At 37.8% G+C, this 69,792-nt stretch overlaps 6 protein-coding genes and 1 long non-coding RNA gene across 13 annotated transcripts; 5 read left to right on the top strand and 2 right to left on the bottom strand.

Moving 5' to 3' along the window:
- The first annotated feature begins 20,126 nt into the window (after positions 1-20,126).
- On the top strand, positions 20,127-23,717 carry LOC149926838 (uncharacterized). 3 transcript variants are annotated; one of them, XM_090158736.1, is made up of 5 exons: positions 20,127-20,193; positions 20,494-20,687; positions 20,761-23,218; positions 23,283-23,384; positions 23,440-23,717. In XM_090158736.1, the coding sequence occupies exons 1-5, from the start codon at positions 20,151-20,153 to the stop codon at positions 23,610-23,612; spliced, it is 2,970 nt and encodes a 989-aa protein (XP_090014862.1). In that variant the 5' UTR covers positions 20,127-20,150; the 3' UTR covers positions 23,613-23,717. The 3 variants fall into 3 exon arrangements, with proteins under 3 accessions (XP_090014862.1, XP_090014861.1, XP_090014863.1); XM_090158737.1 differs by lacking the exon at positions 20,127-20,193 and adding an exon at positions 20,213-20,286; XM_090158735.1 differs by lacking the exon at positions 20,127-20,193 and having other exon boundaries at positions 20,208-20,687.
- Positions 23,718-39,904: 16,187 nt separating this feature from the next.
- On the top strand, positions 39,905-42,252 carry LOC149926837 (cyclin-dependent kinase 10-like). 2 transcript variants are annotated; one of them, XM_090158090.1, is made up of 10 exons: positions 39,905-39,988; positions 40,056-40,191; positions 40,246-40,318; positions 40,380-40,554; positions 40,619-40,821; positions 40,895-40,964; positions 41,026-41,209; positions 41,766-41,958; positions 42,023-42,116; positions 42,182-42,252. In XM_090158090.1, the coding sequence occupies exons 2-10, from the start codon at positions 40,084-40,086 to the stop codon at positions 42,207-42,209; spliced, it is 1,128 nt and encodes a 375-aa protein (XP_090014216.1). In that variant the 5' UTR covers positions 39,905-39,988; positions 40,056-40,083; the 3' UTR covers positions 42,210-42,252. The 2 variants fall into 2 exon arrangements, with proteins under 2 accessions (XP_090014216.1, XP_090014215.1); XM_090158089.1 differs by having other exon boundaries at positions 39,927-39,988; positions 40,070-40,191.
- Positions 42,253-42,824: 572 nt separating this feature from the next.
- Positions 42,825-44,675, top strand: LOC149926836 (uncharacterized). 2 transcript variants are annotated; one of them, XM_090158092.1, is made up of 3 exons: positions 42,825-43,633; positions 43,719-43,903; positions 43,994-44,675. In XM_090158092.1, exons 1-3 carry the CDS (start codon positions 42,998-43,000, stop codon positions 44,103-44,105), a joined length of 933 nt encoding a protein of 310 aa, XP_090014218.1. In that variant the 5' UTR covers positions 42,825-42,997; the 3' UTR covers positions 44,106-44,675. The 2 variants fall into 2 exon arrangements, with proteins under 2 accessions (XP_090014218.1, XP_090014217.1); XM_090158091.1 differs by having other exon boundaries at positions 42,827-43,660.
- On the bottom strand, positions 44,107-45,115 carry LOC149926835 (uncharacterized). The gene is made up of 2 exons (XM_090158095.1): positions 44,336-45,115; positions 44,107-44,262 (listed from the first exon to the last, which is right to left on the bottom strand). Exons 1-2 carry the CDS (start codon positions 44,793-44,795, stop codon positions 44,129-44,131), a joined length of 594 nt encoding a protein of 197 aa, XP_090014221.1. The 5' UTR covers positions 44,796-45,115; the 3' UTR covers positions 44,107-44,128.
- Positions 45,106-48,758, top strand: vib (phosphatidylinositol transfer protein vib). 2 transcript variants are annotated; one of them, XM_090158094.1, is made up of 9 exons: positions 45,106-45,263; positions 45,673-45,703; positions 45,923-46,086; positions 46,151-46,250; positions 46,318-46,395; positions 46,452-46,532; positions 46,665-46,742; positions 46,805-47,023; positions 47,605-48,758. In XM_090158094.1, the coding sequence occupies exons 1-9, from the start codon at positions 45,247-45,249 to the stop codon at positions 47,647-47,649; spliced, it is 813 nt and encodes a 270-aa protein (XP_090014220.1). In that variant the 5' UTR covers positions 45,106-45,246; the 3' UTR covers positions 47,650-48,758. The 2 variants fall into 2 exon arrangements, with proteins under 2 accessions (XP_090014220.1, XP_090014219.1); XM_090158093.1 differs by having other exon boundaries at positions 46,452-46,538.
- A 987-nt stretch (positions 48,759-49,745) lies between these two features.
- Sin3A (SIN3 transcription regulator family member A) lies at positions 49,746-59,531 on the top strand. The gene is made up of 21 exons (XM_090158088.1): positions 49,746-49,886; positions 50,344-50,814; positions 51,509-51,805; positions 51,971-52,000; positions 52,632-52,980; positions 53,228-53,485; positions 53,564-53,782; positions 53,849-54,097; positions 54,164-54,282; positions 54,368-54,877; positions 54,940-55,020; positions 55,394-55,577; positions 55,654-55,897; positions 55,966-56,324; positions 56,397-56,580; positions 56,646-56,815; positions 57,188-57,370; positions 57,440-57,615; positions 57,683-58,109; positions 58,473-58,714; positions 58,909-59,531. The coding sequence occupies exons 2-21, from the start codon at positions 50,378-50,380 to the stop codon at positions 58,928-58,930; spliced, it is 4,740 nt and encodes a 1,579-aa protein (XP_090014214.1). The 5' UTR covers positions 49,746-49,886; positions 50,344-50,377; the 3' UTR covers positions 58,931-59,531.
- Positions 59,532-61,079: 1,548 nt separating this feature from the next.
- On the bottom strand, positions 61,080-61,592 carry LOC149926832 (uncharacterized). Of its 2 annotated transcripts, none has more exons than XR_016473741.1 (3): positions 61,518-61,592; positions 61,294-61,395; positions 61,080-61,234 (listed from the first exon to the last, which is right to left on the bottom strand). It is a non-coding gene; the product is annotated as an uncharacterized LOC149926832 (long non-coding RNA). The 2 variants fall into 2 exon arrangements; XR_016473742.1 differs by having other exon boundaries at positions 61,478-61,525.
- Positions 61,593-69,792: the final 8,200 nt, after the last annotated feature.

Raw genomic sequence — 69,792 nt, 5'->3', positions numbered from 1 at the left:
TTATTGTAGATATTCTGGTAGCTCCTATCATTCAGATATCCTGGCTGGGTTATGCCAGTGATTTAATAACAGACTTCTACTACAAAATGAAAGAATTAGCCCCAACAAAATTTACCCCAAAAGTTCATTATTTGGTTCATTATACTCGACTAACTTTGAAGTATGGTCCTTTGAGAAGGCTCTCTCGCATTAGATTCGAAGCCAACCATCAAAAGTTTAAAATTATGGCAAGTAGATGTAGAAATTTTACTAATATCGCCAAGACACTGGCTGTACGTCATCAATACGCTCAATGTTATGATTTTAGTGGAGAAAAGGCCCTTGTAGACGATACTGAAGTAAAGGGAGTAAAGCCATTAAAATTTTCTAGTTTACCATATGGACTAAAGGTTGAAATTAGGGGATGTACTCGTACGAATGTAAGATTAGGAGAGCTGATGGTTTATAAAGCAAATTAAATTAAAATTAAAATCAGTATCTTACAAATTAAACACTTTCATAACCATAGATTTAGTACATGGTGAAGACATTCCACTTTTCCTAAAAATTGCACGCATTTTAAAGATTAGAGAACAGTGGGTTATATGTGGAAAACTTTTCGTGTCCAATAAATATTCTTCGCACCTAAATGCCTATGAAGTGAAAGACTCAAAACAGTGGAAAGTAATAAAGCCCGGCGAAGAAATTGACTTTTTGGCGATGAATGGCTACACTGTTAATTCCAAATTATACATCGGCTTAAGATACAAGCTTTGTCGTTGGAATTCATAACAATTTTGAACACATAGGCACCTCGAAGTTATTGCGTAACGTACAATGAAAAAACAAAGGAAATTATATTGGAAGAACCGCACACCATTGAAAATTTATCTGTAAAAATAATAACTGCTTTCAAAAAACCGTTCACTGGCATTCAGTTTCTATCGCCAAAATGGAACAAATTTGTAGATCTGGATAGCGATGAAGAAGAGTGCCCACCAGATGGCTCGGAACTCAATATAATTGGTCCAGTTGCAAATACTAGTCTTCAACTTATCCCAACCCCGTCAACGTCAAAGTAAGCTTTTTTAAAACGTTTGATAAAGTAAAGTTAATTTACAATCTATAATGTTAGAGAAAATCCTGGGTGCAGTTCTATGTCCTCGAATTTAAAGTGAATTTATCTAAAATTAGTGTTATATATTTAACAAATAATTATTATTTATTATTGGTAGAGAAAATCCTGAATTCACAATAAATGTACCCATTGAAAATAAAGAGGATGAAACTTCAGAGTGTGAAGAGAAACTACCTCTAACTTCAGTTGCCCAAGTTACCAAATCGTATCCAGGAATTGATCTACGAAAAAAATCCCAAGGTTTGGAAATATAGAAACCAAATTATTGCACTCTTGTATGAAGACACTGTAAGTTGGACATCAATATGTTGTAACTTGTTTTTTTGATCTATCTTTAAAATTAAAGGAAAGATAAAATGTTTTCGCCATTTCAAATATCATGAAAAATAAATAATAAACGCAATTGGAATTTTGCTTCTACCTTTAACAGAAAAAGAGAAATAATTATTTTTAAATATTTTCAATTAATTTCTTCATGCCCCTACGCGTTAGAATACCCGGGATAACACTCCTGGTCTTTCCCGTCAGTTGGCAGCTGTCAATATTTGCTAGCTTAAAGGGCAACGCAAGTGGTCATGCAGGGAGGGGAACTATGTTTTCTTCAACAAGCCGTAAGTAGGTTTATTACATATATTTTGTAGAAGTTTAGGATCCGATTTGTCGGTAAGCACGGAGACTTCACTTTCCTCGGCCATTTTCGCGACTAAAGAATGCCTGGATTTGGCGTAAAAACCGCGAGAGGCGCATTTATACAAAATAAATTCGGCAAATATGGTTCTGCTTTTTTTACAGAGGGAAAGGCTATGGCAGATAGCGCATGCGCACTCGTTCTTTTTATCTATAAGATAATTTACCCCCCTGCATGGTCACTTGCGTTGCCCTTTAATTAATTACGTAATTAAATATATTAGCTGTTTTAAAATTTTTATGGTTGCATCCATGAACCTATTCTAGGCTCAGCTTTCTGATTGGCTCTGGCTTCTAGCGGTATGAAATCTACTATGTAGTAGGATCTCCCATTGGTTTTTTTTCTATAACCAATGAAAAGCTAGGCATTCATCTCATGATAGAAATAGTAGTAATTTTATTCGTTTCGACCCCAGTCACCAACCACGTCCCCATGCACGCGCTCACGCTGCTCGCGACGATAGAGGCTCGAGCAGCGTGAGCGCGTGCATGGGGCCGTGGTTGGTGACTGGGGAACGCGAAAAGTATGCACGTGATCGGTATACCGCGCTCTATTGGTTAGTTTTAGAACGAATCAGGAGTCTGAGCCTTAGAAGTTTGAAATATAAGAAACATGGCTCTTATCAGTTGCAATAATTGAAAAATGTATAACTTTAATTTGAACTAATTAATTTTAGATATCATTAATTTTCAGTAGTTTCTAAGCCTAAGGAATGTTATAAACAACAAATTGTTACAATCTGAACCTTTCCTTTGAAGCGGAATTAAGGGGTCAGTGCCATAAATGTCCAAAGCCATAGGCTACATTCCCTTTAAGCAAAAATTCATAAATGCCCAAAGCCACAAGCTACGTATTCCCTTCAGGCAAAAAATACATAAATGTCCAATGCCATAGGCTACGTATTCCCTTTACGCAAAAATACATAAATGTCCAAAGCCATAGGCTACGTATTCCCTTTACGCAAAAATACATAAATGTCCAATGCCATAGGCTACGTATTCCCTTTACGCAAAAATACATAAATGTCCAAAGCCATAGGCTACGTATTCCCTTTACGCAAAAATACATAAATGTCCAATGCCATAGGCTACGTATTCCCTTTACGCAAAAATACATAAATGTCCAATGCCATAGGCTACGTATTCCCTTTACGCAAAAATACATAAATGTCCAATGCCATAGGCTACGTATTCCCTTTACGCAAAAATACATAAATGTCCAAAGCCATAGGCTACGTATTTCCTTTTTATACGCAAAAATACATAAATGTCCAAAGGTGCATGTCTGATCATGCAGGCTACACCAATGAGTATTCCTTGTATTTAGTATTTAGTATTTATACCATGAGTATTTACATAATAAAAAAGAATTATCTGATACTGATCGTAATCACGCTCGTAATATGTTTCGACGAAGAGAAGGGATTACTACTTTTACCCCAAGAGATATGGCCCAGTAGCTGTTAGTAGTCCCGACGTTGTTACGCCAATATCCACTGAATCTCAGCCCCTCTTACTACGACCATATGTAACATAATTACTCAGAAGTGTGCCAGAGATAAATTTATCTCAATGAGACCTTGTTGTAAGGATATGACGTAATTGACGTCACTTCCCAGTAGATAACGGTTTTATCGTCATCAAAACTAGTTCTGGCGAGAAGGGAAGGAAGTTAAAACCGCTTGTACGCAACGTTAGTCCGTATTTTCTTTGGTGGCTGTGAAACAAGGTATCATTTAAATTTTTAATACAGAGATGTTAAACAGATCTAGGGACACTTATGAGTAATTATGTTACATATGCTACGACCAGTATACAATTGCTTACCCCTAAACCGAGTAGTAGCTACCCATTAGAGAGCTGAATGAAAAGGGTATTTTTCGAACCACCCGCCGAGACGATTCTCTCGACTTGGCTCACTGCCGCTAAGGAGGACAACAGTTCGGATATGTTGCGACACCTTTTCTACGCGACTCTAGAACCTCACGAAAAGGACGCTACAGTAATCTATACCGACGGCTCGTTGGCTGAGGACTCGGGTGTGGCGGGTGCGGCTTTCGCAATCCCGGCTATTAATGTCGGCGCGACGTGCTTTGGGGATTCCGGTCATTCCATAAATAGGATCGAACTCTTTGCTATTCAAATGGCTTTGTCTTACTCGTCGGTCAACCTCCAAGACGCTTTGGTTATTCGCTCGTATTTGAAAATCGCTCTGACGCAGCTCCACTCTCGTTCTACGGACCCGGTGGTCACCATCATTCACGAACTTTGTAATGGATAGCAGAGGCCCACAACTCTCCTGTAGTGACCGGCTCCTGTTGGGGTTCCGGGCAGTGAAATGTCGAACCGTCTAGTGGGGGCTACTAAGCTTATACGCCCTCCAAATGTGGACTTCCTCCTTCCTTCCATCCTCGCGGAGCTTAAGGGCGCCTGTCGAAGGGCAATCTCATCGGCATGGACTCAAGAGTGGTCGGCCACTAGGACACAATGGCCTCTTCTGGACGCGAAGGCTTTTCCTGGCACTCAAGCCATTATGCGGATAAAATTAACGCGGTGGGATGATTCGCTACTCGCACGCCTCGGATATGGCAGACTAGGGCGGTTCTCCATCGTATTAATCTGAGTCCCACGGCCTCCTGCCCTCGGTGTGGAGCCGCAGTGGATGACGCCTTATTCGCTTGCCCATCTAGACGGACGGCTCGGGCTTTTCTTCTTCTGTCGGCCATTCTAGTAGGCGTCCTCAGTGCGGTACACGCCGGATTCTCAGACGTCGTTGCGGCCACCTGAGACATTTTACGTAAAGCCATTTACTTTGATATGTATTTTGTGCTTTTCCCGTTCGTAGTTTGGGCTTTTTGTATTACTTGATTATACTGTTACCAGGAAACTATATAGGTATACACTTGGAATGTCGGTTTTCGACATTGTAGAGTTGTAAAAAAGACATTTAATATTTCAACTACTTTATATAAGTTATTTAAACAGCTATTAAAATCATTACGTTCATAAGAATCTACATTACCGTAAATTACAGTTTTATAAACATTTTAAATTTGTTGGCCTTGAAATAAAATAAGCTTAGAAAGCTTATGTCTAACTGCTTTCCGTTTCAATTCCAGGTTTTTGTCTCTGGCAATTTTGATCTGGTGAAGTTTGGCATATAACATAATTAGTTTTCTAATTAAACTATTGCGATGATGGCCCATCCTCAACTCAACGTCAAACATATGGTCTTGAAGTTCACGGAAAATGAAAAACTCTTATATTCCGAGATTAGTAGAAAATAATTCCTTTAATATTACATATGAACTGAGAATTTTATTTATTTCCGAAATCAGTTAGTACAGAGAAAAAATACGCAATTTTTGTACAATTTTTAATTATCCCCAGTTATTCGAAAAACACAAACACAAAAGTACCGTCACTGCGCACGACGCGATGCGGATTGGCGGAAAGCGCAGTGGTTCTAGTCTCATTTCTATTTCTATGGTACGCGCTTTCGAAGTTGGCCGTGGTCGAAATGCAGGCCCATTTGCGGCTAATGCCGCTATAGATGGTGAGATGGGATGGAGTACAATGACAACCAGAGCAGTTTGCAGCAATTTGAAATTTCTGGGACGCCTCCAATTTATGGATGCTAGAAAGATGGCTAGGAAAGTATATATATAAGTTCGAGGCAATGGCTTAATATAAATGGACTGGTCTCGAGCAATAGAAAGAGTGGACCGGCAATTATGTCTGAGCTCATAGAGAGACAAGGCGACCTCTTATAAGGAATTTGTCGATTTCATAACATGTGTGGAGAAAGAGGTACAGGAAGCAGCACTGATATCATGGAGGTTCCAAGTACGTCAGGAAACAAGCCTCGGCTATTATAAAGCTAAGGAAAAACCGATGAAAGAGTCTTGGAGCAGCGGTTTACTCGTTCAAGCTCGAAAGGGTGCCCTACTAACTAGGGCAAAGCAGTACCCCCGCCAGGAATTTTTAACACACTTTATCTACGATCAGTGGTCACTGATATCACGTGATTTCGCAAAAGGGACAAAGTGTAAAAAAGAAAAATCCCTAATCCCCAGGACGCTCTCTATTCAAAGTAGTGACTGGTACGATGCTTTACGCTTCGACTTCAGCTCCGCGGGGATTTCCCTTCGTTTAAGCGTTGCAACGGCTCAAGCCAGTGTGAGAAATAAGGCACTATCACAGGCCAATCGCCAGTTTAAAAATTAGCTGGGCCAGTTTAAAAATTATATTCTTGGGGTGTTAGTGGCCCTGGTGACCATTTAATTAATTCAAAGTTTTTTCCCTTCAAGATTTTAGTTCATTAAAAAAAATACTATTTTAATCCCTAAAATTGTTTGGTCTTTGCTTCTACGCCGTGTGCTTGACCTTGTGTCAATTGCGTGTATGGGTTTGGCTGGGTGTCGTGAATCTGTCTACTCTACACGCAGTGTAGAAGAAGCGAATTTAGCAGTTAGCATAAAGAAATATTAACAGTCTCTCTCTCAGTAGGCTTGTTCGGGTCGGGTCTATAGCACATATTGCTAAGAATAAATAATTTGACCATAAATTATGAAAGCCTGATTTTGAAGGTTAAAAAGGGTGACCAGTTTTTTAATTAAACTACCTAGGCTCTACTGGCCACAGGTCCAGTTTAAATAAGATTCTTATTTCTCACCCTGCTCAAGCTTGTTTTCCACTGGCGCGCGTCATAATGTTATTTTCTTTACGCGCGTAAAAACGTTTGAACGTTTCAAAGCTGAGAAACGCGTCGTTGCGCGCGCCAGTGGAAAAAAAGCATTAAAGCTTGTTTTCCACTCAGCTTTGAAACGATATTTTACGTTTAATTTAGATAGTTTGTACACTTAAATTCAATTACCCTATTAAAAACTATTAAAAGTTAAAACACCCTATTCTAATATAACAGACGACGTGCACTGGTCACGATCCAGTTTAATTATTCTAGGCCAGAGGGGTCAGTGGTCACATGTCCACATTAAAAAAAATCCTTATTTCCCACCCTGCCCTAGATTACTGAGAGCTTTCCCATTCACGATTTTGTTACAAAGCGTGTACCCACTTCCCGCCGGAACTCAGAAAAATCGGGTTCCATCGGTTGCGGCACGGCCAACTTCGATCACGCGCTATATAGCGCGGCAGCGCGGTGATCGAAGTTGGCTGTGCCGCAACCAATGGAGCCCGATTTTTCTGAGTTCCGGCTGGAAGTGGGTAAACCCTATCGGCAACGAGCGAGAGAGTGATTTCGAATCTAGGGTACGAGTTTAAATTATCTTTGGTTTGAGATACTGAAAATAATAATTCGATTATGGATTACGTCACCTTAAGAACCCGCATCTGATTGGCCCACGTCAATCGAGTCACGGCCCCCTGCACGCGCTCACGTGGAGCGCGTGCAGGGGGCCGTGATCGAGTTTAATGTAGTTTTTAAACATGAGGCGCGTCAAAATTCTGAGAAGGAATTCTTCTCTTGAGAAGAGTTCTTTGTGAGAATTTTTCTCTCCGTGAGAACTCGCTAAAATGCGTCAAATGTAAAAAGATTCTTCTAAAGATGGCGGCTTATGAGAATGCCACGAACGTTGTAAACTAAGCCTTTGACAATAAAAATTATTTTTACACAATTTCACGACAATATATGAAGGAAGAAAACATTTTATTTATAATTTAAAAGGAAATATTTCATTATAAAATAACATTCGGTTTTCTCTGAAATTCATTTTCGTCCTAAAAATATCATAATGTTTATTTTATTCAGCATCAATTAAACTGATTAGAATATTAGCTGCCATTTTTATTTAAAATATCCCCCTTTTTGACCAAGTGAGAATACTCGTAGGCATTCTCACTCTTCTCAGGAGAACCCGTGAGAAGAGATGACGTCACTTCCTGTGAGAAGGACCGTCAAAATTTTGAGAAGTGAGAATTCTCACTATCAAGGGAAGAATTCTTAGAATTTTGACGCGTCCCTGGTAGACTGTTTCTTTACTCGTAAAGATTTTTCTCTTATATGCAAACTTTTTGGATAAATATTGCGTTGTTTGTTGTTATGGCTCCTCGATGTTTCATTTCCACATGTAGAAAACGATTTGCGGTAAACGGTAATGTGTCGTTGTACCTTGGATTAATAATATGTTACATATTATTAATCCAAGTTGACATTGCCTGCTATTTTAAAAGTTGGGCCTATGTCAGGCCTAGGCTTAAATATTTTCAAAGCGAACCTAAACGAAATCTTATTTATCTTCCTCACAATGGCATTTAAATATTCCTCCGTAGTCAATGAATGGCCGCTGATTGGCTGAAGCTTAAGCAAAGACTATATAATCATTAGTCGTTGCTACAAAATGTATTGGCGTCAGGCTCTCCCGTAGACGGGAGCATTCTAGGTAGGAGTATAAGATTTCTATGGTGTACTTTCTGCGAGCAAATAAAAAACCTTTAAACTAACGACATCAATGAAAATAACTTTTCAGATATTTCGTGTAGCGCTACCGCTCTACTTGGGTGGCTCTTTCTCTCTTTTAGTCTTTTCTCGTTTCATTCTTTTCCTGAGCCCTGTCCGTTTGTCACATATATGCGTCTTTTAGTTGGTTTCGTTGGGGATCCTCCCCGTTTTTTTTTCGTTATCATTTAACATCTTTGTTTTATTACTTTGTTTTTACTATGAAATAAGTTAACAACACCTTACGCTAGTGAATTAAAAATACAATATAAGTAAAAACACGATAATATTGCGTAAGTAAACGGATTATTAGGCCGACTAGTTTCGGAACAACTTTGTGCCATTGTCAAGACCATTTACTGCAATATTATCGTGTTTTTACTTATATTGTATTTTTAATTTGTTTTTACTACTCTGTTTATATTTAGCCGTAAACTTTTAAACTCTTTTAATATGTTCTTTGTTTATTTTGTTGTCTAAGGCCTTTGGCTGACACCAAAAGTGGTCGTCGCTGCTGGCAACTCCGCTAACTCTCTCATCTCTGCGATATTCCCATTAAACTTGTGGATGCTCCGAATTTGCTACCTCGCCAACGCCGTAAGATCATTAATATCAACCCCGCTTATATTGATGCTGAAATTAAGGGAGAAATCTCTATCAAGGCTGAGTCCTTGATCGAGTGTCGTCGTTTGGACACCACCAGTAAGATTATCCTCCTTGGATTTACTTCCTATGTTCCCGAGCGTGTCCAGATATATGGTGAGCTTTTTTATGTTTTGCCGTTTGAAGACCGTCCTCTTTGTTGCCGTCGATGTTTGCGCTATGGTCATTCGGACAAGCGCTGCCGCCAACCAGTCGATTCACAACGTTGTCCCCACTGTAGCGATATCCATCCCGACACCGATCGCTGTAAGAAAAGTTGCATGTTGCCTCCCTAGTTTCTCTCGCTCTTGCCCGGTTTACAGCAAAGAGCTCTACGTCAAACGTACCCAAGTCTCAAAGGGTATCTCTTTCTCCGAAGCGCGTATATCTGTAGCGGCCTCCTATACATAGTTTGCATCCCTACGTCATCAATGACGCAGTTCCAAGTATAGATATAAGAACCAAGAATAAATATTTAATTTGAGCAAGAATGAACTATTCTATGCCGCCATTTTGCCGGTGTAGATTTCTTAGTATAACGGGAGGGTGAACAGTTTCAATCGTCTGTTTGCGGATTTTAATTATTTTCAAATGATTAAGAAATTAGTTTCACGTTAAAAATGGTTATCTGCCTGGTTAAAAATTGTTCGAGTAGTTCAATTACCAAGGGAGAGCGAAAATTGTTTATTTTATTCGATAGTGAAGGTAATTGTAAAAAGGATGAACGCAAAGGTCTAACTTTGATAAGCTTTGTCAACTTCTTTTAGTAGATATTTCTGTCGTAATTTGATATTTTATTTAAATAACCCGGCCTTAGAATCTTATCTGACTTTGTTTAGGGCCCATTTAAAATTTTAAAGCATAAATCTAATTAGTTTTGTAGCTTTGACGAGATTACCAACAAAATGGCTACCTATTTAGTAGCTACGCGCGAAATGGTTTGAATTTTTGATCGCCCTCCCAGTTTCCTTGGAGACCATAGGCCCCTCCCTTCGGTGCAAACTATGTATACTGCAGCTGCACGTGCTGCCCCTCCGACTCCTTCTTTCTGTGCCGGTCCCCATGAGTTTCCGCCTTCCCCCGTCAGACCACCTTCTAAGCCCGCGCTTGGCCTCCATAATCCGGCTCCAGCTCCCCGCCCACGCTCTGCCCAACATCATGGTGACAGTCGCTCGAAGTCACGCTTTCAATCCCAGCCCGACAACTCCGCCGTGACGGATGTTCTAGTAGCTTTCCTCGCGGACCTTGCCAACATATTAAAAGATCCACGTCGCAATCGCCAACCTGCTGCTCACATTCTCCAATCCGCTAATTTGTGCTTTGCAACACTGCCAGAGATCGATGGCGATATCTTTGCTCCGCTTCGGGAAGTTCAACCTTTCACCGACCCCCATCATTTCGATGAGTCGAATAGGATGGATGACTCTAACTACGCTGATGACTCCCGCTGATTGCAGTATCATTCAGTGGAACGTTTGTGGGGTACGTGCCCATTTGGGGTCCCTCACGCAGCTTATACTACGCCATGCTCCATTTATTGTGGGGCTCCAAGACCTACCTTTCCGATTCCTCCTCGTTTAATCTCCGCTTTGGTCGCTACTTAGTTTATCGGCGTGATCGCCAAGGGCGCCCGGGCGGTGGTGTTGCTCTCCTAGTCACTGCCTCCATACCCCAGTTCCGTATCCCTTTGCCTGACTTCTTTACTTTGGAGGCTGTGGCAGTTTCCTGTTTTCTCAACAATCGTTGGACCGTAGTGGCCAGTGTCTATGATCCCGACGGATCTGCTCCCCGCACAGACTTTGATTTACTAGCGAACAGCTTGGGTACCTCTCATCTTCTACTGGGAGACTTTAATGCCCATCACCCCTTGTGGGGTAGCTCCGTAACCGATGCTCGGGGTGTTTTGGTCACTGAGTGGTTCGAACAGTCGGACCAGTACCGATCTAGCGCATGTCCCGGTAATCCATCCTCCTATCGTCCCATTACCCTCTTGTCAGATCTTGGCAAGCTCTTCGAGCGGCTGATCCATCGTCGCCTTGACTGGTGGCTCGAATCGACCGGGAAGCGCTCGCCTTACCAGAGTGGCTTTCGTCGGGCTCGCCGCAGTATTGACAATGCTGTGTTTCTGAGTGGTGTTGCTCACCATGCGCTGTTATTCAAGCACTCCTGTATTGCAGTTTTCCTGGATATTAAGGATGCTTTTGGTAATGCCAACCATGACTTCCTCATCCGAAAATTAACGAAGTTGGGTCTAGATGCTGGAGTGATCGGCTTTTTCCGGTCGTACTTGTCAGGGAGGTCAGCTTCTGCGCGTATCCGTTCCGCACTTTCGGCTGTTCTAAGCCCGTTGCTGTTTAGCCTTCTTCTTGATGACCTGCCCTCTGTCCTGCCTCCTGGTACCCAAGTGGCCATGTTTGCCGATGACATTGTCCTATTCCTCGCCGGCTTGTCACTGGGCCTCTTAAATCTACATATGCAAGAGGCGCTCCATGCGACATCTCACTATCTCAAACGCCGTGGCCTTCCCCTGTCTCCGGCCAAATGCATTTCCTTATGCTTTACCCGCAAGCGCACTCCGGCTGAATTCTTCACGCTCACTGTGGAGGGTCATGCCTTGCCGCTTGCTCGTACGGCGCGCTACCTTGGTGTGGTCTTCGATAGCCGTCTCACCTGGAGGCCGCATATTGTGCAGCTGCGGACACGTTGTCTCCGCCTTCTCAACTTGCTCCGCTTCATGACTGGTTCGAAGTGGGGTATCTCGAGCAAGTTTCTTCGTTTTTTATACCTCAGCCTTGTTCGCTCCCGTATCGACTATGCTGCGGTGGTCTATCGCTCGGCCTCCTCTACCTCTCTTGTCCTTCTAGATACTCTCCAGAATGCCTGTCTCCGAGTTGTGACTGGGGCTCCTCGGTCTGCGGCTAAGGGGGCGATGGAGATAGTATCCTTTGTTCCACCCCTCTCTATTCACCGTGATATGTTAGTTCTTCGTTATGGAGTCCATTGTCTGACAAGCCCTATTACTCACTTTCTTGCGGAATGGATATCTCCTAGCAATGCCACGTCTGCTTCGCTCCATGGTGCCTTAGCCCATTTGCGTATCATCCACAAGGTCGATGGCCTTTATAGGTCACTCCTATGGCAACCACTGGCCTCCCCGGCCGCTCCCTGGCTCCCTGCCCCATTTGCGATAGATGCTGATTGGTGCCAGGGACCAAAGGCAGATTGTTTACCCAATGAGTTGGGTGCTACCTTTATGACCCGGTTTATGTCCCTTGCCCGGGATTTGTGTGTGGTCTTCACCGATGGGTCCCGTCAGCCCCATGCTCCCTACTCGGGCCTGGCATTCCATGTCGCTAGTCTGGATGTCACGTGCTCCTTCCGCACTTCATCGATGGTGTCTATTTGTCGCGTCGAACTCGGTGCTATCGTCCAAGCACTTCTCTGGCTTCTTGACCATCAAATCTTTGAGCCGACCGGATATCACCGACCCGCTTTTGCTTCCGCTTATGGGGCGCCTCCGTGACTACCCACATGCCCGTTATTCTCTCCTCTGGGTTCCGGCCCATGTCGGGGTCCTGGGTAATGAATTGGCGGATCGTGCTGCTCGGACTGCCGCCGAATCTCCAATTGCCCCTTATGTCTTTTCCCCAGCCGATGGCCTCCAAAGTAAAAGGGTCCTCCACAACGCCTTGCTTGTCTCCTGGCAGCTTCACTGGGATTCGCTCTCGGTGGGTCGCTTCTTGCATTCCGTTCATCCGTCCCCTTGCTACCCGGCTATCTGGGGACTTCGGCTTTGCCGGCGCATGGAACGCCCCCTATTTTTGGCTCTCCTCGACCGTTTTCCCACCCCAGCGGTTTTGTATCGTTTTTACCGATCGGAGCTACGCTACTCTTGGGGATCTCGATCACTGTCTTCCACTGTCCTCAGTATAGTCTCCTTCGGATAGCACTACTGCGCCGTATTCCACCCGCACATCACTCACTGGCTCACGCTCTGGCATACAACTCGCTCCCGTCTCGTCTGCGCATGCCGCTTCTGCGACAGCTTGTTCTACTGTTCGTTAAGCTTCACACAAGCTCCTTAACGCCTCCATTAGTGTCTGCTCGCAAAAACAAAAAAAAAAGATGGATCCAAGGTTCAAGCATAGACATAATAAAGAAATAGACACCTTACGCGGAGTTTGATTTGCCAAAAATATACGGGAGCGATAGCTAGCAGACAACCGGTATTTGTTCCGTATTCCTGTGGTACCACGTTTAAGCGACGCCTGTCGATTAGGTGAGAAAATAAAAAATCATCACGTGACACGTCACACATGTTCGTGTTTGTAATCTTTTAGGTACTCTGACATGACTCGCGAATATTTCGGCTGTGAGAATTTAAAATAAGGTTAATTTTTATTATAATTATCAAATAAGTCAATTAATTCTTTCAAAACCCAAATAAAAAGCAGCAGATGATCTTATAATTAAAAACAAAAAAATTCTAATTGCGAAATGATATTTTGTCAAAGGCTTAAGTAATTCGTGTACTATCAGGTGTGTTGTGGTTATGGCTTGTTATGGGAATATTCTGAGATTCTAAATTGTAAACAAAAGTAATTGGAATTTTGATGAAATGTTTGATTCTACCTTGGATTAATAATATGACTCCAAGATTCTACTAAAGGTATGTAGCTATTGTCCTCGAAATAAAATTAGCTTTGACAATTTAAGTCTGATGGCTTGACCCTTCATTTCTAGATTTTTGTCCTTCGCTAACTTGTGGAGTCTGAGCTTGCAATATAAATTAATAACTTTCTTAATGAGGAAGCTGCCCTTTTAGGTGCCTATAGGCTTAACCAAAATGGCTGGTGGAAGGCTAATAATTGGGAGCATAGCCAAACCAAGCTCTTCCGAGATATTTCCAATCAGATGCCGATTTTAACAATGGGTTCTGATCTGATGGTTACTAAACTCCACTTTAGTAAACCTTTTGAGGTCAACTTCCCTAGAAAAAAGGAGTGGAGTCACTTGACCCTCGGTACCAGAGGAGAGATGGTCTGGTTCACTGATGGGTCTAAGACCCACTATGGCACTGGTGCGGGGATGTATTGCCTTACTAATAATTTTGGCTTTTATGAAAGCCTAGGGATACACACTAGTGTATTCCAGGCTGAAATTTTTGCCATTTGCTCCTGTGTTGCTTACTGTTTACATCAGGGGTATCATGGGAAGGTTATCCAGATTTATTCAGATAGCCAGGCTGCTCTTAGAGCTCTCAGCCAGTATAGTATTATTTCTAAACTGGTTTTTAGCTGCTTAGATCTCCTCTGCACTCTTGGGTTGCACAATAAAGTTCAACTTTGTTGGGTACCTGGGCATAAGGGGCATCTTGGGAACGAAAGGGCCGACGCCTTGGCCAAGGAAGGTGCGAGGGCTGGGTTCATTGGTCCAGAACCTGCTCTCCCCATCTCCCGAGGACTTGTACGCGGCTTGATCTCCAAGTTTATGTCAGATCGTCAACTCAGACAATGGTCTGAAATTGAGGGTCAAAGGCAGGCCAAAGAGTTTACTCTTGGCCCTTCTAGGGAGAGAGCCAGAGAATTACTCTCCCTCTCTATTTCCAGTATTAGGATTGTTACTGGCCTACTTACAGGCCACTGCCATCTTAACAGACATTTAACGCTTATTGGGGTCAGTGATGACCCGATTTGCAGAGCTTGTCTAGCTGAGGAGGAAACTGCCTCACATGTACTCTGTAGCTGCGATTACTATGCAGCCCAGAGGTTTGAGCATTTGGGTATGCATCGGTTAGAGACGTATGACGTCTCTAATATCACGGCCGGGCAGATTTTAAGGTTTATGTCGGCAATAGGACTTATTTAAGTCACCCAGTTTGGGGATGCACAATGGACCTTAGGTCAAAGTGTTTGGCTTGCCACCCCACTCAATAATAATAATAATAATGACGATGTTCGATTCCAACTTCAGCATCAAACATGTTCGTGGTGATCTGGGAAGATGTCCATGCCAACAATATTTCGTAATACAGCAAGTTCTAGTTCTTAGACTACAACTAAACAAAATTGGCTAAAAACCAAGGAGATCTTGCGCAAATTATAACAACATAATTAAACCTATATTTACAATTTGTATATCCCGTTCTAAAAAGTGAACATTACAAATTAAATCATGATTTGAATGTGTCGCGATTTACAGCAATTGTCCATTGCGAAAGTATTGTAGGTTTAGTTATAAAAAGATTTTAAATAAGAATGAATATTCATCGAAATAATATGATAATTTAATCCTACTTATGGAATAAAACCTTTTCTGGTATTGTTTTACTTGTTATTGCAATGCGTAAAAACCCTAAAATTAACCTTTTTTTACCAAATAAAAACAGATTTTAAGTAGAAAATACTTTTTCTATAACTTTTTAATAAAAAAACCTACAATACTTTCTCAATGGACAATTGCTGTAAATCGTGACACATTCAAATCATGATTTAATTTGTAAAGATCACTTTTTAGAACGGGATATACAAATTGTAAATGGCAAAAGGTGGGTCACACCAAAAGCCATTCCAACTCTGGTTTGGTTTCCATAGAATTAAAACAAGTAAAAATAGTCTAAATAATTTTGTATTTAATTTAAAGAAATTACATCCAGTTGAAAGTGGAATAGAAAAAACCGGTGATGCTAACTTCTCACCTTTAAATTTTGACCAAGGATCATTTCGTGTAGGTTTAATTATGTTGTTATAATTTGAGCAAGATCTCCTTGGTTTTTAGCCAATTTTGTTTAGTTGTTATGAAGAGATATTCCTTCATAAAAGAAATGTAGTCTAAGAACTAGAACTTGCTGTATTACGAAATATTGTTGGCATGGACATCTTCCCAGATAGATCACCACGAACATGTTTGATGCTGAAGTTGGAAGCGAACATCGTCATTAAGAAAGTTATTAATTTATATTGCAAGCTGAGACTCCACAAATTAGCGAAGGACAAAAATCTAGAAATGAAGGTTCAAGCCATCAGACTTAAATTGTCAAAGCTAATTTTATTTCAACGACAATAGCTACATACCTTTAGTAGAATCTTGGAGTCATATTATTAATCCAAGGTAGAATCAAACATTTCATCAAAATTCCATTTACTTTTGTTTACAATTTAGAATCTCAGAATATTCCCATAACAAGCCATAACCACAACACACCTGATAGTACACGAATCACTTAAGCCTTTGACAAAATATCATTTCGCAATTAGAATTTTTTTGTTTTTAATTATAAGATCATCTGCTGCTTTTTATTTGGGTTTTGAAAGAATTAATTGACTTATTTAATAATTATAATAAAAATTAACCTTATTTTAAATTCTCACAGCCGAAATATTCGCGAGTCATGTCAGAGTACCTAAAAGATTACAAACACGAACATGTGTGACGTGTCACGTGATGTTTTTTTATTTTCTCACCTAATCGACAGGCGTCGCTTAAACGTGGTACCACAGGAATACGGAACAAATACCGGTTGTCTGCTAGTTGTCGCTCCCGTATTAACCCCCCGTAGAATCTTTTGTCTATTTCTTTATTATGTCTATGGTTTCAAGGTTGGTAAAATACTGCGTATAATAAGGTTAATATAAGGTAATATTTTGCTTGTTTCGTCACTCGCTAAGGTTTTTGGTTTACTTAGTGCCCTCTGGCGGTAGAAATTTAATGCAAATACCAAATAATTTGATAAATTTGGATTAAAATCGACAAAATCAAATTTTTTTTAAATAGAATAACCGGTTTTTCAAAGTTAACTATTTGGTATTCTAGAATTTTAAAAACTAGAATTCGATTTGTCGGTGCGAATAGTTTAGTCTAAAGATGACCAAATAATTTGGTAAAAATCCCTGAAAAAGGAGGAACAGTTCCTCCGAAACGTTGGATTTTTAAATAAATATATTGTGAATTTTAAAACCGTTTTAAGTCTCTTTTCATTTAGTTTTTCACAATGTGCTTCTCTTCACTTCTTGGTCAAATCGAATAATGTAGAATACTTTGCACCGAGGTTGGTAAAATGGGCACAAGATAACTAAGGAGTAGATGTATACACTATAGAGTGGAAGAAACCATTTTGAGAGGTGTGATTCCATATTTATCTAGACTAGTTGGAACTCTAAGATACAGAATTTAGACCAGTGTGACGAGTGAGCAGACTTGGAAATAGTGATATTTTTTATTGAGGGCCAGTGGCCCAGGGGAGGTGAAAGGGGGAAAACATTTCAAAATAGGGAGATAAAATACAAGAATAAGAATTGGTTACTTTACTTACGTAAACATTTATTACTATAGAACGTTAACTTCAACGCTACATTTCGCTCACTACTAGGGTAGGAAAACAGCGTTTCAGCATAGAGTTATACTCTATGGTTTCAGCAAAGGCGTAGAAAAATATTTTTCAGAAATTTTCGTAAAAGTTTTAATATATATTTTTATTTAATTTGGGGCCCAAGTGGCCCGCAACCCAGTTACTGCTTTACCAGGGAGTCGGGATCCGGCTTTTGTAACCCACAAGGGCGGTGGCGCACTGGGATATGTTAGCTCTGGTCAAATGGTCCTATCTCCATCTCCGACTTCGGTCAGGTAGGGGCTGGAAACTGAGTTTCGGCTAACGAAGAGGGTCCGTGCAAACTGGCCGCCTCGGTGGTATGGGTAGCCTGCTGTGGGGCGGCGTGCTTCCGTATGAGGGCACGGCGGTCCTGTTTCCCGGCCTTTTGGGGTCACACCGGAATCTCCGGTGCCAGCTGTGCCGGGTAACTTGGACTGCTGTGTGCTCGTCGTACCCCTTTATTAGCTCTCTCCAAAGGGTTTGACTCTTTACCTACGTAGGTAGAGTGTCGGCTGGAGCTGCTACAGCATCCACTCTTACTCCCACTGCTGTGTGCGAAGTGGTAAATGGTCCCCCCATTGCTGCACCTCCTGCTGGTTTGAGTAGCTCGCGTCAAAGGTGCGACCATCAGTAGTAGGGTACTGCTACCCATGCTGGATTTGTCACCTGTCTGGGCTTGTGGACGCTGGCGTAAGGCACTATGATGATAGACCTCCGGTGGTATGGTCTCTGTTACTAGGTACACCGGGCTATAAATTATGACACACAGTTGTAATGGTTTATTTTAAGGGTCCCTGAGACATTGGCCCCATGACTCCCGCTATTTCCAAGTCTGCGAGTGAGCCTCTTTATTTACTGGATATATGGAGGTAAATGTTCTAGTTTAAGAAAGGTCAAACGGCAGCTACTACTAGGTAGTGAGCAAGCACGTAGATATAGAAAGTCTAAGGGGGGGGGACAGGTTATAACACAACCAGATGAAATCGCGAGCGTGAAATTTTTCGTTAACAATAACGCATATTCAAAGTACTTGTTAGACTCGGGACGAGTGACAATGACATTTCCACACGTGTATCTAACGAAGTTTTTTAATACATTTGCGAGAAAATAATCTTACTGTTTATTTCTTAATGTTGCGCTCCTTTCGTAAGAAAGGAATCAAGTCCTAAGGGGGGGGGTTGAACCCCCTAAACCTCCCTTATATACGTCCTTGGTAGTGGGTAGATACTAGAGTACTAGGTAGGCTGCTACTGGCTTGTGGTTGTTTGTGGGAAAAAAATCAAACTAAAATTTGGCATTTGATAGAATAATTTGATAAAAAAAACTAATTTGGTCCAAATTTTTAAACGTCGCGCTATTTGGTCAAATTATTTGGCCATTTTCGAAATTCGATTCGACAGATGGTTCCCAAATACCGACGTATTTGGTATTCGCCAAATACCTTAAAATACACTATTCGCACAGCCCTAACGTCACTCGCGCGGTAGAAAGAAAGCTAGCGAGTTTTCTCAAAAGGAACGCCGGGCAAAAACCAGTGATGCCAGATCGTGGGATAAATCCCATATTGTGGGATTTTTAGGGTGTTTTTTTTTGGAAATGGGATAATGGGTTTTCTTAACCAAATCAAAGGGTTTTGTGGGATTTTCCACTTTATGGGAGATTTTCGATCGCCAGTTCAAAATACCCACGAAAAGTTTACTAAAGAAATATTGATACTGCCTTCCGAGAAAAAAGAAAGTACCCCCTTCCACCTGTTCGGCTCGATAACGGTCCTAACTTTTACTTTTCATTCTCATAAGCCACTATACCCACCCTTAGTCCCATAGAAATCTCATAGGTAACTAGAATACGGCCGAGCTTGACGCCAGTTCGCCTTGAACCTTCAGCCAATGAGAGGCCGTAGAGTGGTTCCGCCAAGGAGGATAATAATCCTCCTTGGATCCGCTACTATAGCGGGAGATAGGTGACGTCATTCTCTCTGGTGACATTAAATTCTTGGCAGAACCACTCTTTGAGCTCTGATTGGCTGAGATCTGGCTATCGTCTGCCACGGCGTTTGGCCCATTTGCCAGTTACACGGCAGCATTCTAGTTACCTATGAGATTTCTATGCTTAGTCCCTCCTCCATAAAGAACGCAAGGCGTCGCGAGCCGCAAGGAAGAACGGGGGGATCATGACGTGCGCCAAGTTCCAAGAAAGGCGAAAGGTCGCTGCTGCAGTTGCAGCTGGCCTTCGCATTTCCTGGAATTCGTCCACAGTCTTATCTCCGAAACAACTTGGGTGTATAGAAAAACGAAGCTGTCCATTGTCCAATTTGAAGAGAAGTACTAATTTTGTACTTGCCCCATTTTGTATTGTATTACATTGTGTTTTGTACCATTTCACCTGTACGAGATTGGAAGCTTGCATATAAGCCTATTACGGCTTTGTAGGCAAAACATGTGACAATAAATAAGCATGGGTCAAATGGGGGGGGGCATTCAAAGGCTTCAGCTATCATCACGTTACTGTGGAATGCATTTTGAGATCTGGTTTTGAGGCCAATCATATCAATTGCATTAACTTTAGGCCAGAACCCCGACATTTTGATCTCCACAATTCAAAAATGTATAATGAATGAAATGGTAGAGTTGCTACCTATGGATAACCAAGGAGGATAAAGTAAACTAGTTCTTTAAATATGACATTAATAATTTTTCCAAAAAATAAAAAAATTAAATACAAAGCAAAAAAAAAATAATTTAATTCGGTCCCAAAAATTGTACCGGTTTTCCGAGGCGTTTTCGTGAATGTATAGGGGTTGTGGCTTTTGAGCGGTTTTTCACCGAAAATGTGGGATTTTTCACTTTCGAACATTGGCAACACTGGCAAAAACGCGAATGCGCTCCCCTGGTCCAAGGTTAAGGTTTGGATCAGGAAAAGGTGTGTTTGTTTTTGTTATGAACAAAATTAATAAAGGTTAGCTCTTTTAGAGTTTTAGCTATGGAAATTAGACATGAAACGATGTTATATGAGGTGTATACAGATGTTTGATAGTAAAATGAAAATAAAAACTTAATGTTAATGCTTCAAGGTTAAGTAATATAACCAAAATGGAAAAATATAATTTTGTTAAGTGTATTGGTGAAGGATCATTTGGGAAAGCCATTCTAGTCAGAGATAAGAAACGAGGTACGCAAAATGTAATTAAAATAATAAACATTTCTGCTATAAATGATAAAGACAAGGAAGAGGCTTTGAAGGAGGCCACTGTTCTCTCCAAGATGAACCATCCGAACATAGTTAGCTACAAAGAATCTTTTATGCAGAAGGGTTTTTTACACATTGTGATGGATTATTGCGATGGTGGTGATCTGTTTAACCGTATTAATATGCAGGCGAAAACTGAAAACCTATTTCCAGAAGATTTGATACTGGTATGAATTCATATTTGAGTTTTGTTGTAGTAAATGCTAAATTTTACTAATTGTTTTACTTTTACAATTACAGGACTGGTTTGTTCAGATCTGTCTGGCTCTGAAGCATGTCCATGACCGCAAAATTTTGCACCGTGATGTTAAATCTCAAAATATATTTTTGACACGTTCAGGAATTATCAAACTGGGTGATTTTGGGATTGCCAGGGTCTTAAATAATACCAGTGAACTGGTCAGAACTTGCATCGGAACTCCTTACTATCTCTCACCGGAAATTTGTGAAAATAAGCCTTACAACAATAAGAGTGATATTTGGGCATTAGGATGCGTCGTGTATGAACTTACAACCCTAAAACATGCGTTTGAAGCAATGAATATGAAAAATTTGGTGTTAAAAATAATAAGGGGATCGTATCCACCCATATCTACTCAATACAGCTATGACTTGAGAAATCTTGTACATCAGCTTTTCAGAAGAAATCCGGTGGATAGACCTTCGATATCTCAAATTTTGAGGAAACCATTTATAGTCAAGAGAATTAAAAGATTCCTAAGTGAAACCCAATATAGTCGTGAATTTGTGGAAGCAAAGAAAGATTTTGCCCAAGAGATTCGGCCTCCAAAACCAAAGCGCAATGTGACAGATCCAGCCTCAAAGTACGGAGTTTCAATAGCTTTCAAAAAACCACGTCCAAGTCCATTTCACATGCAGCCTGTTCATGTACAACCAAGAAAGCCAAAGAAACCTAGTCCCCCTGTGGTGCCTAAACTAGTCGAGAAAGAATCACCAAAGAGAATAAACACTAATAATAAACCCCGGGCCAAGCCAGTTGGTAAATCACCCATTTTACTTAATTTGCTGAAGGAAAATGGGCCAAAAGTTTTGAATGCCCCTGTTGAAAAATCAACAAGTCCCAAAGATCATTATTCAAAATTTCACTCTATTTTAAACGAGCTTGCTGAAGATAGGAAAAAGGGTTTAGCTTTCAATTTAAACAACGAAAAACCTGTCGAGAAGTTGAATAGTCCAGAAATAAACGCAAAAGACATGACAGATGATAATATAAAACATTTTGTGCCTTTAGTTGAAGCTTTTTACGCACATCACGATGCACGCCCCCAGAAATGTTTGGATAATGCAAATGATGTGAAACCAAATAATTTGGAAAGAGAAAGTAATGTACAACTTGAATGTGGCGTGTGCGAGAATCAAATCATTGTTGAACAAGAAATTAACAAAATAAGAGAAAAATTGGCTAAGAAATGGAAAGAAGGTTATGAAGAGGAAAAAGCTTTTGAAAGAGATACAAATGACAATGAAGAGTTAAGCTCTGACACCAGCTATGAAGAAAATGCTTCGAATAATTCCGATTTTGTCCATTTGGAACGTGATAGTGTTTTAGAAGGTGAAATGAAACATGAACTATCATTTGAAGAGTATCCATCAAAAACCAAAAGACAGATGTGGTCAAATCAAGAACCAGAGAAACTTAATATATTGAACTTAATCCCGCTGGAATCTACTGTCTCAGAAATGGATTTAACAACCACTTCTGACAATGTTACTGTTTATAATAAGCTGTGTGTTGAAGATTTGTACGATGATCTAGTTTTGAGTGATTACAATGATAATGAACTTCCTAAATTGGACCATAACTCTAATATTTGCAGTGATAACGAGACTCGTCACAGTGGCTTACCATCAACCAAAGAATCAGTTAACAGCGAGAAAGACAAAGAATTCATTCTTCTAAGTCAATCGCACAACTGCCCAAGTGAATTGTTCAACACCCAAATTGAATTGAAAATACCCATTCCCAAGAGAGAATCTAATGAATTTGTTGAAAATTTTGTTGAAATGTTTCTGAAAACCATCATGGAAGATATATATAAACTGAATCACTCCTCCGGTGTTGATTTTACACTTAGCACAGAGTCAATTTCAGTGGAGAGTAGCGGAAGCAGCGCTTGCAATACATTATGCGCTGAGGTAATTGCAGAAGAGTTCGATATTTGTTCAAAACCTGAGCACAAACAATTTCCCAGAACACCTTTATCTGCAGTTCCTAAATTGGATGATGAATTAGCCATACATCTTTGTTTTCAAAGGAGTAAATCCTTACCAGATTTACGAAAATTTGACTCTGAACCTTGTTGTTGTTGCACGTGTTCTTGTCACCTTACAATGTGTGATTCAACATGTCAAACTTCTAGTGATTTTGATTCTGGCAGTTTAGCAACTCTTTCATGCTGTGAAGATAGAGAATTTAGTCAAGATAGCACTGAAACCAGCTCTAACATTTTGGGAAAACCGCATAAAAATTCTGTTGAAGTATCAGTTAAAGCTAATGATATATTGGATAGCACTGAGGATGAGAATGATGATTTTGATGATGATAGTAGCGTTGAAAATGATTTATCAGACGTCCGAGCCACTATGCAAAAATTTTTACTAGATAATTCTACGAAAATTGCTTCAAAAGACAATCAAGATGGAATTTCTGTTTGTAGCTCCATTATGTGGACTTTAGGTATTTATTTTAATATTTGTAGAGTTCCCAAAATTCAAGAACTTAAAAATTTTATTTTATTTAGATGATGGCTTAGCTTTCGAAACTGATGAAAGTATATTTTCAAAACTTGAAGCCTTAAGACAAGAGTTAGAGGCTGAACTAGGGCTGAAAACCTTTCTGAAAGGTATCTATTTTACGTAAAATTAATCAGAACCATATCATTCATTTAATTTTTATAGCTTATAATGAAATGCAAGATTTCCAAGAGGACGAAGATGTCAGTATTGCTGATGGTGTAGAACTGTTATATAAAATTCTTGGACCAGGAAGAGAACATCTAACCTCCAAAATACTACAACTAGTCATGGCAGATGGCCTTTATTCCGAAGGGAATGAGTCTACTAATTTATAGCCGTCCAAATAGTAAATTTTCACTCAGCACCAAAGTGTACTGGTTTTTTATGTGATTTTATTTTAAAGAAGGTACCGAAATAAATTAAACAATGTTACGAATATTTATTTTTTTATGGTTTTTAATGTTTCTTTACATGAAATTAAACTTTTCGCGATGATTTTAGCTTTTCTTTAGACATTTATTTTGATAAAATTTTAAAATTTGTATTTTAACTAATAAGTTAATTTACAGAAATAAAACGATAAGTGAAAAATAGGCTTACAACAAGTTAGTTAGCACATGGACTAATTAATGAACTAGTGCCACCTTCTGAAAATGTTTTGCAAATCCTGAATTAAGTCATGTCAGGTACCTTGTGTATGGTTTTGACTTGATAACTTCATTCTAACTAATATTTTTGTGTGTTTTTTTGTCACGTATTTTAATCTTTTGTTTGTTTGCGTTTTCATTTTATTTTTCATTGTTTGCTATTAGCAGAATTTTCCATTTTGTTTTATTTTGAATCTGGCGCCCATGTTGTGAAGGCTCAATACACCAACTTCTATCCATGGGCCAAGTAATGATAAATCCATTGCCCCCAGGGAGGCTATTCTCTAATTTATCTCGATCTCACTCTCGATGTCGATCTCGAAGGCGATCACTTCGATCGAGAAGTCATTTCTCGATAAACGCTATTCTATACTTCATCGAAATCGACTTGGAAGTGATACCTCTCGACAAGCGAGTAGACCACGTGGATTCTACATATTTCCGGTTGTAATCGCGCATAGGCTCTCTATTTTCCGACCAATAAGAATACACCATCACAAAAACAGCTGATTACAAACGCCCATGTTTTATAGTTTAGAGAAAGGATATTTATTTTCATTGTAATACTGCAGTATATATTTAAAGTCCAAATAGAGCTCGGCGAAACAGCTAAATTAACCGCAAAAGTTTTGATTAACCATAAAAATTACGATTAACTGTTTATCCATGGATATTATCCACAGCTATATAGCAATTTAACATGTAAAATAATCGGGTTTTTTTCGGATAATTTTCGTTTGTGGATAAAAATGAATAAAGTTATTATTTCTTATCCAAACGCCGAGCTCTAAGTCCAAAGGATTTATTGTTTGGTCTCAGATAACTCTTTATCTTTGAAAATTACGCCTATTATCGATTTCTAAGGCTATATTTAACAATACAAGCCGAGCTATAGCAAGCGCCATTGCTTTTTTCCCTAAGAAAGACGGTTTGGGCAAAGAGTTTGGGTAGTGGTAGCTTTTTGGCAACACGGGAGAAGGGGGAGGGAGGTAATTAAAAAGAACTACTAGCTCGATGATTGGTTGAAACCTCTGTCGAAAGCGATCTCGTAAGCTTCGGACACGACGAGATCGACTTCGAGAAGTCCATCGAATTCGAGTAGCATTTTTCGACAAATATTTTATAGAATAGCGTTTTTCGACATCTCGTGAGAGCGATTCGAGATCGAGAGAGATCTCGATCGAGAAGTGCTTACAGAATAGGGTCCCTGGATTAAGAGAAGACCTAGAAATGGGCAGGTCAGGCCCGTACACAGCCGCCAAAACTCGGGGGCGCTCAAATTCTTTTTGGGGGTGCCAATACCTTGAGTAATTTTTATCTCCCCACCTATGAAATTAGTAAATATACTAATCCGGTTGTAGCCCTTAAATATCCGTCAAAACATTTTTGATAAGCTGGTTCAATATTTCTACAATTGAAAAGTTTTTCTGGTGCAGTGAGACGCGCGAAAGCAATTTTCAAAAACTTTAGTAAAATGGTTTAAAATATTTACTGATACTAGCTCTCTAGTAAAAGTAATTTTCCTTTTTGATTAATATACAAATATTTTAGATCATATCTTTCGGTAATTGAGCAATCGATTTTTTTTGGGTCAGTCGGATTGGGGATGCTCAAGTACTCATTTGGGGGCGCTGAGCATCCCCTGGCGCCCCCCCCCCCCCCCGTGTACGGGCCTGGGGCAGGTGTTGAATTTTTGAAACTGGCAAAATCAAAGTCTTAGTTTTATGCCTCTGTTGGCCGAAAGATGGCCCTAAATCTTTCCATTTTGACGTCATCAAGTCAGGCTGACAGAGAAAGAACGGCTGCTATTGCTTAAAGCATATGTAACATAATTACTCATAAGTATGCCACTGTACCTTTATTCCATTCAAAAATCTTCACTAACGGTTTGTTTCACCACGAACCAGTAAAAAGATGGACTACGTTAGATTTTAACCTTTTTATTCAACCTAGTAATGTTGGGAGTCACACTATTGGATACTAACATATTTATTTTAGCCAATGGAAAACCTCTAAATTGAGAAGGAATTTTTTGCGTCGGAATTTTAGTCAGCCCAATGTAGCTTTATTGAAATTTATAAACTCGGCACTCGCTCGGTTTGTGCGGACACGGCCAACTTAGATCTGTTCTCGCTGTACTCGCGAGTACAGCGAGAACAGATCTAAGTTGGCCGTGGTGCGGATGAAGTTAAATAAAAAATAGTTTAGAAAAATAAAAGGTTGGGAAAAATGACAAGTGATCGCTTTCCGAAAATGGAACAAGTCGCCCAAGTGGGATATTCCCCCAGCCATATCAAGCCTGGAAGAATTAGGCCTAGGCTCAAAAGAATCTTCAAAGACCTTGTAGATGCGCCAGAAAAGCTCAACCTGAATTTAAACTATTTTTTCCAATAAACCTGCTTCTTTTATTTGATAATGCAAATTTATTTTAAAAGGTGAGTCTACGAGAACTTCATTAATTTGCAAATTAATTACATTAACAGAACTTGACACTATATTGTAGTTCATTTTAGCTCCTAAGCCTAGGTTGTTCAAACGGGTTTGTTTACTAAAATAATAGCCGTCGGTTTATCAGACGTAGAGCTAATTGGGCGACGGCATTATCGGCATTTGAGATTCGATGACGTCAAATATTACGTAGGGTACGGATGACGCAATATCTGTGAAACAAACCGTTAGTGAAGAAATAGAGCTAGTAGCATACTTATGAGTAATTATGTTACATATGCTTAAAGGCATTGGCTTATGCGATAATATTTAAAATTCCCGCCTTGATCGTCTCTATATAAAGGTTGGAAACCGCGCCATCTACTGAGTGTTTCGCGAGCGTGTAAAAAGTGTTTGCCGCCCCCTGTAGAAAAACGATTTCTAGGCCTTCTCTTAATCTAGGGCCCAGGGGGCAATGATCCAGGACCATTGAGTTGGGAATATTAATCTAGAGATCCAATCAAATCTGCTCCCCGCCAAACAAGTTTTTGAAAAATACGAATGTGCCGCCTGCTCTAAAATGACGAGCAAACGTTATCATATGACCCGTGGCGCCATCCATTATTTTGAAAAAAAAAATTCCGGAAAATGCGTCATATTTGAACGAACCATTGAGAGATAGACACCGCCACGGGTAGAATGATAACGTTTTCTCGTCATTTGGGACTCCGATGGGAGCAGACGACAGTATTCTTATTTTTAAAAACTTGTTTCGTGAAATACTGAAATCCGACGTTTTGATTGGACCTCTAGAGCAGCGGTTCCCAATTTCTTTTTGGTATGAAACCCTAAATTACGCAGATAATACTGGCGGAACTCCAACTCATTTTTTTACCAAAGACTATATAACGCTTCGCTTACTAGACAGGCGTGTTCTATGGCTCAACTTGCATACCGATTGTGGCTCCATCTCGACGCTGGCCCAAAATTTCCCCTAGCTTGAGCTGTGTTACTAGTGGCGCCTCTAGCCGCGGGTCCAAATATTACCCCAGCTTTAACAGTGCTACAGAGGTGTTAACAGGTTTTTCCTAGGAACACGCCTGTCTAGTAAGCGAAGCGTTATATAGTCTTTGTTTTTTTACTTATCTTAGAAGACTGTTGCCACGAACAAAGATGGCCGCGCTGCGAATTCTCGGAACACACCTTTTGGGAACCACTGCTCTAGAGTAATATTCCCAACTCAATGTCCAGGACATGACATTTCTCCAAAACGGGTACAGCCGTGCTAACACGCCCCACCTATCGGAATAATGGCTGCGTTCAACAACTATCAACGGAGAAAAACCGCTGAGTTATCGTTGAGTTCTTTTAAACAACGCTACGTCACAAAAATCAAAAAGTTGTTGTACGATTTCATAGTTCGCTGACTTAACGAACAAAATATCGTCTGCTACCCCTCCTTTAACTTTGTCGAATGACGTCACGACACCGATGAGCAACGGAAAAACCTGCTCCTCCGACCGCTGACTTCGTTGAGCAACATGGCGTAGAAACCGGAAGTTCAAAAAAGCGTACAGTAAGCTCAACGCTCAGCGCTGACCTCAGCGCTGAGTCCGCTGAGTCCCGCTGAACGTAGCCAGTGTTTCTTTTGCGGAAATACGTCATTTTCGGAATAATGTTTCTTTTGCGGAAATACGTCATTTTCGGAACAAAATTTTAAAAACCATATAACTGGAAGGTCTGGCGGGAGGGATAGTAGTATTTTGAACACCGCTAGATGGTGCCCATGAAACCGAAAATTACTGCTGGAATTTGTCCCCAATTTTGTTTTCATCCACTTTTACTCCCCCCTCTAAAATGGCTGGTTGTTATTTCTAGTAGATGTCGGATTTAGTATGCGCGAAGGTACGGCAGTCATGTCCTGGCCCATCGACAAATAACATAGGGACTCATAAGGCAAGCATAGAAATGTTTGCCCTTTTCTGTCTAGCCTAACTAACGATGCGCCCTCTAGCGCGGCTCTCTGGAGTAAGAAATTTAGGACAAAATGGCAACGTCCAATAAAAGGTAAAAAATGTTTTTTTGAGTAATTTTGATACAGGATTAATTAATTTGGTGTTAGTAATAAAAAAATTGGAATAGTTAGAAAATGAAATGAGTCTTTCTAGACTTGTGTTTATAATTTTTTTTTGATAATTGCTTATGACTTCTAGGCCTTGGCTAATAGATTTTTTTTCAGATATTCTTAAAGGGAATATAACCTCCAACGCGTTCTTTATGGAAGACCCCATTAATTTCCTTTATTCCCTTCACAATCAACGACAATATTGGAACCCTCTGAGGGCGACAGAAATACCAGAGGTTATATTCCCTTTAACAACGGTTTTGAAAACCTAATATGTGAAATACTTTAAACAGATGTGGATTTAAAATAGTTGGTCCAGATTGTCCTATGAAATGTAGTAAGCAAACATATTTGGCACTCTTCTTGAAGGTCTTGTAGTCGAATTTATCAATATAGGCCAAGTCCCAACCGCTGTTCAATAACCACGTTTAAAATTTTGTAAATTGTTTTTTAGGGTTTGGAAACCTATAGTATTTAATTTCCTCAACTTCGCGCCTTGAATCATTTTTGCAGTCGCCATAAAAACACTTTTTTACCGTCATTATACGTAAAAAAATTAAATTTTTCGAAAATAAACAGAGAGCTAGGAGGCAGCCATATTGTCCTATATTTTCAAGTCGTTTAGCGTGACCGTTCGTGGGAAATTTCCCTGCCGGGAGTTTAGCTTACCTTATGAGTCCCTATGTTATTTGTCGATGCTTGGCCCAATGGCATGTTCTATCTATTTTTGTTGTTCTCCCCCCCCCCCTTTGGATCCCCCTTGTTATTCTGTCATCCCCCAGCATAGGACGCTGTTGTGCTTAGGCGGAACGGCGGGGTACAAATACATAGTTCTATGTCATCCCCCACGTCCAGGGTGCTTAATATGGAAGGTTCGATCGCGCTAGATACCAGCGTCGCTTGGTTGACTTGGGACGTCCTATAAACAGGACAGAAGTCTTCGCCATCCAAATGGCTCTTTCCTACGCTTCGCAACATCTCAAAGGAGATTTATAGTCATCTGCCCAGACTCAAAAAGCGCTCTCACAGAGCTCTACCTGCGTTCTTTGGATCCGGTGGTTCAGTTCATCCATGATTTATGCGATCATTACACTAGACCGTAAGTGTATAATATTTCTACATAAGTGTGACACCTCCTATTCTTCACATGCAAAAGTTTTACTGAGAGCTATTAACAAGACAGACTGCATTACGGGCTTCGCCGCCGTTTGGCATCCGCTTGCTCCCGCGTCACACGTAGCCTTTGACAGGGCCTCGCTAGGGGGATAATTTCTTCTGGTAATGACGTCCCTTCGTTACTAGCTCTCAATAAAATATTCCCCAAAGCTAGGAGCAACAAACACAGCACCCCACACAAGGAGAACGCAAACCGTCAAAAGTCGTGGATTTTCTTGTGTACATTTTTCATTGGCTAGACGCTTTAGCGCCTGCTGCCGTCGGAAGGGGGAAATTCGGAAATTGTCTTCCCCCCCGCCCGTAAAACGTTCATCATAAAGGCTCGTGACGCTCGTCCAATGAAATTCGTACACAACCCTTCGTTAGCGTGTTTAAAGGCTAGCTGCGTTCTCCTTGTGTTTGTTGCTCCTAGCCCAAAGTGACATTCTTATGGAATAATATTATAGACTTATGACTGGACACATTGCCTTCTTGTGGTATCCAGCTCATTTCGGGTTCCTGGTAATGAGACCGCAGATCTACTCTTGCGGAGATTAAGAGTGCCTGCACGCGGTCTGTCAGTGCCCCTAATATAAAAATCTTTTTTTTCCTTTATTTTTCTTTACCACTGAGGTGCCCCCTGAGACTTGGCGCCTGGAGCGGGCGCTCCGTTCGCCCTATGGTAGGGCCGGCCCTGCGTGAACTCAACACTGGCAGTCACTACCGGACCCTTGGCCCTTACGCGTTGCGAAGCCAGTTCTCGGGATGTTTTGATGTATAAACTTCCGCGGCGAGAAGACACTCTCCTGGCGCGACTCGGATGCGGACGGCTCCTAACCAAGGCCACCCTCAATCGCTTAATTTAAGTCCCACTGATTCCTACCCTCACTGTGGGGCTCTGGAAGATACCCAGCACGTATTGTTTTACTGTCCCAAACCCCAATGGCGTAGACGATCGTTTCTATGGGCGCTAAAGAACTGTAGCTTACTGACTTTCCAGAAAACGTAGTTGGAGTTATCTCGGCGGTGCATAGCTGTTTTCAAGAGGTCATCATTATAAACTTATGCTGCTACTTGCGCCTACTTGCATCAAACTATTCTAATTAGGTTTTCATTTTTCCCCCTCTAAACTAATATTTTTGTGCCCACTCTTATCAATCGGTTTGTTTCTGATAACTATATAGTCTCCCTGTGGATTTTCAAGTTTTTTTGCTACAAACAAGAATTATCGTGAATATCATTGTAAACCAACTTAGAGTTGTCAAAGAACAAATCCCCAGAATTAAAGCAGTTTAAAATCTATCTGATGCCACATTGGAGTAGTACGTGGATATCATGGAACAACTATCGAAAGACTTGGATGAAATTCTTAGAGTACCAGATGACGATTACTTCGAAGAACAAGAGGAAGAATACTAAGAGTTCGTCACCCTAAGTGAAGCGTTAACCATATTACTCAGTGGCGCCGCCAGCCTTAGGCACGAGTAGGCACGTGCCTACGTGGAAAACTAGAGGGGGCCCAAAATTTATTAAAAAAGGGGGCCCTATTTTTTCATATTGGTAAATTTTCCGTAGCCAAATTAATAGAGAAATTGCTGAAAAATTTCAAACTTGTGACTATCAACTAATTAATATTTACTCCATTTAAAATACAATTTACCCATTGTACAATACCAGGGTGCGTGCTTGCAGCAGCCTACTTCCAGGGGGTAGTAGGTCAAACTTTGAAGCCATCTAGCGCTCCTTAAACTCGTCGCAGAGAAACGCGACAAAAACCTGCATACTTCTCAGCTCATCCCCTACAACCACCAGATATTTCTGTACTGACTATTGAATCACCCTGTATATAAGTTGATAAAGTAACTTTGTAGTATAGTTTCAGTCTTTCAGATGGTTGTTCATACCAGCGAAAACACATGTTTTAAATTCGAAAATAACTAGCTAATGTTTAATAATTATAATAGTTATTTTTATCTCCTGTTATTGCACACTCTGACCCGTTATGGGCCTCATCGACACCACAGCCGAATGCAATAAGGGCTCTCAAGTTTCTCATCGAACAAGCTCAACGTTTGAATGCAATACTACTACTTACAGGAATCCATAACGCTACTTGGAATTAATATATCCCCATATCCGCTGTGTTATTTTGTTGCGGAACATTATGGGTTGGGCCAAAAACGCTTATGTCGCCTTAAATGACGTAAATTCAGTGACGTGAAAGCTCTAGCGTTTGATTCGTTCTTAAAAGGCTGTGGCTATTGATACCCTTTTTGTGTCAATAGCCCCTTGGCTACTACGACATTGTGTGTCATTAGGGAAGAAACTATTGACACACGGTACTTTAAATAATGATTATTTTTTTATTTATTTATTTTTTAGTTTATTTGAACAATAAACAATTCTGTGAAGCCGTGGCCGACTTGTATACAGACTTCAGGATTAGATACAAAAGTAGTGTGGTTCCAGAATATAATGTACCACAATGAGATCATATGAGTGAGAGAAGAAAAAGAATATAAAAAAATATTTACAGACGATGCCCGATAGGGACTAAAGTATAACAGAAAAAAGGGGGGCAAATGTTAGTTTTACATGATTAGGGAACAGTGATAAACAGGTTATTAAATACAAAAAAGAAAGAAAAAAGTATCTAATGAAATGGTCTATTAAAGTTTTTACGGTAAATAATTTCTTGGGGAAAAGAGTTCCAGTCATTTATAACGGTGTGAGCAAATGGATTAAGTCGAGTGGTAGTGAGAGCTCGGGCCTTATTTAGTTTTAAGGAATGACCTCTTCATTGAAGTCAAGAACCAGGTGGTTATAAGAAAATTTATGCAGCAAACTAAGGTTGTTAATTTTATATCGAATTGTAACTGATTGTATTTTCAGAGATTTAAGTCGAGAGGGTGCGGGAAGGGATTTTTATTTGGTGGTTAATTTGGAAAAGCGGTTCTGGGCCTTTTGAAGTGCCAATTGATCAGATGCAAGGTGGGGGGTCCAGATAGGGGAACAATAATCATAAATTGGGAGAACCAGAGTATTGTATAGCGTGCGAATAATATGTTGGGAGCGAAAGTAGAGGTTGCGACGAACTAGTCCAGCGAACACGTTTAGTGACTTTGTTGGTGTGAGAGCTAAATTTTAGGGCAGCAGGATCAATGATGACACCGAGGTCACGCTCTGAGAGAGTAGTCTTCAGTGGTACCCCAGCGACGTAATAAGTATGTTTAAGGTTTTTGGATCCAAGATGGAGAACCGAACATTTCGAACTGTTAAAGGACAGCCCGTGTTTAGTGGCCCAGACTGTAACCGAATCAAGATCCGCCTGCAAACGCAAACAATTGGAGAGTGACTTTAATTTGGCTGATAGTTTGGAGTCGTCCGCAAATAAAAATAAGATCCCGAAGACGACTGCCCTGTGGCATTGAGTTTATTAGTACATTGAAAAGGAGGGGCGCCAGGATCACTCCTTGGGGGACACCCTTTCCAATAGGACACCAGGAGGATGCTTCGCCCTGAAGGACAACCCGTTGACGGCTGTTATGCAAGTAGTTCTCAATCCACGACACCTGCAGAGTGAAGAGCATCCAGAAGGCAAGAGTTTGGGATAGAGTCAAATGCCTTGGAGAAGTCCAAGTAATTGACGTCCACGGTGTAACCCTCGTCAAGCCATCTTCAGGGCCGTAACCAAGGGGGGGGGTTGTATGTACAATTTTTTATTTATTTTTCCATTGCGTGCCCCCCCCCCCCCCCCGAAATCAAATAAGGGTTACGGTGCTGACCATCTTGTTGAAGAAAAAGAGCAATGAAGATTTTTTTATCAACGAAATCTTATCTTTCCGTTATCTCCTTTAGAGATAAGATTTCGACCGCATATAAAACCGCCTGTTATTTGACTAAGGTGTGTCATTTAGCTTCTGCAGTTCTTGCAGTAATGTCGCTCCAGTACTAATCTAGTATTATTTGATAATTGTATATAGTTTGTAAATATTCTTTAAATGCCATCATTAATAAATCACTAGTTAGTTATTTAAAACGTCGTTCAGTTTGCTCACTCCTACACCCTCAAGCGGCTATGTCCTGCGTGCATGTTGTTGTTAGAATCGTAGAGCAAATTTGTCAGACAAGAGCGATTAGTTAAAAATCTGTGTTGAAAGTGCGTAAAGAAATTTGTGGAAAGAAGAAATGACCGTAGTTGTCCGTGGGCTAAGGATTCAGACAGTTTTGGAGTGTGGTTTAAGTTACTAATTGGGCGAAATGTGGTAGGATCGGAACGAGAGCCAGATTTATGAATTGGGGCAATGTTAGCTTCCTTCCAAGCAGAGGGGAGCTCACATTGGGAAAAGGAACGATATACAGGGTGTCCACTAAAAAATGAACCAGGGCGAATATCTCAAAATCTGTTTTAGGTACGATTTTGAAATTTTCAAGTCGTATACAAGATGTAGGGGGAAACCTACAACGAAAATGTCGATGACCTTGAACCATGTCTTCAAGGTCATCCAAAAACTAACTCGAGAACCGTAAGTGTTACAAAGTTGGTTCCAATTAGAAAAGTGTTTCACGTGACATTCTAAGTACCAATAGCTTTGACCTGATCGGATTTGACCAATAGGAAGCCGAGAAATGCTAGATGAAAAACCAGAAGGTCGTTAAGTTGATAACGTGCCGAAAGTGAGGTTCGGGAGCTGATAACTCTAAAGATACTCGTGTTAGAGTTTTGAAATTTGCTTCACATCCTCATCAGGATTGAGGGTCTTTAGTTTAAAAATTTTCAATGACCTTGAATCGTGTCTTCAAGGCGATTCATTGGGTTTAGAAACTAGGTTTCAATAGGAAATTTGCTAATCACCACTTTCTCGTCAAAGTAGTTTTGAACCATGTCTTCAAAGACATTCAAAAATGACCTTGAGAAATAATTTGAAACTGAATCAGTTTAAACCACGTCTTCAAGGTCATCCAATTTTACAAACTTGAATAACTACCACCATAATGAGTTTGTCTAGCAAATTTCGATGTAACACGAATTGGTTTTGAGTTATGTGCGTTTTCTTTCGATTTTCATTTTAACGACCTTTGTGATTTTGAAAACCAGTTCCTCGACTTCCTATTGGTCAAATTCAATCGAATCAAAGCTAATTAGACCTACAATGTGACATGGAACACTTTTCTAATTGAAACCCACTTTTTAACACTTACGGTTCTCGCGTTAGTTTTTGGATGACCTTGAAGACATGGTTCAAGGTCATTGAAAATTGTAATCTAAAAACCCTCAATCATGATGAGGATGAGTAGCAAATTTCAGTACTCTAACACGAGTATCTCTAGAGTTATCAGCTCCCGAACCTCGCTTTCGACACGTTATCAACTTAACGACCTTCTTGTTTTTCATCTAGCATTTCTCGGCTTCCTATTGGTCAATTCCGATCAGGTCAAACTTACTTGTACTTAAAAAGTCACGTGGAACACTTTTCTAATTGGAACCAACTTTCCAACACTCAAGTTAGTTTTTGGGTGACCTTGAAGACATGGTTCAAGGTCATCGACATTTTCGCATTAGGTTTTCCCCTACATCTTGTATACGATTTGAAAATTTCAAAATCGTACCTAAAACAGATTTTGAAATATTCACCCTGGTTAATTTTTTAGTGGACACCCTGTATAATTAAATAGAGAGGGAGGGTAAGAGCGTTGGCTAAAGATTTGAGTAGGGACGGATGGACACCATCATGTCCCGGGGATTTATTAGCATTGCACTTGGAAAGCAAGTGATAGATGTCGTGAGGTTCACATGTAAATTTCGATAGGGTAGGACCAGGGCCGTGCTTAGGGGGTGGCGAGCAGGGTAGTCGCCCAGGGCCGCTAAAATTTTACCATAGGGATGTATATACCGGAGGGCCGCTACACTCACAATTGTCAGTTTCACCCATGCATTTCGCCCGGGGCCGCGAGTCGTCTAAGCACGGCCCTGGGTACGACGAGCGGTAAGGTTATTTTCGTATTTCTTACGGATATTTCTACAATGTGACGTGTGAGCGCTGCGAGCCCTACGGTACTTTTTTTCGTATTTTCGTAGTAAAAAACTAACGGATTTATGTATTAATTATGCGTCTAAGATTTCAATTAGACGCCAGCTCCAGACCTAATGAGAGGCTAGTCGTTGTATTTTAATTAAATAATTTAATACGTACTATTTTAATTATTTATCTTAGTAACATTTCTTATTGACACACCAATCGGTTTGTATTATTTCTTATTGACACGCAATTTCTGTATTTTACCCTCGTAACATTCATTAATTGTAATAGGTTCGATTGACACACTTTTGGTAATTATGTCACTTTTGGGTAAACCAGAAGTAAACTAAAAGTGTTGAATAATTTGGCGGGAGATGAAATATCGGTTCTTAAAACATCTTTTATTCTTGTTGTATTTAAAGGGGCACTTTGCCATTGACAGAAATTTGTGAAAAGTTGGGTATAGTGAGAATACTAAAGGTCTTTTCACACGAGCCAACTTTTCAAATCAAAATGCTGAGTCAGCAAAAATGGATCCATTTTTTTCTGGCGTACTTTTTTGGTGGATCAACTCATCGAACTTTTATTCACACGAACCAACTAGTTTACTCAACTCAAAGTTGACTCATCTAGTTGGATCAAAAAGTTGGCTCGTGTGAAAAGGCCTTAAGTAGGCGCGAAGCTACGTAGAAGAAATGATTAGCATAATTTAAGGACCTCTAAATTCAAATATGCAACGTAGGTTGCGAGAGACAATAACGAATATGGAGCGAAGGGAAAACACTAATTACGTCCGTACGGGAACCCAAAACGTAAATGTTAAGAATTATATTTAAAACTTTTCAGTGACACTCCTTACAAGAGAGTACAAATTTACTAATTTTTTAAATATCTGTGGCCTCGTCGGTTACCGAAACCAGATAGTCGTAGGTCAGATAAAAAAGCGTACAGGGAGCCAGATAAGTCAGGTTGTTTATCGGAAATATATCTGATATGAGAAATAGTAATCAGTTTGCCCTGTACCGTAAATAGACATTGGCGGGGTTGGCCCTCGCTAAGGGGCGCCGTTTGGGGTTAAAAAAGCTTCAACCAAAAGTGACATAATTACCAAAAGTGTGACAATCCCTGTACTTTCGTATGCTAAAGGTTTAATGAATGCCACTGTGAACCAGTGGTGTAGCTACGGGGGAGCAGAGCCCGCAATACAGGTGGGCTCACGGGCCTAGGGGGGCCCATTCAAAATTATGACCATTCTTTTCTAAACGGTAAATTCCAAAAAAAGGTCCATGGAGTCTAGTTGCTGGCTGGCCAAAAAATCTGAAGCTACGTCACTACTGAGAACATTACATTTTTTAACCTCGTTTCTGGGTCCTGTGTGGCCTTACCGGTGGCAGCTGCCTAGTTACGGTAATGGCTCTAGGCGCGGGGCGTGACCGGGCGTCCAGAAACGCGGGGCCCGTAGCATTTGCTACTTCTTCTATATATGGCTAATCAAATTGTGTGTCAATAAGAAATACACAAACCAATTTGTGTGTCAAAAAGAAATACACAAACCAATTTGTGTGTCAAGAAAAAATACACAAACCGATTGGTGTGTCAAAAAGAAATACACAAACCAATTTGTGTTTTAAGAAAAAATACACAATTTGTGTGCAAGGGTAAAATACACAAATTGTGTGCAAGGGTAAAATACACAAATTGTGTGTCAATGAAAAATACACAAACCGATTGGTGTGTCAATAAGAAATACACAAACCGATTGGTGTGTCAATAGGAAATACACAAACCGATTGGTGTGTCAAAAAGAAATACACAAACCGATTGGTGTGTCAATAAGAAATACACAAACCGATTGGTGTGTCAATAAGAAATATACAAACCGATTGGTGTGTCAATAAGAAATACACAAACCGATTGGTGTGTCAATAAGAAATACACAAACCGATTGGTGTGTCAATAAGAAATACACAAACCGATTGGTGTGTCAAAAAGAAATACACAAACCAATTTGTGTGTCAAGAAAAAATGCACAATTTGTGTGCAAGGGTAAAATACACAAATTGTGTGTCAATGAGAAATACACAAACCGATTGGTGTGTCAATAAGAAATACACAAACCGATTGGTGTGTCAAAAAGAAATACACAAACCAATTTGTGTGTCAAGAAAAAATGCACAATTTGTGTGCAAGGGTAAAATACACAAATTGTGTGTCAATGAGAAATACACAAACCGATTGGTGTGTCAATAAGAAATACACAAACCGATTGGTGTGTCAATAAGAAATACACAAACCGATTGGTGTGTCAATAAGAAATACACAAACCGATTGGTGTGTCAATAAGAAATACACAAACCGATTGGTGTGTCAATAAGAAATATACAAACCGATTGGTGTGCCAATAAGAAATACACAAACCGATTGGTGTGTCAATAAGAAATACACAAACCGATTGGTGTGTCAATAAGAAATACACAAACCGATTGGTGTGTCAATAAGAAATACACAAACCGATTGGTGTGTCAATAGGAAATACACAAACCGATTGGTGTGTCAATAAGAAATACACAAACCGATTGGTGTGTCAATAAGAAATACACAAACCGATTGGTGTGTCAATAAGAAATACACAAACCGATTGGTGTGTCAATAAGAAATACACAAACCGATTGGTGTGTCAATAAGAAATATACAAACCGATTGGTGTGTCAATAAGAAATACACAAACCGATTGGTGTGTCAATAAGAAATACACAAACCGATTGGTGTGTCAAAAAGAAATACACAAACCAATTTGTGTGTCAAGAAAAAATGCACAATTTGTGTGCAAGGGTAAAATACACAAATTGTGTGTCAATGAGAAATACACAAACCGATTGGTGTGTCAATAAGAAATACACAAACCGATTGGTGTGTCAATAAGAAATACACAAACCGATTGGTGTGTCAAAAAGAAATACACAAACCAATTTGTGTGTCAAGAAAAAATGCACAATTTGTGTGCAAGGGTAAAATACACAAATTGTGTGTCAATGAGAAATACACAAACCGATTGGTGTGTCAATAAGAAATACACAAACCGATTGGTGTGTCAATAAGAAATACACAAACCGATTGAATAAGAAATGTTACTAAGATACATAATTAAAATAGTACGTATTAAAATATTTAATTAAAATACAACGACTAGCCTCTCATCAGGTCTGGAGCGGGCTTCTAATTGAAATCTTAGACGCATAATTAATACATAAATCCATTAGTTTTTTACTACGAAAATAAGAATTAATCATTATTTAAAGTACCGTGTGTCAATAGTTTCTTCCCTAATAGGCGAAAACTATTCGCTAGGTTTGGAGTAATTTTTTAGGAAATAGAGAGCAGCTTCAAAATACAGTTTGGCTGTTATACTATGGAAGAAGTTGGTAGTTTGGGGTAAAAGGTGTACTCTTTTCGTCCCAAAGCGAGCGAATAATTTTGGCCTAGTGACACACAATGTCGTAGTCAAATGACTATTGACACAAAAAGTGTATTAATAGCTAATACACAGCCTAATAGGATTTTCGGTTGAAACTTTCACTGTTGTGCAGAGATAATTTTGAACGAGCAGACAGCTATCATATATTCCATTTAAAACTCGGTGGGGTGGCAGAGAGGTTAGCACTTTCGCCTCGCAGCATGAGGAGCCGGGTTCGATCCCAGCTTGTGGCACTGGGTAAAAACTCGGAACAACTCCTCCTGCGTTGAGTTTGCAAGTTCTCTCCCCACTGGTTGAAGGGGTTTTCTCCCGAGTTCTTCGGTTTCCCCTTCCATAAAAACTTGTTGAGGTTAACGGTAATAGTTAGTGTAGGGAGCTGTTGGCTTGATCGCGTGGCATGCAGGGCTTGCCACCACCCTCCTACGCATTGTAACCCGGCCACCTGAATTAAAGGCTTCAAAAGTCGCTTGATGACTTAGGCCTAAGGTGGTGCCTTGGGTATTAGCCTAGCTGATTATTATTTGGTATGTGGCGATACTCGCTGCCAAAATTGAAACTACGCACCATAGTGTTGATCTCTCCTTGCTCTTTTATGCTGCTTTTCCCGTCCGGTTAGAGCAAGGATCCTATATGTTCCTTGGTTAGAGATACAGTGTCCATGTTGCTGTGTGTTCAAAAATTGCGCCGTTAATATATCGCAAGATGACTATCGCCATCTACTAAACAGTTCTTGAAGCTCCTTTAGTTTTTTTATTGTTTTGTGGTTACTGGACAGTAAGGTGAGAATAATCCATACAGTTAAAAAAGTAACCTAGGCGGTTCGGAAATCAGTAGTGTTATATTCCTAGAGTAAACTATATAGGTATGTAATAAATTATTATACTTTGGGATTGATCTTTTGATACTTTTTTAAGTTAATTGTTTTCTAGTCAACCAAATTTAGACAAGGACTGTGAAATGTCATTGCCTGGTAAAAAAATTGAAAGTGCTGGAAGTGGGGAAAGGCGAATAGTTTTAACGTCTTTTAAAACATTGAAGCCATTCGAAACACCTGAACCAGATATGGTAAAAAAAATGATTAATGTTTGAAGCTATAGAGTAATTACTTTTGAATATTAGCTCGGAAGGTGCAGACTTGTTATGGAATTTGAGAAACTAAATCGTATAGGAGAAGGAACCTATGGAATTGTTTGTACGCAAAAAAAAGATATTTTACATCATAAGGTACGAGTAATCAAGACTTTATTTAATAGATAGAGCTAGAGACACTAGAACAAATGAAATAGTAGCAATGAAAAAGATGCGTATGGAAAGGGAGAAAGATGGTGTGCCTGTCAGTGGTCTGCGAGAAATAAACATAGTTCTAAATCTAAATCATCAGAATATAGTGAATTTGAAAGAAGTTGTAGTTGGAAGAAGCTTAGATAGGTAACTATTTTACTAATGCTTTTTTTGCAGTCAGAATTTTGATCTAAAATATTCTTCTTTCTAGTATTTTCCTAGTAATGGAGTATTGCGAACAAGATTTAGCTAGTCTCTTAGATAACATGCAAAGCCCTTTCTCGGAATCTCAAGTGAAATGCATTATGCTTCAGCTCTTTCACGGATTACAATATTTGCATAAGAGTTTCATTGTTCACAGAGACTTGAAAGTTTCAAACCTCTTGTTAACCGACAAAGGCTGCTTGAAAATAGGTACCTATCATGAACTAATTTTTTTAATAAGTGTATTTTAAAAATTTTAAAATCTTATTTGCCATTTGGAAAGCTGATTTTGGACTAGCAAGAAAGTATGGTCTACCAGTCAAACCGATGACACCACGAGTCGTAACTTTATGGTGTGGTTGTATATTTAAACATGTATTGTAGATCAATTATTAGTGTTTTTATTTAAACTAGGTATCGAGCGCCTGAATTATTACTTCAAGGGAAAACACAAACAACAGCAATTGATATGTGGGCATGTGGATGTATTCTAGGAGAATTATTACTACACAAACCACTATTACCTGGTCGTTCCGAGATTCATCAACTTGAACTTATTATTGAACTCTTAGGAACACCAAATGATAATATTTGGCCTGTTAGTATTACATTTGTGACACGTATTGCTTTTAACGAGGGGCTAGTCACTCCACGTAATCAGAGTACATGCTCGTACCTTTGACTGTATTAATAAGAGTACGCGTACACTTTAAAGTCTGTACCTTTAACAGTGGTTGCGTTCAGTAACTCTAACAAAGCTCAGCGCTGAGCTCAACGGTCAGTGGTTTTTTACTGAACGGGTTTTTTTACTTCCGGTTTTGGCGTCACGTTGCCCGTCTGTTGAGCAAAGAAGTTATCGGCTGTAAGAGCAGGTTTTCCCGTTGCTCAACAGTCACGTGACGTCGTAGCCCAGAGTAAGGCTAGCTGCAGACGCTGTAACAGACGATATTTAACAAAATTTAGAACAAGCGTAAAAAGCGTTCAGCAAGATCCTACTTCACATTAGCAATGGTCTCAACAAAAATAATTTTTCAGATACTTCATTGAGAGTTTCTGAATGCAGCTCGTGTTGGGTACACGTAATAAGTGTACAGTCTATCTGACCGTGGTTATCCCCTCAGCATTTAATACTCTTTAAAATGTTTGGTTTATAGGGATACTCAAATTTACCAGCACTGGAAAACTTTACTTTGAAACATCAACCGTACAACAATATTAAACATGTTTTTACATGGCTATCACCTGCTGGTATCCGCCTTCTAAATTTTCTATTCATGTATGACCCAAAGAAAAGAGCTACAGCAGAAGAATGTATTTTAAGCTCTTATTTCAAAGAACAACCCTTACGTATGTTGATATTATTTTTATCATAAGGGTCTGCTCCTGAATTTAAATGAATTTTTGTTTACAGCTTGTGAGCCAGAATTAATGCCTTCATTCCCACAACATCGAAATCTGAAGCGAAAATCTGGTGATTTTGATGCTTCAGCAGTTGTGGAAGAGAGGTTATTTATTTATTTCTATTTAGTTGAAATTATTTGAAATATAATTGTATGATATTTTTTTTCAGAGGAAAACAAATTCCAAGATTAATTTAGTATTTTAAGAAAAAACACATTTTAATAAAACAAATCATTTCATCATTGTATTATTTCATTGCTTACATTGCCATACATCAAAATAATGACATCTTAAGGAGAATTACTTTGACTAATTGTATAAGTATTTTGAAAACTCATTTTTTCCATGACTATATGTTTTGGATGCAAACAATAATTTGCAAGTCCTGGCTCCAGGAAAAATTACCTGACTATTTCTAAGAATATTTTTTAATGAAGCGTCTATTAATATTAAAATTTTTAAATTTATTCACCAAATATATTTAAACGCTCCAAAATAGTTATTTCCGTTTCTGTGTCAATCTGAATCTAAAAGTCTATTTTTATGTGCTGTGGCTGATTCTATTGTATTCTCACGCCATCTGTTTTGATTTTGGGTATTTTAGTGTTGTCTAACTTGGTCTAACCTTTTTTTCGTCTTTCTGAGTCCTACGTTACACCTAAAATATTTTTCGTTGAAAATGATTTCGATGAATTGACTTCGGTCATAAAATGATTGGGTCAAAATATGTTATCCAATGATGTTATTGTATTTTGGCGGGAATTTGTTTGTATTTTGTCAATTTGTCTACAAATGCGCGATTTTGTTTTTAGGAAAGCCCAAGTTCCAGTATTATTTTCAGTTTTTTTAATGTTTTGCTTGATATAAATTATTAGATACATTTTATTAGTTTATATTCTAAAAAATGTTTAATTTATTATTTTTAACAAAATTAATATAGATAGTCTGCCAGCGTAAAATTTAAATTTAAGCCCGGGCCTGGGCAATGTCTGAAGCTTTGGCCTTTGATACTGCAACTGATTCTCCTTTTCTCAATTTATGCTTGAAAGATCATGAAATAGTTACATTATCTGAACCTGTTCTCAAGTTAATTCAATTTAAAGCTAAATGTTGTCTTAATAGAATAAAGGATGAAAAAGAATGGGATGATTACTGTCAAAAAAAAAATTCACCAAGACCACCCCCACCTTTGCCCAAACCCTTGCCTAAAATCTTCGGGAGAACTACTAAAGTTGGTATAACAGAAATTAACTCAGTGGACATTTTAAAACGAGATGCAAAGTTAAAGACAAGCAAATCAGTTGCGACTCAAGCAACTCAAAGTAAAGATAAAAAGATCCAAGTAAAAGTGAAGAAAAACAGTGGAACAAACAGTTCTCATAAATTAAAAGAAACTGGTTTTAGGATTGAAACGGTTGCTCCAGAAAAAATTAATATAAATTCCGAAAGGACGAATAAGCCAAAGAAACAAAATGACAAGTTAAAGTGTTCACCAACTATGGCGAAGCTTGAAAATGAAGTATTTCAAGAATTGTTGGAGGATCTGAGACGAGAAATGGAAGATATATCGTTGAAGGAGAAATTATTTGAAATTAAGCTTAAAAAGCAAAAACTTAAAGCTGTGAGGAAACAAATTAAAAAACTACAGGTTGGTTATAAAAAGTAGTTTTAACAATTGTGTATTTTCTTATACTCTCATTTTCTAGGAAAATTCTGTAAGCTCGAGTAATAGCGCTATTTCTGTGCTTGAAGTAAAGTCAATTCCCATCATTTCAAAACCATTCTTATTACCAATGCCTAATGGAAAATTAGAAAGGATTGTTTTCATAAAAACGTTGCCAAACCACATTTCCTTAAAATTTCCTGATATTTGTAGTTCATTCTTTGATAAGTAAATACACTTTTTTTTTAAATATAATATAGGAAATTTTTAATATTTGGCTGTTGTAAAAAATCTACAAAATGTGTATATATTTTTCAGTTTGGCTGATGATTTGTTATTTGAAATACTTGAAAATGTAACCCAAGAAGTATCAGATACTGTGGATTATATAGCAGCGGTTAGCTACCAAGAGGAAGTTGAGCTTCTTTAGTTATGGAACTTAAATACGTTAAATTATTCCGTTTCATATCCATCTGTCATATTCTCCATCTCATACTTTTCATTTTCTTTAATTATTTTTTTCAGTTCTTGTGAGTTGTTTTTCTTCTGTAACTGCTTCAGTAGTCTAATTTTTCTCCTTATTACTTCTGCATTAAATGAAATAAACATAATTCGCTTTATATTTTATATTGACATTTACACTTCATTACTAAAACTAACCAATAAATGGAACACTTTCTTTAATCATAAAAAGTGGCGTTGGTTGATGGGATGCTGTTCCTTGGTATTCTCTCCACATTTTTGAATAGCACACCCCAAAAAGCAATAAAATGCATATAAAACTGAAAGAAAGTGAAGCCCACTTTGCGTCCCGAGATCTAGTCATTCTTAGTCTCACTCTTTGAACAAATGATTCATTAGTTTCTATCAAATTTCTCATTTTAGTAATTTCATCATCTGTTGTGGCTTTGATATGATGTTTTTTTAGAGTTTTAGTCATTTCATGTTGTAATGAAGAAGAGTTTAATTCTATTTTGTAACTAATAAAATTTGGCAAATTTGAATATGTTGGTTTATCATGATTTGGTTTTGGCAAAGTTAACGTCCTGCAAGAAACTTCCATATGTTTTTCGATTTTAGCCATTATGGCTAATATTAAAATGGAATTCCAAAATTGCATCACAGTTAAAATTAGGTAGAGTTAAAAAATTATATAAATTGGCTAAATAGCCTAGATGCTTACAAAATCGACATTTTACAATTATTTCGCAATGGTAATTTAGAGGCCTAGTGGGTCAATTTTGTTAGGTAATAAGATAAAAAGTTATTGCATCATTGGGTCACCACTGCTCCAGTTAAGAAGGCCTTTTTTTAAATGATGTTTCTTCGGTAGGGTTCAAGCCTTCATGGAATTTAAAATATGAAAATTATGCTTTCAATGTTTTACAAGCCGTATTTAACCATTATTTTTGTTTTCAATAAAAATAATTTATTTCTAGGCCTCTATTTAGGCCTGCCAGATTTAAAAAGTAGGCCTCGGTGACGCAAATAGATTTTCCACCAATCAAGATTGGGAAAATCGTGTGCTCGCCGTAGCCTTTTCCTCCCACACTTTCCATTCTGCAGGCGGGATGATTATCAAGGAGTTGTAAGAACATTTTTCTTTATTTTTATCTATTTATTTTAACTTTTTGAAGATTTTGTTGGGTTTTGAGTTAATTTGAGCTCATTTAACATGTATTCACAAAATTTTTATCAACCTTATCTATCTAAATAAGCACGTGTTGCTTCAAATGAATATGTTCTAAGCCTTGCGAAATTTTTCCAGCCGGCCAAGCCCCTTGGTTTTTCAATGCTTAGGCCTTAGTCATTGAGTTGTCGAGTTCAAAACTTCAAATTTGATCTTTAATATGTTAAGATTGAGTGATATATATTTTTTTCAAGGTTATTTAATTGAAATTCTTAGTGTCTATTTGCTTAGTGGAAACAAAATCTTTGAACGGTGTACACATGATTTTGAAGTTTTATTTTGTAAAATGAGTTTTGTTTTATTTTAGTCGAGTGGTCCTGCCAATCACGGTAGAAGAGGTAATATTTATATCTTTCTTGTTTTAATAAATGTATATAGTATCTCGTCTGTGTTAGAAGAAATTATTTATCTGTGATTTTTGTTTGGGTGATAAGATAATGATTATTAATAGGACTATCTAGGCAGTGTCCTACTTTTCAAAATAACTTTAAGCTATAACTTTTTTTCTTAATTTAACTTTAATTCAAATCAACTTTATTTTCATTTTCTCTTTAAAGTACCAAGTTGGACAGCTATACTCAGTTGCTGAGGCCAGTAAAAATGAAACAGGTGGTGGTGAAGGAATTGAAGTACTCAAAAATGAACCATTTGACAATGTTCCGCTGCTTAATGGCAAATTTACTACTGGCCAGTATACATATAAAATCTATCATTTAGCAAGGTATTAAACTTTGTTTTTATTCACAATGAAACATTTTTATTAACTATATCCTTTCGATAAATAGCAAAGTTCCAACATTTATCCGGTTATTAGCACCAAAAGGCTCATTAGAAATTCATGAAGAGGCTTGGAATGCGTATCCCTATTGCAAAACTGTTATAACGGTAATTTAAATTGTCAATTTTATTTATTATAATTTAAGATTTAATAATTTTGTTTTACATTTTTCAGAATCCAGATTATATGAAAAATAATTTTTTTATATGTATTGAGACAATGCACTGCCCAGATCGAGGGGACCAGGAAAATGTTAGTTGGTGGCTTTGTTTAGTATTGAATAACGTAAAATATTTTTGTTCACAAAGGTCCATGAACTACCGCCTGAAAAACTAAAACAACGCGAAGTAACGTACATTGACATTGCTAATGATACTGTGGAGAGCAGGGTGAGGGTGAATATTCAGTACAAATTTTTTGGTTTTGTATTACTTTATTTTTTGGTTTTTCCCACCATTTTTGGCGGAGGCTTATACCTTTACTTAGAATAAGGTTTTAATACCGATTTTACAATATTGAAGGATTATAAAGAAACTGAAGATCCTACCAAATTTAAGTCAGTAAAAACAGGCAGAGGTCCTCTACAAGGAAAATGGATGGTAATGTTTTGTTTACATTTTATGATTTATGAAATTATTAATTTAATTTATTATTTTCTCAGTCATCGGTTAACCCAGTTATGACAGCGTATAAACTAGTAACAGTGGAATTTAAATGGTTTGGGCTCCAAAACAGGGTTGAGTCTTTTATTCAAAAGACAGAACGGCGAATATTCCTGAACTTCCATAGGCAGGTATTTTGTTGGCTAGATCATTGGCATGGACTAACTATGGCAGACATACGAGAACTTGAAGAGAAAACAAAGAAGGAACTAGATGAGGTGAATTTCCAGATTATTTGACAAATTGTCGTTAGTGGTAGCTAATATCTTAATTTAACTGATACCAATTTGAGGCTTAATAGATATTGATAATGATATAATTTTTTTTGTTGATACACAACCAACTTAGCTGAACGTATACATCGGCTGCGTTCAATAACTCTCTCGACGAAATATCTGAAAAATCATTTTAGCTGAAACTGTTGCTAAAGTGATGTAGGCTCTTGTTGAACGCTTTTTAGTCATGTGACCGTTGAGCAACGGAAAAACATGCTCGAAAGCAGATGACTTGTTGCTCAATTTACAGGCAATGTGACATCAAAACCAAAAGTCAATAAATCCGCTGACCATTGAGCTCAGCGCTGAGCTTTTTTAGACTTACTGAACGCAGCCCTAAGTACAAAGTTTTTAACTACACTTAAGCGCCATCTATCTTCCACTTTTCATAAAAGTGGCTTTTAAGAAATCTGAAAAATTCATGATCAGTAGTTCTGATTATTAATTGAGAAATATCCATGAAATCTTGATATCGTAAATCTCATATTAATTTAGTAATTAATATCTATATTTTTCATTGATAGCAACGACAAAAAGGCACTGTCAGGGGTACCAAAGGTGAAGATTGACCGCCATACCATGACTGAACGCTTGTGCCACTCCTCGATACCTGTTATTAGCCTTTCACCCTACCCTTTCACTCGGAGCCCTTTAATTTCCTTAATTTAAATAATTATATTTAGTTGGACATTGATTACCAAATGAAAGTAAATGTCTACACGCAGAAACATAGTGCAATTCTACAGTTTTTAAATACCGGTATAAATGTGTCCCTTTAGTTGCTTATTTTATTTAATGGAAGAAAGAAAAAATAAAAAGTAAATAAAATCCGTCGATAAACACGCAATTTAAGATAGGCAGGTTAATGTAGTTTCCCCCATTGGTACGCTTTTTATTATTGTTCCTTTATAAATTCTTTGACTCATTAAATAGTAGCTCGAAAGTCAGCATTTTTCTAGCATATTGAACAGGGTTTTATTATTGCAATTACGATGCTAATTTGTAATTTCCTAATATAATTTTAAGAGGAAGGACGGCTAACAGTGTAAAAAAAGCATCTTTTAATCATCTTTGGCTCATAATTATAAATATACTCTGCAGAATATAATTTAATTTTCGTCGAAACCCCCCCCCTCCCTAGGTTATATCATCATTTAAAAATAGAAATTAGTATTAAAAACAAATCGTCAACATTCCTTGCCATCAATGTTGACTAATTTAAAAACGTGATGTATAAAAACTTTTCAAATGTTATACAGTACTGGGAGCAATCATTACGATTGTTTGTCAAATTTAAGATTTTTTTGATTTAACTGTTGAAGTGTTGAGAAACTATCAGTGTTTATTTATCATTTTTTTCGCATGTAAATGTATATCAATGTATTAACCATGGAGGAAACTACGTTGTTTGAATTGCACTTAAATATATATATATATATAAAAAAAATATTTAAAGAATACTACATCCTTTTGGTTTATTGGTAAAAAATAAATGTATTAGGATGTTATTTTTTTTTCTTATTCCATCAGAGTGGTTGCTCAGTTTTCCTGTATATTATAGGAATTGATAGGTTTGAAAATAAAAAAAAGTAGGAAAATAAGTAATTTAAAAATGCATTCCAAAAAAATTCGCACGTTGTGTATAAAGTGTTGAAAAGAATGTGATCGGTATTTAAAAAGTTTAATGTATAAAAATAAATTACAAGTACTAGTCTCATTTTGAAGGTGCTACTGGAGAGTTTATATTTTTTCTTTCTCTCTTTACAAAGAGGGTGGAGTCAAATTTCGTCTGCTTATAAGCTAAGGCTTAGAGAAAACTTGTCTTTTAAATATCTTCGACAGACGGGCTGAAACTAACTCATGAATTTCTTTTAATTTTATCCACATTTTGGATAGTTTCGGATAAAATTTTAACTTATTGAGTCGATTTCAGTAATGAGAAAATAAACCTTAAATGATTGTTTGTTGATTTTCGCATGTTCTTTCCTCGTGTGACTTTCTGAAAAAAATTCAGCGTGTCTTCGTTATAGCTAAATTTGAATTTCGTCTAAATTATCTTCGAATGTAAAATAGTCGGTCGCCGACGATGGCTTACTTTACTTCTTCAATCTCTTCACGTTTAAAAATGTACCTAAATTAAAGGTACGCATTTTCGCCAGGCGTTCCTGCTTCATTGCGGCGCGTCTATCTCGTCTTTCGCTCTTTCCTCGTCAGTCTCGCCCCTCGTGTGCCCGTGCGCTTTTCAATGGTGATGCGAAAATGGGATTGTCCTAGAACGAGTTTCGGATGTAAAGGACAGTCCATTTTGGAAGAGTCAAGGGGTGTCTCCTCGCCAAGTACGGGAATGCGCGGGCTGCTGCCGGGTTTTTGCGCCACAGCGGCCGCGTAGTTGTCAAGCCTACGGTCGGGAAGCGTTCGTTGCGGATAGACGTTGAAATTTGATTTCTTCGCGTTTATTTATTTTTTGAGCGAAATAATCGAGTAAAAAGATTGGAAAGAGTATGATTTTAGCGCCCAAACTTTGGGAATTTCTTTTGGTACGTTTTAAGCGGAAAATTATAATTAAGTGCTTTCGTGGTGAGTAAATTGGATTTGACCAGTTCCCTTTGCTGGGTCCACAGCCTTCAGGCGCTAAGCCTAGTTGGCGCGGCCATGTTCACTTGAATGAGGCAGACGTAAAAACAACGAACCATTGGAGATTTGCCTTAACGTAACGTTTTCGGATCTTGTTTTTCTAAACGCAACCGTGCCGCGCCAAAAAATGTGATGCACTCCGAGAGGGTCGAACTTTATCTAGTTATATTTGGTGAGTTTTTATTTGAATAAAATTTAGTAGAACTTAGTTTAATTAAAGGTGTAGTTAAAATAAAGGATACTCTAAAAAATTAGCATTTGGGAAATTGTAACAGATTTTCAATTATAATGCCAAATCATATGTCCTTATTAATGTATTGTATATTATCTATAATTTGTATTTTAAAATTTGGGCGATAATTCTTTTAATACAGTTGTGATTAAAATGGGTGTGAACTAGTCCATGCTCCATTTTTACAAAATCTTTAAATATGGTGTGAGTCACAGTGTTTCTTAGAATGCCTAAAGTAAATTTTTTATTTAAATTTATTCTGAATATATAGTTGAGAAGAGTACAGGCATTATAATGTATATAATTTCCCTACCGGAAAGCTTATTAAAAGCTCTAGAACTAAAGTTTTCGTTCATGAAATTATTAAACTTTAATTTACATAATTGTTTTAATTCAGATGTTTATAAATAGTGTGGAATTGAACATACACAATGAGACGGCATTTAGACGATCACCCAAATGTCAGCTCTAGCAGTTTTTCTGCGTTACAAAGTGCAGCTACATATGTTGCTAATCAAGCGAACATTCGACCAGCTGCAACTCTATTGAGCATTACTGAAAACTATCAAAGAGTGCCAGTCGCGTCACCTCCATCAGCTACTCCTGGATCAGTTTTAAGTTCATTGGGAGATGACCATAGTCACGGGAAACCTATGGAAAGAGCACCCCCTCCAGGTGGGGGTGCTACTGTCGGTATTGAGCAAGGAACCGCGATTTTAAATCGAACTGTGGGTGTTCTAGCTGGAACCAACAAGATTCAGATCAACAGACCTCCGATATCATCAATGAAAGACGCATTCCATTCAGTTTTGCCTGAAAAGAGAGAGATTTCTGGAAATGTGCAATTTACAGTGCAAGCTGGATTCCCGTAAGTTGATCTTTTATTTCTTTATATTAGCCTTAATGAAGCTAATTATAAGCTAAAGATTTTGCAAAAAGTTTCATCATTTAAAACTAAGGTATTTGAATGGGTCAAATAAGGCAGTAGGAAAATAGTTTATATTGGACTGAATATGGGAAATTTTCGTTACTGTTAATATTCAAAAACTTACAACCATACCATTTAATTTTTTCATGAATTGTTAGCTTTAAAGTGATGAAAAGAATCAGTTATTTAGAAACTATGAAGTTAATGTGAGAGTACTTATGTTAAAATGTTTCCAAAAAGAAATTTTTGCAGTTGATTCAAATAGATTTATTATTCCGGTACTTTTGTACGTACAATTCATCGGGATGGATGAACTAAACAACTGTGACTTATTGATTCTTTTCTATCAAATCTGTCACTACAAAAGAAGCAAGTTTAATTGTTTTACATTCACATGCTGGTTCAGTGTTGTTTATAAGATGAATGCAAAAATTTTGCAATTTTTTATAAGACAATGAGTACTTAAACATTCTTTATCTGGTGAATATTTGTATGTAACATATTTTCCAATAATATTGGAAAATAAATAATCCTATATTAGATCAATATTAGAATATTCTCAATAGAAAGAAAATCACACGGCGGCCAATTTATTCATTTTATTGCCTGCGTATTAATTTTCATTTTTATTTAGAACCAGGGTTGGCGTTTCTCCGATGAATACAAGTGCGCATGGAACCTCTCCGAGCTTGCACCATCCCCACCCAATTCAGTCACAATCTCATCAAGCCATACCGCCACAACAGCAAGTTGTACACCAAGCACACACGCAATCTGTGCAAATGCAAGGTCAACAGCAACAGCAGCAATTCCAGAGACTGAAAGTGGAAGATGCACTCTCTTATTTGGATCAGGTCAAATTTAAATTTGGGAATCAACCTCAAGTCTACAATGATTTCCTCGACATCATGAAGGAATTCAAATCTCAAAGGTACTATTTGGTTCATCGCTTAATTTAAATCCTTAAAATATTTTGATGTCATAGGAAAAGCATGATCAAATAGTAAATCGTTACCTTTAAGCATATAATGTGTAGGGAATATTAAATTAGTATTTTTAATTCGATGAGAAAAAAATGTATCCCTCTCTGTTTCAGCACACTTGGCCATCGAAGAACTTCTTGCAGGTAGAGAAAAAAAATTATACACAATGTTACACCACCTAATTAACAGGAATAATGCTATTTATTTTACTAAATTCCCCCTTTTTTTCCTTCCCAAAAATTAGTTAAATTTTTTACAGTCAGTCAGGGAAAAATTTAACTATAACTTAACAAAAGTACGCTTTAATTAAAATAACAATAATTTGAGGTGTATTTTCAATTCAAATGTGAATGAGAGTTTCTCAGATTGACTGTATTGGCTTTTAATATACATGTAAATGTGTATTGTAGTTTTTCTTTTCGCTGTAGCATTATTTGCTTCATTAGCTAGGCCTATTTTTTTGTTGAACCAGACGTAATGCTTGTCCGGGGCTGTTGTTACACATTTTTACTACAGAAATTTTTTGTTGTATTATATTCATAAAACTGTGTTTAACATTTTATACAAACACACGTTTACATGTATATCCAAACTAAACTTAAATTAATTTAAAATTTTCAGGTTTGTAAATGTAGGAAATTTAACAAGTTTAAAGAAAACTTTATTAAAAAGCAAATGAAGAAAAAAATGACAAGCCTTACGTCTAGCTAATTAAAAATGCTTTGCTTTTTTCTCTTTTCCTTCCTCTGAATTTTTGTTTCTTGCGGATACTAGCATTGATACTCCTGGTGTCATTCAACGTGTCTCAAACCTCTTCAAAGGCCATCCTGAGCTGATTGTTGGTTTCAATACCTTCTTACCACCTGGTTACAAAATTGAGGTTCAGTCAAATGAGCAAGTTAATGTGAGTGTTCCAGGCTCAGCTCCTGGTTCCGGAGGATCATCAATGCCGTCAACATTAACCATTCATCCAAGTGGTGCTTTGACTCATTCTATCGGACCAACTCATAATTCTCATCCAGTGGCTTCTTCGGGTCATGTTCAAACTTCTCCAAATCAGGCTGGAACCGGGACTACTACTAATTTATCCTCCACTGTTATACCACCAACTGTCGCTGCCAAAGTAAGTTTTCCATAACTTCTTGATACATGTGGATCATTATTTAATATTCAAATGATGGCGCCATTTTGTTTTTTTGATTGAAATTATTTTTTTTGGTGGTGCCATCTTTTGGTAGTAAAGCAAAAATTAGTTTTATAATACTTCAGTGACATCTATAATGAGAATGTTATAGTTCATCAAATTTTCATTGAGCACTGTGCATTTTGCTTAGAAATTCTTTCAGTAATGTCACCAATTGTTATTTCAGCAACCTGCGCATTCCTCTTCAGTTCCCAACAATCAGATGCTCCATTCCAGCCAATCTCAACATAGTTACCATCAAACAACGCCTGTTTCTCAAAGTCCAGGTCCAGCTACAACTCCAAACTCCACTCCCAATCTTCCTCCAAGTACTCCAGGAAGCGGCACTCCTGGTACTGGTAGCGGGGGTGGTACCACGGGTACCAATTCCAGCAGTCAGCCTGTAGAGTTTAATCACGCCATCAATTACGTCAACAAAATAAAGGTATCCCACAAAGAGCCATTTTATTACATTATCATTATTTTTTTTAGTACTTCAACTAATTTGGTCTTTCTTTATCAGAACCGATTTCAGGGACAACCTGAAATTTACAAAAGATTTTTAGAGATACTGCATACGTATCAGAAGGACCAGCGAAATATGAAGGAAATGAGCAACAAACCCTTAACAGAGTCCGAGGTTTATTCTCAAGTTGCCAGGCTTTTTCAGAATCAAGATGACCTGCTGCAAGAATTCGGACAGTTTCTTCCTGATGCTAATGGTGCAACCAGTGCTTTATTGGTAAGATTTTAAACATCTTTAAGTTCGATTTCTTTTAGTCTAAAAGCTGAATTTTGAATATTGTAGCAAAGCTCAACAAAACCCATTAGTAATGATCATGTTGCGACTGCTAAAAAACCAACCATTCCTAAGCCGGTGGTGCCTCCAACTAACAATAACCAAGTGAATAAGCAGCCCCAAGTGTTGAAACGTCCTTCTGGTGGGACAATGCCTATGCAAACTACAAAGAAACCCAGGATGACAAGCTTGAAGGATGTCTCTCTAGCAGAAGCTGGGAAACACGCTTCCCTCAATGAATATGCATTCTTTGATAAGGTATTAGCAATATTTTTCTTAAAATTTTCCATTGTAAATTATTAATTAGCTAAATTTAATTTATAGGTACGGAAAGCGCTTCGAAGTCAGGAAGTATACGAAAATTTTCTACGCTGTTTGGTATTATATAACCAAGAAATTTTAACCAGAGTTGATTTAGTTCATCTTGTTACGCCTTTCTTGGGGTAAGGAACCTTCTTTATATGAAATAACCGTAATGATTTTTAATTTTGATTTCAGTTGAACAATTTTTATTATTCTATTATGTAGAAAATTTCCGGAGCTTTTTAAATGGTTCAAAGACTTTGTGGGTTACAAAGAGATGAACAACTCTATCGAAGTTATTCCCAATAAAGTTGCGATACAGGAAAGGGATCGAATTACTGGTGATTTAGCCATGGAGATTGACTATTCTTCTTGCAAGCGTTACGGTGCTAGCTATCGGGCTCTACCTAAAAACTATGTACAGCCGAAATGTAGTGGTCGTACGTCCCTTTGCAAAGAGGTTTTAAATGACACTTGGGTTTCATTTCCTTCGTGGTCCGAAGATTCGACATTTGTTAGTTCTCGAAAAACCCAATATGAAGAATATATTTATCGTTGCGAAGATGAGAGGTTTGAACTTGATGTTGTCTTGGAGACTAACCTCTCCACAATACGCGTTCTTGAAGCTGTGCAAAAGAAAATTCATCGCATGTCTCCCGAAGAGAAAATTAACTTCAGACTGGATGATACATTAGGTGGCACATCAACCGTTATACATTATAGAGCTATAAGACGGTAAGGTTATTGGTTTTTTTCTAACAATAAGCACTTTTGTTACATATTTATAATTTTTTCAGAATATATGGTGATAAGTCACCTGATATCATTGAGGGATTGAAGAAAAATCCTGTTGTAGCTGTTCCTCTTGTTTTAAGAAGGTTTGTTATGATTTAAACTTTAGTATACTGATATTGTAATTTGATAAATACCAATTTTTTTACCGATATGAAAAGTTGGTACAGTAATCCATTTTCCCTAATTTTTAAATTCTTAAGTTGTTAATTTTTATTCTTAAAATCTTTCGTTAAAAGGCAACTATAGTATTCAAAATGTTTAATGTTAATAACAATTAAAAATCCCCATCTACTTTTTGAGAAGTTTTATCAATTATAAAAGCAGTACTTTAGATACTAATCAGCAAAAGCATGATAACACTACAGTAACCAATACCTATTTCATATCGGTTATTCATTCCCATTATTAAAATTTAATTTAATCCACGTTCTTAAATCCTATCAAACTTCAATCTAGACTCAAAGCAAAAGAAGAAGAATGGCGAGAAGCTCAAAAGAATTTCAACAAAATCTGGAGGGATCAGAATGAGAAATACTATTTAAAATCCCTCGATCATCAGGGTATCACATTCAAACAAAATGATGTCAAATACTTGAGATCCAAAAGCTTACTAAATGAGATTGAAACCATTTATGAGGAGGTAACCTATTTAAATGGTTGATTTCGACCCATAACAGACCTGCAATTTTTCATTTATGGAATTTTTTTACCATCAGCGCCATGAGCAAATAGAAGAAGGGGTATCTGATGTTCCAACGGGTCCTCACCTCACTATTGTCTATCGGGATAAATCGGTCTTGGATGATGCTGCTAATTTAGTAATTCATCATGTAAAAAGACAAACAGGAATTCATAAGGAAGACAAACAAAAAATTAAGCAGCTATTACGGCAGTTTATTCCTGATTTCTTTTCCGTTCCAAGAGGCGAACTCTCTGATGACGAGATGGATAAGGATGATGGTAAGCTTTTCTTCAATTTAAATTGACTGATCAAAATTTTCTGGGTCTAATATTTTTGTTAACTTAAGATATGGAAACTGACGAAGGTAAAGATGAAAGTGGTGGGGGCGGTGCCAAAAGCAGCGATGACAATAATGGGGATCAAAGAGCTCTTCAATCATCCAAGAATGGTGATGAAAATAGAGATAAAAATACAACATCCACTAATAACACTCAAAGTGGGGGCCAATCTGTCATTACTTTGGAAAAATCAAGCGCCAATAGTATTCTAAAACAAGTTGCCGTCAATGCAGCCGGTCCATCCACGGTAACAAAAGATTTCGCTGCCAGAAGTAGAGAGTCCAACAATCCAGATAATAAGGTAACGGAAAGCTCCGAATTAGAGGGAGATAAAGAAGCAAGAACAGAAATGAGAAATTTTGATCCTGTACGTCATTTGTGTAATATTTGGTGTGGATTCTTTTGATTTTTAAAATGTTTCTATTGTTTATATCTCCAGGAGGATTCTTACACTCTTTTCTTTGTTAACAACAACTGGTATTTGTTCCTTCGGTTCCACCACATTTTATGCGAACGACTCAGTAAAATATCTGAAAAAGCTATCAACATGAGTAAAGAGGAATCTGGAAATAAAAAGGATAGGAAAGAATCCACTGCCGTTGCTTTGAGATTAAAACCGAAATGTAAATATTAAAATTTCCCCATTATTTGTATTTGAGCTTTTAATCATCTTCGTCTTTCCGAATAGCTGAAATCGAGATTGAAGAGTATTATCCTGTGTTTTTGGACATGGTCAAAAACTTGCTAGATGGGAATATGGAAAGCAATCAATATGAAGATACGTTAAGAGAAATGTTTGGTATTCACGCCTACATTGCATTTACCCTCGATAAAGTTATTCAAAACATGGTTCGGCAGGTTAGAATTTTTATTTATATTATTAAGCTTTAATCATTAGCATGCCATCACTGAATGACAGCAGCACACTCTTCTGAAACTTTGCCAAATAATGACTACTAGCCTCTGAGTTCTTGTCACGCTAATATTTACCTATAATATCTTGTTCAGGAACCTATGCTAAAATATAAAAATTATGTGGCTTAAAGATTGTCACCGATAGAAAAATATCTATATTCATTTTCTAAGATTTCAACACATTTTTTGGTTAAAAAGATTTTTTTTAAATTAGTTAGGGTTTTGCTCAACTTTTAAAATGCAAATTTGCAAAAGTTTGGCACTTCTTAATTTTATTGTAGGGTTTGGTAGTATTTAACTGAATTGTCTATTTAGTTACAACATATTGTATCTGATGATGTTTGCCTTCAATGCACGGAGCTATATCTAAAAGAGGCTAAAAATGGAGCAACAGGTGGTAGTTGTTCAACTGCTTTCCAACGAGCAATTTTGGAGTCTTCTTATCAAAAGAAAGCTGAGCATATATTTAATGAAGAAAATTGCTTTAAAGTTTTTCTGGTATGATTTTTGCGCATTAGAAATGGTATTTTAAATGATTTATTAATTTATTTCATTTGAACCCTGAAGTATAAAAATGAGGGTAAACTTACGGTGGAACTTCTGGACACTGAGGACCCTGTTTCCGAAGATCCTGTTGAGGTGGAGCGCTGGGCGGAGTATGTTGAAAAGTACGTGACTGAGCAGGTTTCAGTCACGGATGAGCTCAGAGAGCAACTGGCCAAAAAACCAGTCTTCCTTCCGCGGTAAGTTTTGATTTGTTTTATTAAATCAAATTGGTGTTTAGAGGTATATAATTATTTTATTTTGCAGTAATGTAAGAGTATGGCGGCAACGTTCGAAGAAGCAACTAAGGGAGGAAGAGATTGAAGCAAACGGTGATCGGGCTGCGGCGGAAATTATGCGGTCTTTGTGCGAGGAACGGTTTGACTCCAAGGGGGGAAATGTTTGCAATAATGAAGCTAAGGGTAAAGAAGAGTATGGACAAAACTCTTCCCAAGCGAGTTCTTCAAACGATTTGAATCGAAATGCGGAACCCTCCAAGGCGGATTTGGAGAAACAGACTCTTCCGCCACCCCTCTTGCTGGGAGGGGTTAGTACGAGCGAAGACGGGAATAATAAACTAGATATGGTGGACAATACGCAGTGCAAATTTAACGTGAATTCCTATAAAATGGTTTTTGTGGTGCACAGTGAAAGCTATTTATATAAAAGAATGGCATTAAAACGTGCCAGACAGGTAAATTTTATTTTTTTGCCTCTTTGTTTAAACATTGAACTCTGTCGAAGAGGTAAAAAAGACCAACAACGTTTGGGGAAACTAAAATATATTTATTTAATTAAACCGATACGCGGTACTTTGGCCAATAGGCCTTCAAGGCAAAGTTACAAGTTAAGAATAAATAACGTAACTTCACCTTATTTAAGAAATAAATAGTCTCCACAAACGTTGTTGGTCTTTTTTACCTCTTCAACCGTGTTCAATGTTATCTTTAGACCAACGGTGGTTCTCGTTTTCTATAAAAAAAAACCCCATGTATAGATTAAGGAGATGTGGATAAAATTTAGATACCTGTAGTAACATCCTTTCCTTTAATTTTAGTCTCACCGTAAAATCTCTGGAAAGCTTAATGAAAAATTCCGTGGTTGGCACGAAAAATGGCTCAATAGGAATACATCCGTCGAACAGAAGACTTTGTGTCAGGATTGGTTAATGGGACAATGCGAACGAGGGGGTTTTGAAAATAAACCTGATTTAGTGACTATTTGCGTGAAAGAGAGTGACTTCAACCGGCCTCCCTATTCCATTTATAGAAAGTATAAGGTTGAGAAGAAAGATAAAACGTGAGTATTGGTTTTTTTCCGCCTTCACGAGTATAAAACGCGTGTTGAAAGTAAGAATTGGAATTTTAACAAACTTTATCAAAGGGAACGACCTCCCAGTTATTATATAAATAACTTTTTTAAATTAAATCTTAAAGCGCAGTAAAGGAACTATAATCGTTGCCATCCGAAGATTTTAAAACTTTTCTCCCCAGGTTGTCTATATTTACAAACTAGGCATTAGCGCCAGCCCGGTACCTTTGTAGAATTATTTTTTACAACAAAAAAGAAAATACAGTAGTTTGAAGAAAATGCAAAACGCGTATATAAGAACTTTCAGTGTCAAGAAAAATGGGTCGCAATTTATTGGTTTAACCTTTTATTGGTTTGTATAAAAAGAAAAATAAAAAAAATCAAGCCTATCTTACTAATAAAAGATTAAAAGTTAAAAACTATATAAATTAAGATACTTTTTTTAAAGACTATGGCTTGAACTGTACATATTTATTTTTAATGCCAAGTGTGGTCTCCCGAGTTGAAAGAAAATTAATAACAAGCCCTGCAATAATGAATTTTAAACGGGTCTCGTTTACATTGGAATAATATAGTTACAGTATTTTTATACTCTAAAATAATGACCGAGAAATTGGTTAAGATTATTGGCAGAGGCACCCTTTGAAAACCCAAACAAAAAAGGGGTATTGTTAAAGTAATTTTCTTTCTCCGACCTCACATTCATTCATCTGTAAATGATAACATTGATTTCATAACATGTTGTGAATGTTTGACAGAAAAAGTTATCAAAAATAAACTTTCTGTGCATAAAATGTGTTTCAACTGATTTGCAATACCATTTTTAAAATAAAACGAAGTAAAGTTTTACGCAGCGGACAATGAGGGCTTAATATTTTTAGGTAGTATTAAAGTTTGCTCAAAAACTTAGCTGACTAAAAAATCTACAAATATTTGTATTAAATTATTTTAAAAATTTGGAATTTTAATAAATTATGCAATTACATAGTACACCACTTAAAATAAACGGTAAAGGTAGAGGAGGAGACTGGAGACAATTTCTATGGCGGTAAGATCAATTATATCCGATTGATCTTCACCCGAAGAATGTTACTGATCTCTTACCAAATATCCATGTCCCTATCTTACTAATGTTATTTACTTGAAACGTACCTTTTGTAGTCTTGTTGATTTGTATATATACCATAACGTCGGAAAAAATTGAGTTTTTACCGAGGTAAAAATTCTTATGGAATGTAATTTTAACATTTTACACCGTTAGATGGGGAGATATACGTGGTAAATAATCATTTGAGTTTACACATCCGCGATTTGGCGGGAAAATCGCACCCATTGAAAAGTGCCTCGACCCCGCGAAAGTACGCGTTTTATTTTACAGCTTAGATGAATACTTCTATCGTAAGAATTTTATTATCAACTTCTGTCTCCACATTTTTTTTGTCAAAGAAATTCTAAATTTAATTTTTTGAGAAGCGCCGTGGTTCAGGAAAGAAATCGGGAATTTTTTCACTCTGAAAAATCATTTGATTCTCGATCGATTTGGCTGAGAGAGTAGAAAGGCTGGGATACTTCTTTGCCATTGACTTCCGCCCTTTCGCTTTTAGCCGAAAGTAGTCTACGTAAGCGGAAAAGGTCAAATACGACGAAAGAGATGACTCTTCCTTCCCTTTGATTTCATCAAGTCCCGCTTCGAAAGTCGCCGAAATGAAGATTCCCCGGCGTAACCCCTAGCCAAACATTGAAGTGCGCAGCTATTCCCGCTCAAAAGAATTCTTTCGACGCACCCCTCCTTCCACTTGACTTCAGCTGCAGCCGAATCTCTGCCTCCCAACTTTACTCTACTCCGGATAATCGAAACTTTCCGGAAATCTAGAACTCTCCGTTCCTAATTAGACTTTAAAGTGTTGGTTGCGATAGAAGTAAAACTTTAATAATTCAGGTTTAAGCCACGAAGTTTATGCCGATTGGTTTTTCTGAGTTCTTTTCGGTTGTTTCATGACGGAACCTAGTAAAACACTTAAATTTGGAACTTGGTAGCATGACGTCACGCCGTACCTTTAGCTATGGCCGCCATGCTGGTATTTGTTTTTTTTTCCTTCCAAAAGCATGGGTTTTTTTATTTACTTCGTATGGTAATTAATGTTACTGGTGCATCTCGTCGACGAACGTTATTTAATGGAATTTTTATAGTAGGTATACAATTCGCATTTATACTAGCATATTTATTTATATTTCCTTTTAACTTCAAATTTTCCAAAACTCGCTTACTAGGTTTTGCCGCGAGACAGTCGTTTTGTATGTAGCTTTTTTATACAAAACATCGTTTAAAATAATTTTAGAAGATGTCCTTTTTTTTTAATAAATCAAGAATTAAATTCCCGCCAAAATTTTTAAATTGGCGCCATCTGGCATAAATGAAAAAAGTAAAACAGAACCTCTGTGGGCTGAACCATGGCTGAACTCATCATGTTTTAAATTTTTGTTTCCATTTAAGTAACCTTTATTGGACTTAAAATCATTAATTAATAATTACGTTCCATAAGTGTTCAGTTAGTCGAAATGATTACTGATAACTGTGTGGAGTGACGTCGATTCAACGTCATCCTTAAAGATATAAGTGCCTCTTGTGATAAAAAACTAAAAGTTATCCTATGCCTCGGCACGGCTTCCTGCACGAGTTCAAGCATAATTAACATAATTACAATAAGTATGACACTTCCTATTGCTTTAATGTTAATTTTCTAACCGTACCTTTTTTCGGCACTGATACTCTCTTCAAGCTATGACTTACCGTTTTGGATGACTACTTTTTGATAAAAATTTAAGCCTAATATCGGAGAGCACGTTCCGTAGTCGCGAGGGGCTTTGGCTTTGTTTCGAAGCCCGCGTGCGAATCACGCGTGATAAAAAACATGAGCTCGTGGCGCAGAGAAAAACGTTTTTAATTTTTATCATTTTAGCCTAATATTCCGCCTATCTATTCGCGACCGAAACAGCTCTAGGTGGCGATGCGGTGCCTTAGTTTTCCCGCCACTTCTTGTGTGTGTAGCGTCTGCTAGAGCCGAAAATAAATACATCTGGGGTCTATGACGTTCTGTGTTGTATTGTAATAATAAAAGTAGTAACTTCTGAGGAAAATATTATATATTTTTATATATTTCAGCGCGATTTAAAACTTTGATTGTTAGTACCGTCTGTTAATGCGTGACCTGTTACTGCTTCCGTCTGCTGCCGAATGAGGGCGTATCCATAGTTTTCGGTCGCGAATCGTAAACCAGATATTTCGGCTTAGCGGAAGTCTCGCATATTTTAGACACTAGAGGGCTCTGTGTTGAGAAAACATCTTGATTACGCAATAACTATGAAAATCAGTTTGGTTGTAAATCTCGTTAATTGTCATACTTATTGTTATTATGTTACTTATGGTTAATTTCAAATGACTTTTCTAGAAATGGCTCCCAGTAAAATTTAGCGTGAGATTTTTAGGGAACTAACACGCTCATTGGTGCGTTCATAAATACTCAACTGACCAAAAACCCTTATCTGAAGAAACTAAATCTTTGAGATCTCTGCTCAACGTGACATAGGAATGTTCTGAACCCATTTTGTAAAATAACGCTTTTAGTTTTAGCAAGTGTGCAAAGGCTTAAATAAAATTCCATTTTCAGCAGATAATTACAGGGGCACCCGCAGAAAGTTTTCAAAGGGGGGGGGGCAATCTTAATACTTACAATTTGTTAGTAAAATGGGGAAGGAACTTCATACCTTTAGTAGTGCATTTATAGCTCATAAAAGGGGGGGCATTTCCCCGTTTGTCCCCCCCCCCCCTGTGGGCGCCCATAGATAATTAAATAAAGTTTTGGAAATTTCCTTAATCATTTTTTTGTGTTAATTTTATATATTAAACAATAAAATTTTTAGTCAATCCATTGTTTTTAAAGACTTAAATTAAGTACCTTTGAATAACGAAAAACTGCTTTTATAACTTTATTGAGGTACGTAACTTCAAAACCGGAACCACAAAATACCGACTCATGGAGGAAAGTTAAGGAACGCCAACTCAGCCTATTCCTCAAAGATTGAGGTTAGCACTGTTAAAATTATATTCCCGGCAAAATAACTAGATTTTTCCTCTGGTCGCCTTGTTTTTCCAATGAGTTAGTTTTAATAACCGTACCGCCATCTATTGGCTTTAAAAATAGCTATTAGGATAGTACTTTTTCATAACAAAGAGAAGCCTGAACTAAGTAACCGAGGTCACGCTGAGCTTTGACGTCTAGGTACAATCCTCGTCTGATTTTTCGTCTAACTGCGCGTGTGTCAGATATAATTGAAACTCGCTTATTTTCACTGATAACTGTCAACTTGGATTAATAATAGTCTCTACCTGGATATATCACTCCCAAAATTTCCAGACTACAAATGACTTTTGCGACTGCCGCGCCGCGTCGCGGAAAATCTTGCAAACTCCCGTAACAAACAAACGGACTTTCCGGTGCCGAAAACACGTGGTTTCAAACTTTTCATTAGGCTTACCTAGGGCTTACATATATTGGTCTTCTATTTTGGTTCAATTTAGAGAGGTAATTATGCTTGAAGTATTATATTTAACCTATTTAAAGTAATTAACTTTGATAGAATTTAGTGACAATTTTCAATGCCCCTTCTATCAAAAAAATGTATATAAAAAACATGTTTTTTATATATATTTTTGCTTCTACCGCTTTTGTTCGTACTAAATGCTATGAGAATCATAGATGGGAACTTTCTGTTCACTCACGTTCTAAAACCCATATTTTTTCACGATAATATCACATACAGAGGAAGATATATGTTTCTCGTCAAAACCAAGTGGTACAGTTTTAAATGAATGCCACCAGAGTTTAATTGCACTATTTGGTTTTCGACAATATTTTCCTGACATGAGCTTCAAGTTTAAATCTTAAAAGAATGAGATTCATAAGAAGCTTTCTACGGAATCCAATAGGAACAAAAATAATCACGATAGAGTAGATGTTTCTGCCGTGAACTAATATCGCATTAACTTGTAAACGACGTTCACGCCGTGAACATTTCAAATGGATTCAAAGTCGGAAAATACCGTTGTTATCTGTCAAACTAATATTTGCGTAGATAGAAAGATAATAAAATATAGATGACTTTTCATGTATACTGATATTTTTTCCCATAACTATCACCAAATAAATTCCGCTTAAAAAATAAAACAATTCACAAAATATTCGTTATCTAAAAAATAAATGTCTACAATTGTATTACCTCTCCGAGGGGACTATGTCCCCTAGGAGGGGTTATACAATCACCGTGTCTGTCTGTGGGTCTGTCTGCCTGCGAACGCGTTCGCATTTTCGGTGCAAAGTGTAATCACTGCGTACGCAGTTTCTTGAGATCTCTGCGTTCGCAGTTTCTCGAAGGGTTTGTAAAACCACCGTGTGACGGTGAGCGTTAACGGATTCATTTGCGGTTTGGTTTGGTTGGTGTTTTTTCGCTCACCGTCGTGACGGTTTGGTGTATTACGTTTTTGTAATGTTTATGCGTAGGTTGTGAGTGTTGAGTTTGTTGGGTTTGTGTTCTGATGGTTGTGCATGTTGAGTCTGTTGGGTTTGTATGGGCGTTTTCTCTCCATCTTCTTCTTAATGACTTTGGGACGGCCCGAGTGCTGAGTGTAATGCTACCTCTCAACGTCCAATGGCAGGGTTTCCACCAGTTGTACACGGTATTCGTCTTAGTATCAATTTGCGATCGCATCGGGCGGGATTTGAACCCGAGACCTCCTGCTTGACAGGCGGACGTTCTACCACAGAACCACCGACACTTGTTACGCTTCATTGGAAATTAGACCTTCAGCTTTATCGGAAGCGTATTTAATAGAGTACGAAATTTTGGTTTAATTGAAATAGAATTGAAATTGAAATTATTGCATCGAAGAAATTCTAATTTAGCGTTTCTCTATTGATTAAAAACAAATGCGCCACCCAGGTTTTGAACCCAGGCCATTCGGCTTGGCAGTCGAGCGCTCTACCACAGAACCACCGATAGCTGCTTAGGTTCACTGAAATTAAGACACGCATCGTAAGCATAATAGGTAATAAAGTCTTTTTTTATTAATGAATTTATGAAGGCCTAATCTGGTTTTTTTACGAATGAAATTTTAAAGGTTAAATCTTGTTTTAGCGCAGTCAGCCGAGATTAGAGGGTTAAAGGGTAGACCCTGTGGGTGGTCCACTTTGTTAGTTTTTTTTTGTTATTTATTTACGGGTATTCTTAACGACCTATATATAGTTGTGTTAATTCAAAGGAGATAATTTAACGTTAATTGCTTTAAGAGCTGGCGGTTAGTCAAGTGGCTCTCTGTGCTTTGTTGATGGTAAGGTTTTTGCTTCTTGTAAATATATTTGGTGTGGATATTTGGATATCTACGATTTCTAACGCAGTCAATGATTTCCTGGGTGTGCGAGTCATTATATGATATTGGAAATTGGGCGGCATTGGTCTTTTTCATGCGGTATGTGTCACAACGTCAACTGGAAGTCTACGAGCGTTGAAATAAAATGAGCGTTAAAGATGCGGCAAGTATTTCGTAAGCGAGAAAAATACAAATACCATCTGTAGATATTTCTTTCATTAAAATTTGCTTAGTTTTATATTCAACTGATAAACATGTACTGTAAAAAGGGTTAAATTCAATTGTGCATTGTTTTAGTAAGTCTAACTCGCTGTTGTAACTACTTAATTTATAATATTCTGAATAAATTAAACTCGATTGTTTCGTCTCAATTATTTAAATTAAAATTAAAAATTTTTACCGGGCAGGGTTTGAACCGAGAATACGTTTTTCGTAAATAACTCTGAATTTCGGAGATATCTTTGGGGGTTGTGTCGAGAAATTAATACCACTAGGGACCTTTCTTCCGAGGAGAGGTATATTTTGGCTTGCCAACTTGTTTAAATAAGTGTACGATTTGAGTAGTGGTTATTTGATATCCTCACATTCGTAGTATTCCTCGATGGAAATCGCCCTAGTAGTTAGTACGAGCGTGGAAAGCAACAATTCAGTTACCCTACCAGAAGAGATCATAGGCTCCCAAAGTACTGAAAATAAACTTAAATTACTTAAATGCCCATCTTTTGAAGCTAAGTGCAACTCTACCAAAAGTGACCTAATTCCCAAAAGTGTGACACTCCTTGTACTTTCTTATGCTAAAGATTTAATAAATGATGGACTTGAGATCGACAACATGAAAGACTATTTATGATTGCCCTTTTTGGCTCTTTTTTTAAGTCTCTGGTATTATATCGTAGGTAGATGGCGATAGCGTCTTCACAGAACGACTAAAAAACAAAACATACACTAGCTTTGACCAGTGCTACATAATTCTTCCGTTCCTCACTACGCGCCGTTATTTCTTGCCCCTCCCAAAAAATTAACTGGGAGGGGCAACTAATGTTATTACCCCTACTACTTTTTGGTCGGTTCCAGACTTAAAACTAACAAATTATAATAATAATAATAATCAGCTAGCCTAATACCCAAGGCACCACCTTAGGCCTAAGTTGTCGAGCGACTTAAAGATACAGTGAAGATAACATCCTCACTATACGAAAATAATTAATTATTTTGGTAATTTTCATAGTAAAGAGAGTTTACTTTAAAAAATTAGTCCTTTTCTATCAAATCGTACTTAATTTTTCACAATTTACTTCAAAATAAAGAAATAACACAAAGAAATTCAAAAATGTTAAATATACGAAATTAGCTTGTGACGTTTTGGCTTCCAAAAACCATTTTTACAACAAAGGAAGTTGCTTATACCCAGGGACCTCAGGATTTGATTTGTCTTTGCCCCCTCCAACTTTTCAAACGTTCCAACGCTAATTGTTTACATAAAATGATAAGTATGACAATGTACGATGTCGGTTAATGATAGTCTGTCGCGGGATGATTGCGTGATCGGAATATTCTAAACCGAAAATTCGTCGAAAAACATCTTTACGGCATTTTATACGAATCAAAACGCGTGCGGGTCTAAAATTCGAACAAAAGTACAAAACTGCCTTCAGAAACAAAAATAAAGTTTAAAATGTGTTCCGATTGAACCCACGGAGAGTTGTCAGTCGTTAGGATGTAATGATTTATATGGTCATTGCCAGTAGCGTAGCCAGAAATTCGTCAAGTATGTGAATATTAAGAGGGGATCGAGAAGGGGCGGAAATTTAGTATAGTCAAAGGTAGACCCAAGGGGGGGGGGGGTTGACACTACGCCACTGGTCATTGCCGAGACAGACTATTATTAAAAAAATTATCATTGGGAGAAAACGAATTGTCCTTCTTACAGTATTATGTTACTAATGGTACGACTCATGGAAAATTAGTTAAGAATACTATCAGCTTAATAACTTTTTTTATATTGAACTGATAATTTCCGTGAATAACCTTGAATTCAGAATTTCAAGGTTACTCACGCCATGTATAAGCCGATGAAACCGCTCTTCAATTTGAACGGTGTTTGTTCGTTATTTCGTTGTGTGAAATTATCGGTAGTCTATTTTATATAAATTCCAGTATCGAAAAAACCTAATGGAATATAAAGATTAAGATATTCGGCCGTATTCTGCATGACCCCGCAAGTAAGAAGGGAAACGCCTACTTGCTTCGGCCCTACCATTCGACGAGAGCTCACTGATTTCCCTCTTTCTCCCCTCTTGCTTGGCCAATTGAAGGGCTGCAGCGACGTCAATATTGTGACGTGACTCTTGATGACCCATGTTCCGGAAGTAACGTTAAAACGCCCTCTACTCCAAAATTAAGCGTACAGTGTCATCTAGTGTTATTTTAGGGAAGATAATTTGCAATGCCATCTATTTTTCATTTTTTATTCGAAACTTTTGTAATGCCATCTTCTTACAAACCAAAAAGTAATAGCCCTAAAACAATGCCATCTACTTTAAATTTCATTAACTTTAGAACAACATCTTTTAGGATAATAACAATAATTAAAAATAGCCTTCCATAGTAATCTGAGTCAGGTGTGAAATTAAAACAGACTAAAAATATAATTATTTTTTACAATATTTTTATTACATATTCAGCTTTAGTGTACAATTTATTGAATAAACTTTACATAAAAGTACTGCCAACTTTGACCACTCAGTTACGCGGAAAAAACGGAAAAGAGCTTCGTGAAGTTACCAACAAGTGACGAAGATTCTTTAGTTCGTTTACTTTATGGAATTAAATTCTAGCAAGAAATATGAACCTGTAGGTCATATAAAATTATGCGCCTATAAGCCATATCGAAATAGGAACCTGTAGGAGTAGCGAACTAGTATTATCAGTAGCTACTAAGCGGCTGGAGCTTAGTTCCAACAGCCAAATGTAGGCGGTGTTGATAATTACACCTTTAATGTTGCTATAATTGGCTGTTTTCAAATAGGGATGGCACTTAAATCCACTTATGGAAATAGCTGCTCACCCATTTGCCATCCCTACAGGTTTTTTTCTCCCAATCACAAAAATAAATAATAAAAGTTTTTGTATTGTTTGGAAAATGTGTAAAATTTGTGAAATAAATATTTGACTCAATTCGGTTTTGTGAAATATTTTCGTAAGCACTAAGCAATTGTTTAAAAATGGGTGATGAAGACCCTTCAAATACTGTGGAGGAAGTGGAAGCCTCTATTCCCCATCTTAAGGAACCCAAATGTGAAGAGCTTCAGCGGCATAAAAGCAGTGCTCATAACTTTAAGCAGAATAATCGATGGGAAACAGTTGCACTCGTGGTTAATCTGCTTTGCTAGCTCCCAAAATTTTCTCATCTGAAATTAAAATAATGGAACAACCTAAAAACTGATGCAAGAAATAACAATACTGGTGGCGGATAATATCCAGACATACTTAAAAATGAACCACTTAAAAGAAAACACTTGTACATATTATTGCATAAGTGTCGTGCCTTGTAGTATTTACATCTGAATAGGGGCTTTCTGTGAAAAATCGGCAATATATAAATAGTGGTAATGATGCGAGGAGATAATTGTTAATAATAATCAGCCTTTTCAATATGACTGGATCCAGAGAAAGTGAGACGTTCGGAAGATTAATGAAGCTTCTGGAGTAGGGAAAAAAATTTAAGTAAAAAGCAATTGTGATAAAATAAATATCACCTTTAAGTATAATGCTAATGAATTAACTGAGTTTAGTGCTCTTGATTGAAAAATATTCTTGCCAATTGTAACAGGGCGGGCGAAATTTTTCAAAGTTCGAAAAATTATGTAAGAGACAGCAGGATAAAATTATATTCCATCGACACATCGGCCCTAACAGTAAATAAAAAACATTACGGTAAATATCATTCGTATTGACGTATTTTTAAGCCCCTGCCCTTGTGGGTTAGGACACTAAGCCAACGTGCAAAGATATCACCCAAATATACATGCGAATGTGTATTATTGATGTGCGCAGAGTTATTGTACCATTGGCTCTTCAATTTTATAATTTTATACCGGAAAGCCGCATGTGTTGATGAGCGTTACTGAACGTAGCCCAGTTTCGTGGTTACTAGAAAAAAACACGTTGAAAAGATCCTTAACTGTAAAAAAAACGCAAATTAAAACCTTATGTTCAACGATTGTAATGTACATATTAAATACCTGCTTCTCCAATGATGCGCTTAGCTCAACATTCTCAATTACATGCTACCTTCGTTAAAAATTTCTACTTCTTCCGCTAAGCATATCGCTTCAATTCCCAAGACAGCAGCAATAACTCCCATTGCAGTTTCGGCAAAATTCACTTTACAAATGATATTAAAAATGTCCGAAAATTTTAACCGGAAGTTTGGAATTCAAAACAAGTAATACGTCACACTAAAGCAGCCCTTCAATTGGCCAAGCAAGAGGGGAAAGAAGAGGGAAATCAGTGAGCTCTCGTCGAATGGTAGGGCCGAAGCAAGATAGGCGTTTCCCTTCTTACTTGCGGGGTCATGCAGAATACGGCCGATTGTTCAAGTTATGAAATCGAACTGTTTGGGAATGATTGAAAAAACCTT

This window comes from Leiobunum rupestre, chromosome 9 (genome assembly GCF_980474605.1).
Source record: "Leiobunum rupestre chromosome 9, qqLeiRupe1.1.hap1, whole genome shotgun sequence".
In the NCBI taxonomy this organism is placed as follows: Eukaryota; Metazoa; Arthropoda; class Arachnida; order Opiliones; family Sclerosomatidae; genus Leiobunum; species Leiobunum rupestre.
This window is presented reverse-complemented; position numbering and strand designations above follow the sequence as displayed.

Coding starts and splice junctions, on each gene's coding strand:
- LOC149926835 (XM_090158095.1), bottom strand. CDS start 44,795: ATGCAATTTTGGAATTCCATTTTAATATTAGCCATAATGGCTAAAATC. Junction 44,263..44,335: donor AGAAAGTGTTCCATTTATTG/GTTAGTTTTAGT, acceptor CATTTAATGCAG/AAGTAATAAGGAGAAAAATT.
- Sin3A (XM_090158088.1), top strand. CDS start 50,378: ATGAGACGGCATTTAGACGATCACCCAAATGTCAGCTCTAGCAGTTTT. Junction 55,578..55,653: donor TTGAAACCATTTATGAGGAG/GTAACCTATTTA, acceptor TTTTACCATCAG/CGCCATGAGCAAATAGAAGA. Junction 56,325..56,396: donor AAATGAGAAATTTTGATCCT/GTACGTCATTTG, acceptor TTATATCTCCAG/GAGGATTCTTACACTCTTTT.
- LOC149926837 (XM_090158090.1), top strand. CDS start 40,084: ATGTCATTGCCTGGTAAAAAAATTGAAAGTGCTGGAAGTGGGGAAAGG. Junction 40,965..41,025: donor CCACGAGTCGTAACTTTATG/GTGTGGTTGTAT, acceptor TATTTAAACTAG/GTATCGAGCGCCTGAATTAT. Junction 41,210..41,765: donor CAAATGATAATATTTGGCCT/GTTAGTATTACA, acceptor TTTGGTTTATAG/GGATACTCAAATTTACCAGC.
- vib (XM_090158093.1), top strand. Junction 46,087..46,150: donor AAAATCTATCATTTAGCAAG/GTATTAAACTTT, acceptor TTCGATAAATAG/CAAAGTTCCAACATTTATCC. Junction 47,024..47,604: donor CAAAGAAGGAACTAGATGAG/GTGAATTTCCAG, acceptor TTTCATTGATAG/CAACGACAAAAAGGCACTGT.
- LOC149926836 (XM_090158091.1), top strand. CDS start 42,998: ATGTCTGAAGCTTTGGCCTTTGATACTGCAACTGATTCTCCTTTTCTC. Junction 43,661..43,718: donor AACAAATTAAAAAACTACAG/GTTGGTTATAAA, acceptor CTCATTTTCTAG/GAAAATTCTGTAAGCTCGAG. Junction 43,904..43,993: donor TGTAGTTCATTCTTTGATAA/GTAAATACACTT, acceptor TATATTTTTCAG/TTTGGCTGATGATTTGTTAT.
- LOC149926838 (XM_090158735.1), top strand. CDS start 20,364: ATGGAAAAATATAATTTTGTTAAGTGTATTGGTGAAGGATCATTTGGG. Junction 23,219..23,282: donor CTCCATTATGTGGACTTTAG/GTATTTATTTTA, acceptor TATTTTATTTAG/ATGATGGCTTAGCTTTCGAA. Junction 23,385..23,439: donor GCTGAAAACCTTTCTGAAAG/GTATCTATTTTA, acceptor TAATTTTTATAG/CTTATAATGAAATGCAAGAT.